The sequence below is a fragment of the Chelonia mydas genome, chromosome 1, assembly GCF_015237465.2.
Source record: "Chelonia mydas isolate rCheMyd1 chromosome 1, rCheMyd1.pri.v2, whole genome shotgun sequence".
Lineage (NCBI taxonomy): Eukaryota > Metazoa > Chordata > Testudines > Cheloniidae > Chelonia > Chelonia mydas.
The window spans coordinates 254,999,841-255,060,788 of record NC_057849.1 but is presented as its reverse complement, the minus strand read 5'-3'; the positions used below and the strand labels follow the sequence as shown (position 1 = coordinate 255,060,788).

The window sequence follows — 60,948 nt, the reverse complement described above, 5'->3', positions numbered from 1 at the left end:
CCATTTCCCCTCACTGGACTGGGGAAAGAGTGCTTCTCTACAGCTGGCCCACTTCCCAGCATGCCCCCATGTCCCTCTGGCCTACCAGGGAGTTAGCCCCAGTGTTCTCTAGCCTAATTTCAATTCTGCTCATTACATTCTGTCCATAACGTTTCATTTTCAATTGAGTATGGGATTCCCCTCTTCCTGCTCCGTTGTGTAATGTTCCTGTATACTCTGGAACAGCCTTCATCCCAGAAATGGCTGCATTTCTGAGTTATAAAGCATTCGCTACAGATCAGTACTCTGTAAAGTCAGCAGGGTGCTTTGGGAGCCTCAGAGAGCAGGCACTGTAGAAATCACTCAGTATTGTGGAGTGAGTATTGTGTGTAACCTCTGTTAGAATTCCTTCGCTGTGCCCTCCTGCTGTGCCCCAGGGACAGGTGCTCTCTGCGGGAAAAGACCCCTGCTGTTAGCTGAGAGTGTTCACTGATCTCACTCGCAGGCCTTTGATCAAAGGCTCTCTCACTCTGGGAAATTTTCTGGCCTCAGCGTTCTCTGCTGTGCTGATCAAAAATGCCACTTCTGCTGATCTGGGGCCTGAAACATCACAGAAAGCTGGCTTAGGGCAGGGTGCTCCTGGGGCCTTAGCCATTCGAAAGGCCTTTGCAAGAGCATGACCCCATGTGAAGGGGTGCTGGTGGGACTAAGACTCCTGTCAGAATGTACAGCTTTCTGTGTGCAGGGTTTCTCCTAACTCTGATTTTCTCCTCCACTCCCTAGCCGGCTCTGCTTCCTCTCTCAGTGCATCTCGTCACTTGTCAGTGTGAATTAAAGCAAAATCCCCCATCTTCTAGTCTCTTTGTTGCTTTGCCTAGGAACTGCATCAAATGATTTATTTCACCTTCCCTCACCCCTCGCCTCTCCTTTTCTCCTCTTGCATCTGGGCACAAGCAAACAAGAAGTATTTTAATACGGCTAAATGTATACAACTAGGAACAAAGAATGCAGGCCACACTTACAGGATGGGGGGCTCTAGCCTGGGAAGAAGTGACTGAAAAAGAGTTGGGGGTTTTGCTGGATAAACAGCTGAACATGAGCTCCCCATGTGATGCTGTGGCCAAGAGGGCTAATGCCCTGGCATAAACAGGGGATTCTTGAGTTAGAGTAGAGAGGTTATTTTACCTCTGTATTTGGCACATATGTGACTGCTGCTGGAATACTGCATCCAATTCTGGTGCCCACAATTCAAGAAGGATGTTGATCATTGGAGGGGTTCAGAAAAGAGCCACAAGAATAATGAAAGGATTAGAAAACATGCCTTATAGTGATAGACTCAATGAGCTCAATCTATTTAGCTTAACAAAGAGAAGGTTAAGGGGTGATTTGATGTCAGTCTCTATATATCTACCTGGGGAATAAATATTTGATAATGGGCTCTTCAGTCAAGCAGAGAAAGGTGTAACATGATCCAATGGCTGGAAGCTGAAGCTAGACAAATTCAGACTGGAAATAAGGTATATTTTTTTAATGGTGAGAGTAATTAATCATTGGCACAATTTACCTCATGGAGGATTCTCCATCAGTGACAATTTTTAAGTGGCTGTTTTTCTAAAAGATCTGCTCTAGAGGAATTATTCTGGGGAAGTTCTGTGGACTGCATGATACAGGAGATCAACTAGATGATTACAATGGTCCCCTCTGGCCTTGGAATCTATGACTCTATCTTTCCCATGACTCTCTATTGAATTCCAATGATGCTTTCAGCTCCTTCCTGAAATTTTCGGACCTGTCCCCTACATATAATTATGCAGTATGTGTTGGGTCAATTTTTTAGTAGTTAGTAATCAAGTCTCATCAGAAAGCAGGTCAGGGAGCTCACATAATCCCTGACTGCTCCTTTCCCCAGTCCCAAATAGGGAAATAATCCCCACTGTGTTAAGTGAGTGTGGCTGGAGCACGGAGAATAAAGAAAAACACAGACTAGGCAAAGAATTTCACCAAGGTTTATTAATCTCACACAGGAGAGAAATCCCAGCAGTTCCTCATAAGCAATAATCCTCTTTGCCCCAAACCCTGCAGGTTACATTCCACCCCACTGTGTTCTCCCCCATTGGGTCAGCACTGGGGGATGTCAGCCACTCTCTTGTCAGGAGCTAGGCGGTGTTGTATAAATCTGAGTGGTCCAGCTGCCTTAACAATGAAACATTCCAGTGGGACTGCAGGGCCAGGTGGGAATGCAGGGGAACAGCTGCAGGAACAAGGGAGGGTTCCAATGTGACTGCACTGAGGCCAGGGGGCTCATGCAAAGGAACAGCTCTTTAACTTTGGGTACAGTGCCAGTGGTTATCAGAGGGGCCCATTTCTTAAGCCAGATCTTCCCCATGATTCCACTCCACTAACCAATCCTGTTCCCATACCTGCCTTGCAGCCATTCGAGATTTCCATGAAGACTGAGCCCTGGTCTACACTAGGAGTTTAGGTCGAATTTAGCAGCGTTAAATCGATGTAAACCTGTACCCCTCCACACGATGAAGCCCTTTTTTTCGACTTAAAGGGCTCTTAAAATCGATTTCCTTACTCCACCCCCGAAGAGGGGATTACCACTTAAATCGGCCTTGCCGGGTCGAATTTGGGGTACTCTGGACGCAATTAGACGGTATTGGCCTCCGGAAGCTATCCCAGAGTGTTCTATTGTGACCGCTCTGGACAGCACTCTCAACTCAGATGCACTGGCCAGGTAGACAGGAAAAGGCCCACAAACTTTTGAATTTCAATTTCCTGTTTGCATGGTCACCTGCAGCTTGCCACACTGGCCAGAGCTCATCAGCAGAGGTGACCATGATGGAGTCCCAGAATTGCAAAAGAGCTCCAGCATGGACCGAATGGGAGGTACGGGATCTGATCGCTGTATGGGGAGAGGAATCCGTGCTATCAGAACTCCGTTCCAGTTTTTGAAATGCCAAAACATTTGTCAAAATCTCCCAGGGCACGAAGGACAGAGGCCATAACAGGGACCCGAAGCAATGCCGTGTGAAACTTAAGGAGCTGAGGCAAGCCTACCAGAAAACCAGAGAGGCAAACGGCCGCTCTGGGTCAGAGCCCCAAACATGCCGCTTCTATGATGAGCTGCATGCCATTTTAGGGGGTTCAGCCACCATTACCCCAGCCGTGTTGTTTGACTCCTTCAATGGAGATGGAGGCAACACAGAAGCAGATTTTGGGGATGAGAAAGATGATGATGATGAAGTTGTAGATAGCTCACAGCAAGCAAGCGGAGAAACCAGTTTTCCCGACAGCCAGGAACTTTCTCTCACCCTGGACCTGGAGGCAGTCCCCCCCGAACCCACCCAAGGCTGCCTCCCGGACCTGCCAGGTGGAGAAGGGACCTCTGGTGAGTGTACCTTTTAAAATACTATACATGGTTTAAAAGCAAGCATGTTTAATGATTAATTTGCCCTGACATTTGCAGCTCTCCTGGATGTACTCCCAAAGCCTTTGCAAAAGGTTTCTAGGGAGGGCAGCCTTATTCCACCCACCATGGTAGGACACTTTACCACACCAGGCCAGTAGCACGTACTCGGGAATCATTGTAGAACAAAACATTGCAGTGTATGTTTGCTGGCATTCAAACAACATCCGTTCTTTATCTCTCTGCGTTATCCTCAGGAGAGTGATATCATTCATGGTCACCTGGTTGAAATAGGGTGCTTTTCTTAAGGGGACATTCAGAGGTGCCCGTTCCTGCTGGGCTGTTTGCCTGTGGCTGAACAGAAATGTTCCCCGCTGTTAGCCATGGGGGGGGGGGTGAGGGGCTAGCCACGTGGTGGGGGGAGGCAAAATGCAACCTTGGAATGAAAGCACATGTGCTGTGTATGTAATGTTAACAGCAAGGTTTAGCGTGAAAGAGTGTAGCCACTGTTCTAGAAAATGTGTCTTTTTAAATACCACTGCCTCTTTTTTTTTTCTCCACCAGCTGCATGTGTTTCAAGGATCACAGGATCTTCTCCTTCCCAGAGGCTAGTGAAGATTAGAAGGCGAAAAAAACGCACTCGTGATGAAATGTTCTCTGAGCTCATGCTGTCCTCCCACACTGACATAGCGCAGACGAATGCGTGGAGACAGACAATGTCAGAGTGCAGGAAAGCACAATATGACCGGGAGGAGAGGTGGTGGGCTGAAGAGAGTAAGTGGCAGGCTGAAGAGAGGGCTGAAGCTGAAAGGTGGCGGCAGCGTGATGAGAGGAGGCAGGATTCAATGCTGAGGCTGCTGGAGGATCAAACCAACATGCTCCAGCGTATGGTTGAACTGCAGGAAAGGCAGCAGGAGCACAGACTGCCGCTACAGCCCCTGTGTAACCAACCACCCTCCTCCCCAAGTTCCATAGCCTCCTCACCCAGACGCCCAAGAATGCGGTGGGGGGGCCTCCGGCCACCAGGCCACTCCACCCCGGAGGATTGCCCAAACAACAGAAAGCTGGCATTCAATAAGTTTTAAAGTTTTAAACGTTTAAAGTGCTGTGTGGCCTTGTCCTTCCCTCCTCCACCACCCCTCCTGGTGCTTCTCTCCTCCACCACCCCTCCTGGGCTACCTTGGTAGTTATCCCCCTATTTGTGTGATGAATTAATAAAGAATGCATGAATGTGAAGCAACAATGACTTTATTGCCTCTGCAAGCGGTGATCGAAGGGAGGAGGAGAGAGGGGTTAGCTTACAGGGAAGTAGAGTGAACCAAGGGGCGGCGGGTTTCATCAAGGAGAAACAAACAGAACTTTCACACCGTAGCCTGTCCAGTCATGAAACCGGTTTTCAAAGCTTCTCTGATGCGCACCGCGCCCTCCTGTGCTCTTCTAACCGCTCTGGTGTCTGGCTGTGCGAAACCAGCAGCCAGGCAATTTTCCTCAACCTCCCACCCTGCCATAAACGTCTCCCCCTTACTCTCAGAGATATTGTGGACCGCACAGCAAGCAGAAATAACAGTGGGAATACTGGTTTTGCTGAGGTCTAACTGAGTCAGTAAACTGCGCCAGCGCGCTTTTAAACGTCCAAATGCACATTCTACCACCATTCTGCACTTGCTCAGCCTGTAGTTGAACAGCTCCTGACTTCTGTCCAGGCTGCCTGTGTATGGCTTCATGAGCTATGGCATTAAGGGGTAGGCTGGGTCCCCAAGGATACATATAGGCATTTCAATGTCCCCAACGGTTATTTTCTGGTCTGGGAATAAAGTCCCTTCTTGCAGCTTTTGAAACAGACCAGAGTTCCTGAAGATGCGAGCGTCATGTACCTTTCCCGGCCATCCCACGTTGATGTTGGTGAAACATCCCTTGTGATCCACCAGTGCTTTCAGCACTATTGAAAAGTACCCCTTGCGGTTTATGTACTTGCCGGCTTGGTGCTCCCGGTGCCAAGACAGGGATATGGGTTCCGTCTATGGCCCCACCACAGTTAGGGAATCCCATTGCAGCAAAGCCAACCACTATGACCTGCACATTTCCCAGGGTCACTACCCTTGATATCAGCAGATCTTTGATTGCATTGGGTACTTGCATCACAGCAGCCCCCACAGTAGATTTGCCCACTCCAAATTGATTCCCAACTGACCGGTAGTTGTCTGGCGTTGCAAGCTTCCACAGGGCTACTGCTACTCGCTTCTCAACTGTGAGGGCTGCTCTCATCTTGGTATTCTTGCGCCTCAGGGCAGGGGAAAGCAAGTCACAAAGTTCCATGAAAGTGTCCTTACGCATGCGAAAGTTTTGCAACCACTGGGAATCGTCCCAGACCTGCAACACTATGCGGTCCCACCAGTCTGTGCTTGTTTCCCGAGCCCAGAATCAGCATTCCACTGCATGAACCTGCCCCATTAGCACCATGATGCCCATATTGCCAGGGCCCCTGCTTTGAGAAAAGTCTGTGTCGATGTCCTCATCACTCACGTCATTGCGCTGACGTCGCCTACTCGCCCGGTATCGCTTTGCCAGGTTCTGGTGCTGCATATACTGCTGGATAATGTGCGTGGTGTTTAATGTGCTCCTAATTGCCAAAGTGATCTGAGCGGGGTCCATGCTTGCTGTGGTATGGCGTCTGCACAGAAAAAAGGCGCGGAACGATTGTCTGCCGTTGCCCTGACGGAGGGAGGGGCGACTGATGACACAGCTTACAGGGTTGACTTACAGGGAATTAAAATCAACAAAGGGGGTGACTTTGCGAGAAACTGAATGGCCCCCTCAAGGACAGAACTCAAAACTGGGTTTAGCAGGCCGTTGATTTCACAGAGGGAGGGAGGAGAAAATGAATACAAAACAAATCTGGTCTATTTCTTGTTTTGAGCCACTTCATCTATCTTTATACATCTTGCTGGCAGCAGACTGTGCAGTACGATCGCTAGCCATCATTATCTCCTGGGTGCTCGGCAGAAGACGGTGCAGTATAACGACTAGCCATCATCTTCTGCTGGCTGGAGGTTAAAAGACAGCACACTGCCGGTAGGACTGAATCGCCACGAGACGAAACAAAGGAAATGACCTGGCTGAGTCACTCCCACGTTTGCCCAGGCGCCCGATTAAAAGAGCACCCAGGACTACGTCGACGACGGCTACCAGTCATACTGCACTGTCTGCTGCCAAAAGGCAATGGGTTGCTGCTGCTGTGTAGCAATGCAGTACCACGTCTGCCAGCACCAGGAGACATACGGTGACGGTTAGCTGAGCGGGCTCCATGCTTGCCGTGGTATGGCGTCTGCACAGGTAACTCAAGAAAAAAGGTGCAAAACGATTGTCTGCCCTTGCTTTCATGGAGGGAGGGAGGGAACGGGGGCCTGACGATATGTACCCAGAACCACCCGCAACAATGTTTTAGCCCCATAAGGCACTGGGATTTCTACCCAGAATTCAAATGGGCGGCAGAGACTGCGGGAACTGTGGGATAGCTACCCACAGTGCAACGCTCCGGAAGTCGACGGTTGCCTCGGTACTGTGGACACACTCCGCCGACTACATGCACTTAGAGCACTTGTGTGGGGACACACACAATCAACTGTATAAAACCGCTTTCTACAAAACCGATTTCTATAAATTCGACCTAATTTTGTAGTGTAGACATACCCAAAGGAGCATTAGGACAGTTGTGAGGCCATGTAAAGCTAGAGTGGACAAAACACTAGGAAGTGTTCTGTAGGGAACCATCCTGCTTTGCCAGGGTGGAGGGAAGAGACCGACTTAATAAACTAACAGAGCTTTTCCATCTCAAGCTTCTATGAGTCTATCAGCATGCATGGGAGGGGACACTGAGATGTAATAATACCAGGTTTTCTATTTTTTACTTGCTATATAATAACTCATTTTAATAACAGTGATGGTGGTAGAATTAGTATAAGAAGATATTGATATGAGCTGCTGACTTCCTTGCAATTGGGGTTTTTGGCTAGGATTGCAAGCAAGGCCCTCTGTGATACAGAGTGGAGTAGCTGGGGGAGGAGGATTCGCATTGGAGAACGGCCTAAACCTGCTGGGAATTACTAGAGAGGAGAAGACACCCAGGCGGGGAACAGAATTCCACTGCTTGGGACGTTAGACACATTGCCCCAGTTTTTCCAGTGATGGAGGTTTTGAACTGCTCCATTCTCACAGATACACACAGAGATCCTATTCCCATCTCTAGCCCAAACAAAATGACTAACTCTCTTCACACATAGCCACACACACATATTCTTCCAACCGCGCCCCCCAGCATTCTGATACCCACACCACAGCATGTGGTTTCAAACAGGGTACGTTAATTTTGCTCGTCTCAATTTTCCAGTACCCAAGATGCAAAATTAGTGGGCACTGTTGAAAACGTAGGCCTAAATGTGTAGGGGGAATACCCCCTGGGTGACTGTGAGCAACAGACACCCACACAGGGCTTATCGAGGGGCTAATTAATCTCAAGAGGGAAGTTCAGATCTTTGAATCCCAATATGTGGGCAGTGCCTTACACTGGATCACACCTTTAATTGCGTGGTGTCATATCGCATATGGTGGTAAAACTCCTTCCCCTTCTCCTCGCCACATATTTTCAATATCATGCCCAGGGCAATGGGAGTCCAGTCCTTTCCCCAGGGATCATGCTGTGTCTAGTTCTCCATGTCTCTTGTTTTTATGTTAGCATGCTCCTACTTTCTGAATTTCCATTGATGGATTCCACTGCTCCCACAAGAATGGTACAGGGAAGTGGATAAGGGTGGAACGATCATAAAAAAGCCACAGCTGACACTGTTAAGATTAGCCATCACTGCAGTGCAATTTCCCAATGGCTACATCCTTCAATCTGCTTGCATACACGGGGTGGAAGGGTGACTCCCCCACTGGATTATGCATTTCTCCTCTTGGTTTATATTATCAGTGGAGGGTCAGCAGGCCCTGAGATCTTCCTGGTGAGGTCACAGCCAGTGGGTTGCCAGTTGTTACAGAACTTTCTTCAGCCAGAAGTCCTCTCTGAGCAGAGACAGTGGTGTCCTGTAGCTGATGAGTCCATGCCTCAGGGAGATGGGTGTCTTCAGCATCTTTCCGCAGCAGGCCCTGGCAGCACCTGGCATTCTCCTCCTGGATCTGGGTGACCTCGGTGTTCCCTCCATACACACCTGCAGCATTGTTGGCCACATTGGTCATGTGGACTTTATTGCCAGCTCTCTTCTTCTTCCTGCTCTTGTTCTGGAAGAGGAGGCAAGTGAAGACCAGCTTGAACTTCTTGCGGAAATGCTTAGAGATGAGGGCATAGACAATGGGGTTGAGGCAGGAGTTGGCATATGACAGGCAGTGGGAGGCCAGGCGGCAGGCATAGGTGACTCGGTTGAAGGGGAAGTAGCCAAACCAAAAGCATAGGATGACCAGGTGGTGGGGCAGCCAGCAGAGGCAGAAGAGTATGGCCACAGCCACGATCATCTTGGTGACCTTGCGCTTGGCCTTACGGGACTCTGAGATTCTCTCGACAGGGTCTACTGAGGTCCACAGGAACTTGATGGTCCTGGCATAAGCCAAGCTCACGACAGCCACGGGCAGGAGGTACCCAAACACAAAGGTGAGGATGTCCAGGATCTTCCGGTGCTGGTCCTCCCAGATGGGGACACAGATGGGCACCCCGTGGTAGTGGACAATCTGGTAGTAGCTGAGGTAGGGCCCTGCGAAGAGCAGTGACAGGGTCCAGATCACTATGATGGCAACCGCTGCATTCCGGGAGGTCCGGAGATCCCGGGATTTCAGCGGGTAGCGAATGGCCAGGTACCTGCAGGGTGGGATGGGGTGAGGTGGGGTTTAAACAGCAAAACAAATGAGTCAGCAAAGGAACTTCACGGTCACTGTCCTGCTGTTCCATGCAGCCCCCTTCCAGGTGCTGTCTCCAGTGGGGCCTCTCATCTTCCCTCCTCCATCCCTTGGAAGGGAGGATTAAGCAGAACCCCCTGGTCAATTTGATCTTTCTTTCTTCCACCACCCAAGCATTCTTCCCCCCAATCCCTCCTCCACTCAATGGACTCTTTGATCCTCCTCAGTCAGCCATGGGAGAGACTCTAGTTTCCGCACTAGCACCCTGCTGCATTGGGCCTGGGGGACTGATGGGTTTGGAGAGCAGAAATCCAGCCTCAATCCACTCCTGTCTGGAAGAACAAACCAACCTCTCCCCAGCAAGGAAGAGAAAGGGCTGGGTAAGCAGACTGTGGGAGAGCTTGTTTTGGGTGCTGAGAGAGAGGAGGAGCAGGAGGTGAGGAGCAACAGAGAAGGGCAGGAGAGAGAGGAAAGGGAAATGGGGGAGAGGGATAACGAGAGAGGTTTATGCGGGGAAGGGAGAATGGAGAGAGCTGGGAGGAGAAATCTGTGGGTTGGCAGAGAAGGGAGACTTGTGGAATGAGTCAAGGGAGGGGATGGAAGTGGAAGGTGAGGGAGCTCTGTGGAATGGGTCAGGGTAGATCTGCTAGGATTGTGGTTGAGGGTAAGAGCACATGCATGGCCCTGTGCAAAGGCCTGCCACTGGGTCAGAAATGGACAGCAGTGACAAGTGGCCACTGGGGATCAAACCCCAGACACAGTGAGTGACCCTGTCCTGGGTGGGTTGTGCCCGCTCCTGACAGACATGGGTGGGGTCTGCTTTTCTCCTACACTTACCTCGCCATGCCAATCCAGTCTCTTGAACTGAAGCAAGAGACCCAAAGTGTGACTGGGGAAGGGTGGAGGAGGCTCACCTGCACTGTACCCTCTAAGCTGTGCGGGCGCACACAGATCGTAAACCCCGCGCACACGGCAAAACACCGCACGCACAAAAATTTGCACAGAAGCACAACAATTTGCACAGAAGAAATTTTTTGCGCACACGGCCTGTCAGAAATTAGAGGGAACATTGCTCACCTGTCGACAGAGACGGCTGCCAGGGTGAAGCTGCTGGCATACATGGTGAGGTAGATGAGGAAGTGCACAGCCTTGCAGGCGAAGGGGCCGAAGAGCCACCCGTCCAGTGTGTAGATGGTGGCTTGGAAGGGGACGCAGCAGATGATGAAGCAGAGGTCCGCCATGGCCAGGTTGAGGATGAACAGGTTGGTGGTGTTGTACTTCACCTGGCCATTACGCAGCAGCACAGCCAGCACCAGCCCATTCCCCACTGTGCCCAGGAGGAAGATGAGGGAGAAGGCCACCGGCACAATGATGCCTGCAGCTCGCACCTCCAGGCTGTTGGAGGAGGCATTCCAGCTCTCTGGCATCTCCCCATCAGACAGTGGGCCTGGCAAGGGAGGGAAGAGAGAAAAACAGCAGGTCCACTGTGTCCACTGTGCATCTCCAGCGTCCGCTGGGTGCCAGCAACACAAGAACACCTCTCAGTGGAGAACACAGCAGCTACTGTCAGCCCTGCTCCTATTGACTCCACCTAGCTGGAGCGAACACCCCTCTGTGGTGTCTCAGCAAGGCAAACCCATGAGCCTCCCAGTGAGAGGCCCTAGTGTGCATTTTGGCTATGCTACTGTAAAGGAGCGGTGGTGGCTTTAGGCCCATGCAGCTGCATAGATCCCTGCCCTTCCAGGGTCTCACTTCACACGCCCACCGACCCATCATACTGGGCCCCATCCCTGGGCCCCTGTCCGTGGTCCCGTTTGAGTCTGGGGCCCAAGGGCAGTGGCAGGGGGTGAATTTCATAACAGCTCTTCCTACCCCCGCTTAGAAAACTGCACTTTGGCTCCATCTCCTGGCCCGTATGAGGAAGGGTCCCCAGGAGCCACAGAGCCTCACTCAGAGCTGAGAGGGATTTGCTACAGCCTGAGGGGGTGACAGGCAGGGAGGAGGAGACTGGCAGAGTTGCGGATACAGGGAGGTGAGGCTTGAACCTGAGTGGGGCAGGAGTTGTCACTTCACATAGAGCTCCACAAAACCAAGGGCCAGTTCTGGCCAGAGCAAACACATGCACAGGGACACCCCAGTGAGGTGACTGAGGTGCAGTGGCATTTGGGGTGAGACTGCAGTATGTTTGCTGGTCACTAGGAGTCGAACCCTGGCCTGCTGTCACATCAGAGCACAGCGGAGGGTCATAGCCTTTGACCACCTGCTAAACTAAGAACAAGGCCTTTCGCTCCCTCGTGGCCCCTGAGGTCGCATCTCCCATTAGACGTCAGCATCCAATAAGCTGATTTAATGATGACATCAAGAGATGCCAAGTCCCTTCACCCACTGTGACGTAATTGGCTGGACTTCTACTGGGATCAGCCAGTCAGGATTTGCTTGGCTTTCGGTCACCATACGGACCCTAGCTGTGCTGAATCCAAGACCTCCTCCTGCACCAGCCAACACTGCAAGGGTGCAAGTACCAACGGTGACACCGGCCGCTGGTGGGGGGAGCCTCTGCCAGGCACCACTTGACCCCCTTTACTCCATTACATTCCCAAAGCTGTTAAACCTCTTGGGATTTCTTGTTTTAGTGATTTTTAATCTCAGCTTTCCTTTGACGGGGCTCAGCAGAGGCCCCCAGGGAAGGAGGAGGCAGCCCTTGGGGGCGGGGAAAGGGACGCTGCACCTTCTATCCCCACAGCATCACCTAACCAGCTCTGATAGCAGGGAGGTCTCCTAGGCTGAGGGGTTCTACCATCTAAGTTAGGAGGGACACAATCAGCCCTACCTTACAAGAGCAAACCACCATGCATGGCCCCAGCACCCTCCAGCCCGGCTCCCTCTGCTCTGTCCCACACCAAAGAGGGGTTAGCGCTCTCTCTTTCAACCCAGCGTCCCCACTGTTCTATACAGGGGAGGGGCCAGCATCTAGAGATCACTCGGTGTCCCACACCAGGGGATGGCTGCCTCTTGCCATGTTTGAAGTAATCAGAGATCCAGGGATGAATTAGAAAAATGACCAGTTTTGTATGAGCAGAGGCAGTTTTGTTCAGTGGACACAGCCCAGGCCTGGGCATCAGGAGACCTGGGTTCTACTCCTGTCTCTGTGACCTCGAGCAAGTCACTGTCCCACTTTGCACCCATTTCCCTTCCTCCCACCCTTCGTCTGGCCTGTCAATTTAGATTGTGAGCTCTCTGAGGCAGGGACTGTCTCTCTCTACGTGTTTATATAGCACCTAGCAGAATGGTCTTGGCTGGCTCCTCTAGGCACTACCGTAAGACAAAGTAATAATCATTAAGAAGCTAAGTTCAATTACATGAGCAGGAAACTGGAGTAGTCTGGTTAATTCCAGGACTTCGCGCACACAATGGCCTCAAGCAGAGCATTGCGTGACAGTGCACGTCACCAATGAGGCACAAGCATCGTACCCTATATCAGATGATCTTCTTCTTCTTCTTATTATTATTATTACAGCAGCAGAATAAATTGTCATTGGTTGATCAGTAATTATGAGGGAAGGACACTGTTACCAAGCAACATCTGATCAACTTTTTATGGGTGCCACGAGCCCCCAGAGTTTCTTCTGTGTTACTCCAGCCAGGACCAGGGCTTTCCCTCTCATTCGTAAAACCCTCTCTATCACTCCAGTAGGTTGTCTCTGCACTCCTGGCTCTCGAGGGGCTGACTCTGTACCTCTGGCCCACACTAGGGGAGGCCTGTTCCCACAGCTCTCCCGCCCAGCGTCCTCTCTTCCCCCCACACCTCTCACCCCCCAGAATCCCCTCTGCTCCACACAGGGGGGAGGCCTGTCCCCAGAGCTCTCATCCCTGAGTAAACTTTGCACCACATGGAGAGACTTGTCCCCATACATCTCCCCCACCCCAGCATCTTCTCTCCCCCGCACAGAGAGATCTGTCCCCATAGCTTTTCAGAATCCCCTATGCCCATAGATCCCTGCCCCTGACCCCAGTGTCCCCTCTGCCCCACATGGAGTGAGCATCTCCCCAGAGGTCTTCCTCCCCAGAATCCCCTCTGCCCCAAACAGAGAGACCACAGCTCTCCCCACAGCTCTCAGAATCCCCTCTGCCCCACATGCAAAAACCTGTCTCCACAGCTTTCCCTCCCAGAATCCCCTCTGCCCCACACAGAGAGACCTGTCCCTGTAGATCTTCCCCCAGCATCCTCTCTGCCCCATAAGGAGAGACCGGTCCTCACAGATTCCCTGCCCACCCCGAGTCCCCTGTGCTCAACATAGAGAGACCCGTCCCCATAGCTCTCACTCCAGAGCCTGCTCTGCCTCACACAGCCATAGGTGCTGGAACTATGGGGGCTGCCGCACCCCTGCCGTAAAGTGGTTTCCATCCTATCCAGGGTTTACAGTTTGGTTCAATGGCTCTCAGCACCCCCCCCCCCCTACAAATTGTTCCAGCGCCCCTGCTCACAGAGAGACCTGTCTCCATAGCTCCCCCACAGCATCCCCTCTACCCCACACGGACACCTGTCCCCGCAGCTCTCCCCCTCCCCCAGCATCCCCTCTGCCCCACACGGACACCTGTCCCCCCAGCTCTCCCCCTCCCCCAGCATCTCCTCTGCCCCACACGGACCTCTGTCCCCCCAGCTCTCCCCCTCCCCCAGCATCTCCTCTGCCCCACACGGACCTCTGTCCCCCCAGCTCTCCCCCTCCCCCAGCATCTCCTCTGCCCCACACGGACCTCTGTCCCCCCAGCTCTCCCCCTCCCCCAGCATCCCCTCTGCCCCACACAGACCCCTGTCCCCCCAGCTCTCCCCCTCCCTCAACATCCCCTCTGCCCCACACAGACCCCTGTCCCCCCAGCTCTCCCCCTCCCTCAACATCCCCTCTGCCCCACACAGACACCTGTCACCCAGCTCTCCCCCTCCCCCAGCATCCCCTCTGCCCCACACGGACCCCTGTCCCCCCAGCTCTCCCCCTCCCCCAGCATCCCCTCTACCCCACACGGACACCTGTCCCCCCAGCTCTCCCCCTCCCCCAGCATCCCCTCTGCCCCACACGGACACCTGTCCCCCCAGCTCTCCCCCAGCATCTCCTCTGCCCCACACGGACCTCTGTCCCCCCAGCTCTCCCCCTCCCCCAGCATCTCCTCTGCCCCACACGGACCTCTGTCCCCCCAGCTCTCCCCCTCCCCCAGCATCCCCTCTGCCCCACACAGACCCCTGTCCCCCCAGCTCTCCCCCTCCCTCAACATCCCCTCTGCCCCACACAGACCCCTGTCCCCCCAGCTCTCCCCCTCCCTCAACATCCCCTCTGCCCCACACAGACACCTGTCACCCAGCTCTCCCCCTCCCCCAGCATCCCCTCTGCCCCACACGGACCCCTGTCCCCCCAGCTCTCCCCCTCCCCCAGCATCCCCTCTACCCCACACGGACCCCTGTCCCCCCAGCTCTCCCCCTCCCCCAGCATCCCCTCTACCCCACACGGACCCCTGTCCCCCCAGCTCTCCCCCTCCCCCAGCATCCCCTCTACCCCACACGGACACCTGTCACCCAGCTCTCCCCCTCCCCCAGCATCCCCTCTGCCCCACACGGACCCCTGTCCCCCCAGCTCTCCCCCTCCCCCAGCATCCCCTCTGCCCCACACAGACCCCTGTCCCCCCAGCTCTCCCCCTCCCCCAGCATCCCCTCTGCCCCACACAGACCCCTGTCCCACCAGCTCTCCCCCTCCCCCAGCATCCCCTCTGCCCCACACAGACCCCTGTCCCACCAGCTCTCCCCCTCCCCCAGCATCCCCTCTGCCCCACACGGACCCCTGTCCCCCCAGCTCTCCCCCAGCATCCCCTCTGCCCCACACGGCCCCCAGCCCGGAGCCGCACGGCAGCAGCGGGCGGGCTCTGTCGCTCTCCCCGTCGAGTCGCGGGCGCTGGCAGCGGGGCGCTCGCTCCCCCCGGGCCCCGCGGGCGGGGCAGGACTCGGAGCAAGGGAAGAGCGAGCGCGCTGCCTCCGCCAGCCCGGCCCGGCCCGGCCCGGCCCCGCCCACTCACCTGCGCCTCGCGCCGGGGCAGCCCCGCGGGGCCGGGGCGCTGCGATCCCGCTCCCTCCGCACGGGCCAGCGGGGATCCGGAGTTTGCCTGAGCTGCGCCTCCCGCACGTGGCGCGGGCCCCCCCCCCCGGCTCCCTCCTTCCCGGCGCCGCCCGCCGGCCGCGCTGCTCCCCGCTCCGGGAGGCCGGCGCCGGCGTTCACGCCCCCGCGCCCGGCCCCGCCCGGGGTCCAGCGCCCCCTCCCCCCGCAACACAGCAGGCTGGCGGCTCACACGGGCAGAAACTCCCCCAGAGCCCGCAGCTCCGCGGAGACCCGCTGGCCTGGCCCGGCCCAGCCCCCATGGGAAGTAAAGGGTGGCCCGGCCCAGCCGATCTGCCGCCCGGCCCTGCCCCCCGCCCGCTGGGGTACAGAGCCTCAGCGCCCCCAGGCTCGTCATGAGCCAGGCCGGCACCCAGGGGAGGACAGAGCTGCCGCACGTGTCCCCCCAGCGGCTCAGCTTCCCCAGCAGAGGGTGCCGGGGGTCCCCTGTGGGCATGGGGCAATGGGGCGGGCAGCCAGACACACAGGGGCTAGAGTGGCTTGTTGGAGGAGGGGTGGCACCTTCGCCGGCAGGAGTTGCTGGGACGCCTGGGGAGGGGAGGTGTGTGGGGTGGGACTCGAGGGGTCGCAGGCAGAGCCGCTTGTGGGCCCTGCGGTGACACTAACACACAGGCCAGAGCGCCAAGGGCATCATAGAATCATAGAAGGTTAGGGTTGGAAGGGACCTCAGGAGGTCATCTAGTCCAACCCCCTGCTCAAAGCAGGACCAATCCCCAATTTCATGAGCCCAGCTCAGCCATGGCAGTAACCCCTCAGAGAGCATGGGGTGTGCAAGGACTCCAGCCCCCCCGGGGCCCGTGGCTGGGTAGGCTAGTTAAACACACAGGGTTAAACTCTGAAGCAGCCAGGGAGGGCGATGAAGGGCCTCAGAGGCTGTGTGTCTGCCTGACCCCAGGACTCTTGTGGCTATGAGAACAGGCGGCTTGGAGGCATGTGGCCTTGTCAAGGCGCAGGTCAAGAAGGGAGTTCCTGTCTCCTCTCATTCCCCTGCTCCCCAAGGGATTTTAGATGAGACGGCTCCCAAGTCTCTCAATCACGGCTTCTCCCCATCCCTCTGGGGAACACACAATCGCTGCTGGGAGAGGCACGCGCTGGGGAGGGTGAGCAACTAACCCTTCCGCCCCTGCCATCCACTTCTCTCCCTTCTCCAAGGGCCCAGTCCCATGTTGGGCTAATGGATGCAGCATCGCTTCATACAGGAGGGAGCTTTCCCAGGTGGCCGGGATGCAGTGCTTTATTTGGGCTTACCGCGTCACTTATTAAAATTTAAAAAGTGCTTGATCCCCAGCACCTAATTGCTTAAGCCCCGGCACCTCTTTCATTACAAATTAAGCGCTGCTGGGATGCACCGAGGCAAGCAGCCATTCAAATTCACTCTGCATGGCGAGTGGTCTCACACTCCCACTCCCCTTGGTGCTGCCTGCTCTGGCAACTCTGCTCAACAGGGCTTAGCCGTGAGATTTCCCCCGACACCCAGCAACGGATGGTGCTTCCAGCAGCACCTCCAGCATCAACTGCTGGACCTACAGCCTCAGCAGCACCCATCGCACCTCGACAACCAGCAGCACATCTTCAGCCTCAGCCATACGCTGCCATAGCCCCACTTCCCCAGCAACACCCACCGTCCCTCCTTGCCAAGCAGGACCTGTTGCACCCCAACACGCAGGAACATCTTTACATCCCCACTTACCCCCCCTCCACCAAGCAGCTTCCCGACACCGCCAGCAGCACCTGTGGGACCCAGCAGCACCCACAATACCCCAGCAGCGCTTACTGTAGCTCTACAGTCAGCAAAACTCACTCTAATCCTACCACTCGGCACCACCCATACTCCTGTAGCTGCACCTGCTGCACTTGGCATCACCCACTGCCTCTACACCCAGCCAGCCGGGGGGTGGGGGGAAGTGTCCCTGTGATTCGCTGGTTGTGTCTCTGTGAGCTGCAGCAGTGTCTGGTATCAGACTCTGTAATGAGGGGAAAGGGGACGGATTTCTCTTAGCCAAAGGGATCCACTGATAACCAGAGAGGTAGAGGGAGGGAACTCGGAGTGCCAGCCTGCAGCAAGACACACGCAAGGGGAGCCCCGAAGGAGCTGCACCCATCATGGAGGTGGCCAGAGCAGGTCTCATTTGCCTGCTGCTGCTGGGGAGCTGGGGTCAGGGGCCTCTTCCCTCTGGAGCCTCTCTCCTCTCCCAGGAGGGAGACCTTCCCCTAAGTGAGGACCTTCTGCAGCCTGAGAAGATCAGTGAGACCACCCCACCCAATCCTGATGTCCACCTCATCCGGAGCAAGCCATCTGCCCACGTGAGGCCGTATAGCCTGTCCCGCTCTGCCAATGACTACCACTACGCCCCCAAGCCCAAGCATCTCAGGGCCCCTCGGTTGTTGAAGCTGTTGGGCCCCTCATACGACCCCTTCTGGATGTCCTCGCAGGATCCACGAAGCCGCAACACCAGCCTGGAGCAGCTGGGCACCCTGAGCCAGGACCTGGCCGATGGCACCAGCCGTTACCGGAAGAAGCTGCTGCAAGAGGCTGAAAACGTGGAGCTCCCTGTCCTGCTGCCCCCGGAGGAGAGGACGGCCAGCAACCTAAGCCAAGCTGTTGCCCACCGCCTCCGTCAGTGGCTGGTGGACAGCGCCACCTGCCACCTGACCTCATCCTGGGTGGATCTGGGGCCTGTCTTCTGGCCACGTTGGGTCCGCCACACAGAGTGTGACACCTCCCACACTGGCTGCTCCTGGCCTCCTGGCATGACCTGCCGTCCTGCCCAGTTCACCCACATCAAGCTCCTGGTCTGGCACTGCTGGATGAGCAAGGACCCAGCCATAGACACGGGCAGGACTCTCCAGCAATGCACCTGGAGGCAGATTCCCTACCCAGTAGTGTCTGCTTGCAAGTGCTCCTGTCGGTAATAGGACAGTGAGGGGCAGGGGGCTCTTCCCCCACTGGAGGGGTGAGGTCATGGGTGCATTGCCACCTCGGTGCTCCTTCAGGGGTTTGCTATCATGTTGCAGCAGTTTGAAATTGCCTGCGCAGCCAGGGCGTGAGAGGCTGAGCGAAGGATGGCCTTAACCCCACCCACGTTCCTTATTGCAGATAGAGCTGGGAGTCCTCTCCAGATGTTCTCATCTCCACCTGGACCAGCAAGAAATCACGGAGAGATACTCCTCTAACCTCTCCATCCACTACAGCCGGGATCCAGCATCCTCCTGGAGGAAATTCTGAGGCTGTGGAAAGCTGGGGATCCCTAGAAATTTACAGAAGAGGGGGAAGCCAGAACTTGGGCTCCCCTCCCATATCCAAGGGAATGAAGCCAGGAACAGAATGCCATGGGAACTGGAGGCACCAATAGTCATCTCAGGTTTAGATTCATAATACTAAGCCTTTGGGATCCATGGGGGTAAGGTGCTACAGAAATGCTGGCTACGATTACTACCAAAAGGAAGCCCTGCTGTGTGTGTGGAGCAATAAAGATACAGAATAAGAACTTGTAGGAGTCTGTGGCATTTAATACATAACTGGAGCCAAACTGATCCCTTTGCTATCCACAGCTGCTTGGCTAAGTGGCACAGCCTGCTAGGCCTTTGCTTATGGGTCATAGGTTCGAATCCCCACTTCAGGACATCGGCTTGTCCCCGGTGCTACCACAGCAAGGCTAATCCCAAAGGGAAGTGGGTGCCGTGCTGCTCGGTTAAACTGGAGGGTTCCCTGTGGTGGCAGAGCAGGGCAGTGCTGCATTGGGAGGAGGTGGGTTCTGTACTATGGGCCTGAACCAGAGCCCACTGCACTCATGGGAACCAATCATGGGAGCCTTCCCATGAAGGTTACCGGGCACTGGCGTGGACTCTCGGAAGTGGGGTCACTTCTGCTCCCTCTGTCCCCTATTCCTTACCTGGGAGCGAGAAGAGAGACAGCCAGAAGCAGGAAGGGCAGTGGTTAGCTGTTTACACAGGGAGTCCTTGTGCTTGCCTGTTGTTTGAGCGATTTATCTGCTGTGAAGGACTTGGGACAGGGTCGGCTCCGTTTCCCGCCACAGCCCAAACAAATGAACCCAAAGCAGCCCTGTGCCTCTCATCTCTGGGCCCGCAGCAGCCTCCGTGGCTACCTTGATTCAAGCCCTGCTCTCCCCTAGGGCTTGGTCTGTGTCTCTGTCCTGACCTATACCAATTACAGTGAAATACTTGCCCGCAGCTGAGGACTTCTCTGCGTAGAGCAGAGTTAACGGGGCTCTGGAGGACTGGGTTCAACTGCTGCCTTGGCATCAGTAATGAAATCAGCTCGGTGGATCTCAGCCCAGTGCAGAGCACCAACGCACTGCTAACAGACGTCTTTTCCTCTGCGCAGAATTGGATGAGGGGGAGCTGTAGATTCGGCTTGAGATAGGGCTGTGCGCATTGCAACCAGTGGCAGGTCAGGCATACAGTCGCTGCAGGTCAGGCTCAAGAGGTACCGATGTCGCTGCGTGGGTTGCGAGGGGCTGGACTGCATAGGAGGGAGGGAGCAGCAGATCAGGACTGAGGTGCATCAGCAGAGCTGGGGAGAGCCCTAGACTAGAATAGCAGGGGATGCATGGCCTTGGCCTTGTGTAGTCTGCCGAGCAGCAAGCACCCTCTGATTTCCGTGGGGCACACTGAGAAGCTGCGTCATTAGCAGCACTGTGACATACACCAGGAAATGGTGAGAACCAGAGAGCTTTGGAGTGAATTAAATGTTAACACAAATCCCACAATTGACAGGGCATTATTTGTTTGCAATACTTCATTTCTCCAAACCCTTGCTTGCTCAAGATCTCCCCATTTTGCTCACGCTGCTGCAGAAACTGCACAGCTGGGTCTTGAACCAGAGCCGCTGTTGGGGAAGACCTGGATGGAGACAAAGGGTTTGGCAGCTAAAGGGGAGCAGGAGGATGGAGGGGACAGAGGAGGCAGCTGTGGCAGAGGGAGTGGGGAGGTTTGGGCAGGTCTGGCAGCTGGGTGGTGTGGGGCTGGGGGAGCTGGCCCCTTGGGGAGGGATTTGGCAGTTGAGGGGGAAGAGGCTAAACTGGGGCACTTGAGGAAGGAGGCACAGGGATCTTGTTACTAGGGGAGAGTTTGGCAGCAGCAAAAGGGACACTGCCTCTCTCCTCTCCCGTCTGCTTCCTCTTTCTACCATCAACTTGTGTGCACTGGCACAGCAATACTCCGGGCTGACATGGGTGCTGGATTAGGATAGCAGGGACAGCTGCAGACCAGGACTCAGGGGCACTGGGAGAGCAGGTCTGCAGTAGCAGGGGGCTGCAGACCAAGAATGGGGCACATTAGTATTTGGTAGAGCTGTGTGGGAACCCAGGACTGGAACAGAAGAGTTGCTGCAGGTTTGCTACAGTGCGCCAGATGCAGGGGCAAGGCCAGGGCTAGGTGTATTACACCTACTGGGGAGAAAAGGGCACAAGGAAATACAGGCAGCGAGAAGATAAAAGTGGTTTAGATAACTAAAACGGTGGAAGCTTTGCTCGGGGGCTTAAAGCACCTCCCCCACCCCGAGGCTTAGCCCCTCCCTGCTGGTTTCATGGTACAATGGGCCCCTGAGTGGCAGGCAGCTTCCCATAATTTTCTGTGGCCATGAGACAGAGCTGACTTGTTCTGCGTATGCTGGCGCTGACACGGCTATCCCCCTCTCAGCTAGGGGTGCCCCTGGGCAGGGGTTTTGCTCTGAGTCGGCTAGCACCGGTGCCAGCAGGCTCTGATGACTGGAGAGTTTTCACAAGGCTGGAGCTTACCAGATGGGAAGCACACACACAGGAGCCCTTTGGGAACCGGAGTAAACGTTCTCCTGATCCTTTAGCTCTCTGTCATTTTAAAACAGGGCAACTCCCATTTGTTTTCGTGGTGGAGACCAAGTCTGAACAGAGATTGCCTCCTGGATAGCTCCCTTCCCAGGCCCCCAACCACCTCTCATCCCACCCCCGAGTGCCCAGTGGCCATGTGGCAACTGCGGTGATTGCTTATGTGGAAAAGTAACTGGAAAGAAATGACTACCTGGCCCTGCGGTGGCTCTGCTGCCCAGGTGCTTTCTCCTGGTGCCTCTTGTGGGCCAGCAGCTACCAGGGGAGACCAACCAGGCTAGTTCTGCCTCCCTGTTCCAGCGGCTTTTTACAGGTGTCTTGGTGGCAGTTCGACAAGCAGAGCCAACTCATTTTCAAGCCGCATCACTGGCTAAAGAACTACCAAGAGAGATGCCTGAGCTCTCACTTGTAAAAAAAGACCATCTAGAAGCTTCACAGGGGACAAAATACAGCTGCTCATCTCCTAAGCGAGGTGGGCTGCCTTGAGCGTGCACCATCTGGCCTCAGATATCTCCCTGTTTGCTACTGGATACAGTTCAAGGGGCTGGGGCAAATCTTACAGGCCTTGTGTAGGCCAGCACCTCCTTAACTTGGGGGCTCTCTAGAGGGGCAGTAACACTTCCCACCACTGCTCCCAGGGACGCAGGGAGGATTAGCTACCAGCTAATGTAAGCGCTGCCTTGCCCTGCAGAGCGGTGCCAACACAGGGCGCCCACATGCATGCACACAAGCGGGAGGTTTCTGATTTAGAGCAAAGACGATGCCAAAAATTCCCCTGCATGGTGTCTCGGGTTCACTTCTGGCTCCTGCAAAGTGAATTGCTCACAAAGAGCTTGAACGAACAAGTCCCAGCGCCCGGCCTCGCTCCATGTTTTCTGGCATGTTATAATTGCAACAAATGGATCCAAATTATAGGTTACTGTCATCAAATGCGATCATCTCCTCAACCCCTGGAGACAACACAGCCTCTGTGAACTCCACTCCCTCCCTCCCCAGCCTTCTTCTATGAAGAGACGCTGGGCAGCAGCGCCCTCTACTGGATGGTGATTGTTGTTTGTAGACTTCGTAAGAACGGTACCAAGAACCAACCCAGCCCATTTTACTGGTGGCCTAGTCCTGATGAGACCCCAGAAGGCCACAGGGTACAATGCTGCTGGTCTACCTATTGAGCTGCATTTCCTCTGCCTCCTACAGGCGAGCAGGCGAGACAGACACAGGAGGTGAAGTGTTCTGAGACCAGGACAGCAACTTAAGCATAAGGGCTTGAAATGGCCAATGCAGCATGGAAACTATTACCAGAGAGGGGAGAGTGACCCCAAGCCCCTAGCTACGGTGGCACCAACATCCCAGTCAGGGCTAATGGGCCCTTTACAGCAGTTAGAGTGAGGTGATGTGCCAACGGGCATGGCATAGAGCTGTTATGCCAGCTCCCCTCTGCACTGGGGGAATTCCCCGGGGGCCAGATCTGCCGGCTTTCCAGCCCCTTTATGCCACTGGAGCTGTTTAGAGGGGCTAAGATGAACCATGCCCTTTAAGTGTACAATGATTCCTAACAGCAGGCTCTAACCCCGCACAACTGTCCTCAGGGGACAACACCATTTCCCCCCCTCCAAGCTCCCCACCATGGCCCGCAGCAGCCGGAAGGAGGGGAAGAACAGACTGCAGGCCTGGGATGGGAGAATCACACCAAGATGCTTGATTGTGCGGATTTTATGTCTTGGTTGAATCTTTAATGTGTGTTGTAACATGAAGAGCCACCCCCAAACCATCGCCCCCCCACCACTGTGAACGCTACGGTAGCTAATGCCTCCTAGAGGCCAGGATCCATTTATCTTCAACATCCTACTATCTTCTGGGCATCACTCTGGTTATGGTTCTTCCCCAGGTTAGGCACAGTCTTGCTTGTGGAAAGGCTGGAAAAGGCCCCATCACATCCCCTGTGCCTGCTGGCTATTCAGGGCAATGCTCCATGTTTACGCCCCACCTCTGTGAAAGCCTCCACGCAGCGGTCGATGTCGTCCTCGCTGTGGACGGCTGAGATCTGCACCCGGATCCGTGCCTTCCCCTTGGGGACCACAGGGTAGCTGAAGCCGATGACATAAATGCCTGGTGATGAGAGTCATGTGCAAGGGGGAGGCAAACATTAATACTGGGGCTCCTTTACTGGTGGGAGGGGGTCTTCAGGGGTTTTAGCTCCTTTTCTCTCTCCCCCCCATCCCCCCGTAAGCAGGGATCAGACACTGCAGCACACAACTCCATGCTGGTACTGGAGAGGCACCCCCTACAGAGTTGCAAGGGAAGCAATGGGAAGGGCAAATGGTGTATGTGCTGCCAAGCAGAGTGGCAGGGTGGGGAAAATTTCTTCTCCAAAGCCCCATAGCAAAGTAGAGGCAATGTGGCAGGGAATAACTAGAGCGGGGCACTTCCCTATTGCTGGAGGGGCTGAGGAGGTACAGAAAATCCCATACAGCTACCAGACATGGAGTAAGATAGCTACAGGGAAAGAGGATCAGAGGCCATCCCTTCATCTGCACATGACGCCACCACCTGACAGCCCCAGCCCCCTCCAGGTTTACCTCTCTCCAGCATGTCATCAGCCATCACCGATGCTAGCCGGGCCTCGCCCAGCATCACAGGGCAGATGGGGTGATCATTCCCTGAGATGCTAAATCCAGCTGCAGCCATCTTGCTTCGGAACCTGCAGGGGGGGCAGGGGAGGGAAGAAGAGCACATCATCCCTGCTCGGGGAAGCCCTTCCCCTCAGCCATCAGCCCACTGCTCTGGCACCTGTGTGGCTCTGCACCGTCCTGGCTCCTCCATGGCCAGGATCAAACGCCGCACCACCCAACCTGTGTGAGGAAGGGGCCGTTCCTCTGAGATCCCCTCCTATTTTCTGCCCACCTCAAAGGCCCCGTGGCAGGCTCCGCTGTGCCATTCTGGCTATCATGGTGCCTTCTGCATCCAGACAGGTGCCTGGCACGTGGGGTCATGCTGGAGCTCGCACTAGGTAATCCCACGGCTGTGATATCACAGCCATCTCCATGGAAACCACGGGTGGTGCTATCAGCGGAGGACGGATAAAGAACCAGAGACAACTCACTCCTGAGCAGAAAGGAGTCTACTGGCCAAGGGGGTGAGATGGGCAGGGAAGTGACTGCATGGAGAAGGGGCTTGTTGGGGTTCTCCCCCTGAGACAGGATCCCAGGTCCTCAGCCCTCACCGCCTGGTCTTGGCCACCATGGACTGCGCAATAGCATTGCTCTCCATGAGCAGGTCCAGGGCCTTGGAGGCGCAGCCCACGACGGCAGGAGGCAGGCTGTTGGAGAAGAGGTATGGGCGGGAGCGCTGGCGCAGCAGGTCGATAAGGGCCTTGGGACCGGTCGTGTAGCCACCTGCAGGGGGAGGAGACAGAAACAGAGCGTCATTAGGGACAGGGGGAGGAAGAGCCAACAACAGGACCCTGGGAAATTCCCCCCCTCCCCGCCCCGGTAACACAGGCAGCAGAGCCTGGGATCCCAGCTGGTTAGTTTCACTAATGGGTTCCCTCTTGGGTGCCCAGGTGTGACGTCTCCAAAGGAAGGTCAGAAGAGGGTGCACATGGCAGGGCTTGCTAGGTCCCCTTCACCCTTGCTGTAGTGACCCTCGTTGGGTCCAGGTCCTTCGGCTCCTGTCCACATCTTGGTGCTCTCCATCAGTTTTGTACTGTTAAAGGGAGGGGGGCAGAAGGGTTTCGGGGAGCTCCCGGGTACAGGGCCACGTAGAAAAGCCAACGCCCCAGAAAGGGGAATATCTGAACCTGCTGCTCCTCCAAGTGCCTTCCCCAGCGTTGAGTTGACAATGTCCACTTGGTCCATTACTCCCAGCAGTTCATCAGTACCCCTGCGAGGAGAGAACACGACCCCATCAGCCCTGGCTGCTCCGACCCGGGGGACTGGGCCGTGGCGGCTGTGGCCTGGCACCAGTTCATTGCCACTTTCTCTCCAGCGTGGCTCTGGTGTTTCCTAGTCCTGATGGAGTAGCCACGCCATCAGTGGCAGGTTAACCCAATGGGCATCGCTACCCATTTGCATCCCCACTGCCAGCTTCGTGCTAAAACGAAGGATACGCAGAACCAGGACGGTAGCTATGGGTGCAGGCTGTGAAATCCCAATGTGCTGTGCTGTGGGAGGGGAAGGCCTTGTCCATCCAGCAGTAGCATAAAGCAGCAGGGCGCAGGCCAGGGAAGCATGCTGAGCCAGCCTGGCTGGCCTCCTCAGGGGAGTTCTCTCTCCAGATGGGGTGAGGTCACCTCCTGCAGGAGGGAGCCGGCCCTGTTAGCAAAGGCAGCACTGGGGGCTTGGAGGGTAGGATCCTCATCTCTCCGGAGGGCAGGCTGCTCTTACTTCCTGCACACGGCAAACCAGGGGTTTCATAAGTCAGAGCAGTGATGCGGCCCCTGAGTACGCTCCAAACAAACCCTGCCCACCTACACCCCAAGACTGAGAACGCTACCCCCAAAATCGGAGCCCACCCCAGTTATGCCACTCCCTGACACAAAGACAGGTGGAGAAAGGAAGGTGCTACCATCTCGTAAGGCGGGGGAGGTTCAGTGGCCAGGTGGGGATCCCTTCAAGGACTAGTGGCTCTAAGAATCCACAGCCCCACAAGGAAGAAACCCCATATTCACACCAGTGGCTGGTCTAGCCCCTGAGAGTAAGACATGGGACTAGCAGGAAGGCCTGGTCTCGTACCGCCCATTGGGCCCAAGGAAGCCAGTGGCATGGCATTCATCGATGAAGACGAGGGCCTGGTATTTCTGGGCCAGGCTGCAGATCTCCTTCAATGGAGCGATGTCACCATCCATGGAAAAGGCACCATCGGTAGCCACCAGCCTCAGGCGGTGTTTCTGTGGAAGAGTGTGTGGCAGGTTGCAAGGGATTGTGGGTAAAGACAACTGCTTGAGCAAATCTCTTTGGGAAGTAGGAGGAAATGGAGACTGGGGTCTAGTACTCCCGGTACATGAATATATGGCCCCATCCACCATCTCCCCTCCATCCATTCTTGAGCTCACATTGTGGCAGGCTTCCTCCCACCAACGAGCAAAGGATTGGATTCTTGCTAGAGTCTAGCAAGGCTGCTTCGAGTGCTGGCCAAAGGGGGTTACTTCTCTAGAAGATGCAAGGTTATTCTCTGGGGGATGGACACCTTGCTCCTAGACTGGAAGTGGGTCACAGACTGACTGTACTCCCAGGGCAGAGCACGTCTTTGTACCTGTGCGTCCTGCAGCTTGGCCTCTAGGTCCTGCATGTCCATGTGCTTGTAGCGGTATTTATTGGCCTTGCACAGGCGGATCCCGTCGATTATGGAGGCGTGATTCAGCTCATCCGATAGCACCGCGTCTTCGGGGGTCAGCAGTGCCTGCGGACAGCAAAACAATGGGCTGCGGTGGGTTACGGGGGGAGCGTCCTTGCTGGATACATGGGCAAAATTCTGTGTCATCACAGAACTCCTGGCTTGGCAGCATCACTAGCCGACCACCAGAATCCTCTGCATCCCATTGGTGGTCAGGCCACTCATGGGGTAGTGCCAGGGCACCATGTCTCTCCTCATGTCATGCGATACACCACTAAGACTTCTATCTCTCAGCTCCTTTTCCCCGCCATGGGGTTCCTCTCCCTTTGCATTCTTTGTGTGGTTTGTTCCATAAGCCACATCTCCACCAACCCTGTAGGATGTGCTGACTTCCTCTTCCAGGGCTGGGCCTAAGTTGGGGACAGTTGCCCCTTGCCCCACACTTTTGGGATCCTCGCCATCACCATATGCCCACAAGGGGCTACCCATCCTCCCCTGCAGGCCTCACCCACCCTTGCCAGTATGCATGAACCGCTTCCCCTACTTTTTAGGTGGAGTGGCTGCATCCGTTTTGAATTCTCATATGAGCGGGTGCAGAGAGCTCAGGTTGGGGATGTTGGGGGCTTGCAGAAGGTGGCCAACAGTGATGGGTCCCTCCGAGGAGGCAGCTGGATGGGTTCCACTGCAGAGGCCTACCCAAAACCTAGGATTCGTTGTGATAGTCACCCCTACTAGGAAGGAGGAGATGAAGGCTGACTAGAAAGCTCCATGGCACCTCCATCCCACCCCTTCCCTGTCTGAGAGCACTACCTCCATGATGCACTCAGCTCCCCGCCCCAGCAGCACACAGAGCCATTAGGCCTCCTCTCTGTCCCTATCTCATCTCTCTTAACTTCAGCCTGCAACCCGCTGAGGGAAATTAGATCATCAGCAGAAGCAACCGCTTTGGGAGCTTGACTTGTTGCCTATGTGGTCCTTGCCCTTGCTGCCCCCTAAACAAAGCACAACACATGCACTATGAACCTCAAAGATACCAGCATTGGCATCAAAGCAACTGGCATAGAGGATGGCGTCTTCTCTCTGGTGGAAACGAGAGATCTTCTCCTCCAGGTTCTTGTGTATATTCTAGAGAGAGCCAAGACACAGAGTGAGGGGTTTCAATTAACATGACCATTGGTCCAGCTAGAGTTCCCTGCTTGCCAGGGAGTTCCCTGCTTGTCTGGGGTGCCTATTTTTCCCCAGATGAGTTTTCTCACCAAGGAACCTACATTGTGGTTATAATTTTTGGTCCCCCAAACCAATCACTGCAACCACAAGACTCCAAACCAACACGGACAGGTGACATGCGCTGAGGCACTTCCCCATTTTTAACTGGGGCGTTGCCCCAAGATGTTTAAGTGCCACACAAAGGGCCCAGATCCTCAGCGGATGTAAACTGGGGTCGCTTCACTGATGCCATGGAAGCTACCTCAAGTTATGGTAGCTGCAGGTCTGGCCCTGGGAAATTTGGGGTGTTTATTTTAAAACTAAAGATCCTCAGGGTTTGTTTTTTTTTTTTTTAAACATAACCTTGGGGGTTTTTATTGGTTTAACGCAAAAGCCTACTCTATACCCTTACACTGAGTGCATGTAGGGGCGTGTCTGTGTGAGCATGTGTATGGATAAGCATGCAGAGCTGTGTCTGTGTGGACATGCACGTGCCGATAAGTGTTGAGAGAAAGGGAAGCACCTGAGCACCTGCCTGCACTGTTGTTATAGGTAACTATGGAGGCAAAGCTAAAGGCTTCTTTCCTCAGTGGTGGATATAGGATTGGTTTGGGGGAAAATCAAGATCCTGGGAAGAGATCGTGGAGAATGGCAGCTAATTAATATGCAAGGGAGAGTGGGAGTGAGGGCTTTGCCTTCTCCCAGGAGCTCATGTGGAGACCTGGTTATTTGTGGAAGGGTCAGGCTCACACAGACAGAGGCAGGGTGGGAGGGGCAGAGTGAGGAATAAAGGGAAGGGGGGGGGGGACAGTACATTCATGGGGAGCAGGACAGGAGGAGAGAGAGATCAGATGGAGGAGGAAAGGAGAAACAAGTAGGGAAGAAGGGAAGGAAGAGGAGAGAAAGAGGGGCTAGAACAGAGAAGGATGGCCGGCCGGCCAGCCAGCCAGGAGAGGCCAGCCCACACGACAGACCTAAAGCACCCTACTTGGTTCCACCTGGGAGCAGAGCGGCTTGGTGGCAGGCAGCACAACAGATGTTTGGGTTTTAGCCCAAGGAAAAGGTGACTACTCCACTCCCGATCACGGCCCCACCCATACCTGCGTCCCACAGATGAAACGGACAGAGCTGAGGCCAGCTCCAAACTTCTCCAGGGCCTCTAGTCCAGAGCGGATCACCTCAGGGTGGCTGGAGAGCCCTAGGTAGTTATTGGCACAGAAATTCAGGATCCCTGCAAAGAGGAGGAGGGCAGGAAGGAGTGAGCAATTCCTACCCACCCCCTGATGCAGCAAGACAATAGGTTTCAGAGTAGCAGCCATGTTAGTCTGTATCCGCAAAAAGAACAGGAGGACTTGTGGCACCTTAGAGACTAACAAATTTATTTGAGCATGAGCTTTCGTGAGCTACAGCTCACTTCATTGGATGCATGCAGTGGACTGAATAGACAACAGAGAAAACCTCAGCCAATAGCAGGAGTGAAGCGAACACACCAAAAGCAGCCAGGTATGTGCCTGGAGCCATGGAAACATTCCTGTGTCACACACTCCCAGCCTGCCCCCCTAGGCTGATTAGTGGGCAAAAGTAGATAAGTCCAATTGCTTCACAATGACCCATCACTAAGACAGCTTAATCGGTTTCCTCTCTCTCCCTCCTCACATAAGCACAGGCATGGCAACCAGGATCCTTCTATCTGGGATCTCCACCCAGTGGGAGACAGGCTGCCTGTTGCTTCAGAAGATGTTCAGGTAATAGGCAGGCCAAGTTTCCGGTTGTTAAATTCAGGTTCCCAAAAAGGGTGATTCAAGGACAGTGCTAAAATCCTGGCTTTTTCTGGTCACTTTGTTTTTTGAATATAGGATGAAAATCTGAAAATGCAGATAAAAGTAAGCAAACCAATTCTCAGATGGCAACGCGAGCAAGTATCACCTCTTCCAGGCCCTAAATAGAAAACCAATGTCACAACCGAGTCCTGCTCTCTGAACAGACTCCAGTCAGTTGTGACTGGCTCCAACCACAAATCCCATGTGCTGCTAAGCTCCCTGGCCCTGGGGAGCGACCGGTCACTCACTATTCCTACCACTAGGTCTTTAAGGCATACTCCCGGGTGCAGGCCCTACATGTGACACCCTTTGTGGGCACGGAGATTCCACAGTCCAGCCGCCTCAGAGCCGGGAACCAGTGCCCCAGCCCAGAGCCCCCAGTAGCTTAGACACAGTCCCCAGAGTCCATCTGGCTGTGGGATCGCTGGTTTTTTCTAGTTAACCCCTCCCGGGACAAGAGGGCAGCAAAGCAAGGACACACAGGCTTAGCAAAGGAATTTCTCACACACACTTTATTCTTAAAAAGCTCAATAGCGTTACAAATCTATGGAAAACAACAAACTTCGGACACAGCCTCCTCAGCGTCCTCTCCCCCTGGTGAGTCCTGGGTTTGATTCAAGTCCTTTAGGGGAAGCCAAGCTCCTCCTGTCTCCACTCCTTCCCGCTGTTCCTGGCAATGACTCAGGCGGCATGTCTTAAGACAGCCTCTGACACCTTTTCTGTGCCTGCTCTTCCTCTGGGGACTTGTCCAACACCCACCACCAGCTTTCAGGCAGGGAGTCAGTCAACAGTATTGGACCTGCCAGTAGAACCCCTGTTGCGCCAGGAGTGCATTGCTGTGCTCTGTCCCAGCTTTTCAGACAGTTTCTGGACATGGGGTCGAGTTCCTGCTAGAGGCTGACTGCTCCAAGCCATACTGAAGATTACATTTGAAATGAAGGTTGAAATACAACAGGTGTTCACAAAACCAAAATGGGATTCTGAAACTGACACTGACAACCCCCCTTCAACCGTCACCATCAGGGAGCTCCCAGCCACAAAGGACCGGGAACTGATAAGGACCAATGCTTATTATTTCTGTTTAACATTTATACCATGGTAGAAGACAAGGGCCTCAGTCAGTATCAGAATCCTATCGTGCTGGGTAGGTGCTGTATACGCACGCACACCAGGAAACAGTCCTGGCCCAAAGAGCTTTCCATCCAAATAAACCATAATTATGGCCAGTCAATGCAGACGGGCTCAAACCATCTTTAAAAAACAAAAACAAAAAACACCTTTCATGTTCATTAAATTACAAAAAAGGGTGTTTGTTTGAAATCTGTAGAAATCTAGCAAAATTAGGCCCTGACCACACTGGCTTGCCAAACCATGACCCCATATCCTGCAAATACTTATGCACATGCTTATCCTTACTCACATGAGTAATTCCATTGAACCCAATGAGATCACTCGCATGCTTAAATTAAAGCATCTGCATATGTTTGCAGGATCAGGGTCATCCTAGGCCCTTAAAAAACAGGTTAGTAACAAGCATGTTTAAACACAGTTTCTTAATTCTGTTTGAAGAACAGAGTCACAGCCTAAGGGCCTAAAATACACTACAAGCTCCTCAGTGTCAGAGGACTGAGCTGCAATATGCTATCTCAAGACACAGTAAAAAGTTGGTTCTCTCTTGTAGACAGGTCCTTACCTATGTATTAACCATATCGGGGGCATCAGGAAGTCAGCTTCCCCAGTTCTGTTTGTTTGGTTTTTCTGTTGTGATTTAGTATAAATGGGCCGAAATACTGCCAGAGATCGGTACTTGTCTAGACAGGGATATGCAGTCACAGACACAAATCATCAACAGCCAGGTGTGGGTTAAGCTTTTTATAGAATAGGAATATTACATTTCTAGAATATATCCCAGAATGATACAACCAAACAGCTCATGGAAGGTGGTGGTTGGCCATGTGAGTGGCTTAGGTTTTTTAAGTGGGTTTTGAAATTTATATACGGTGGGGTAGAAATTCTGTGTTTTCTCCATGGGTTTTGTCAAAAAACTAAAGCTCTTACTCTCAATGTACCAGGCCAATTTTTATTATTTGTATTACAATAGTGACCCAACTGTGACTGGGGCTCCATTGGGCTGGGCATCATAACAAAACATAGCAAGAGACAGAGAAAGCATGGGAGAAAGGTAACATTATTCCCATTTGACAGATGGGGAAACTGAGGTAGAAATTCACAATGCTGAGGCCAGAAGGGACAACTGTGATCATCTATCTGACCTCCTGCATAACACAGGACTTCCCTAAATTAATTCCGATTTAGATTAGAGCATGTTTTATAGAAAAAAAAAATCAAATCTTGATTTTAAAATTTCCAGTGATGGAGAATCCACCATTACCTTTGGTAATTTGTTCCCATTATTAATTACTCCCACTGTTAAAAAGGTGCACCACACACTGGAAGGAAAAAACAAACACACAGAAAGTTACTTGGAAATGATGCAAGAAATCCAAAACAACTATCAAAAAAAACCTGAGGACAGCCACCCAACACAAAAACAAAAAGTGGAACCAACTACAACTACCCCACAACCCACAGAATAACAGTGACCCAGAACACCTCCGGGAGAAACCATGGCACCAGTACCTACCACGTGGACATTACACGACACCCAAATGTCATCAATTTATCAAGACTACTCCTCACTGGAGATGAATTATCTGTACTCTCCAAGGAGCTAAGCTTCTGTCCCACCACAGAACCTGATGCCGTACTAACATGTGGAACACTAGAACAATTCTTCCACTGTCTCCGCCCCAAAGAATTATTTCACAATAATGACACCACTCACAATTACCACGTCCCCGCCAGCAATCATAAGAAAAAAGAATCCTCAGATTGGATACCACAGAGTGGATGAAACCACACCCATGATTACATTGATTGCTTCAGGGGAAAACATTGACTGAGAAATCCTTAACAAACATCACATCCACCATAATCTATCCACCACCGAGAGGACAGCCATACAGTCCTGAAATCTAACCACCAGATAGTGGCGCTCCCTTTGACTTTGGTTTGATCACTGTAGTCCTCAACTATGATGACTATGTTAATGAGGCCAACTGACAACTCTCTGACACCACCTACTATAAAGAACTCAAAAAAGACCCCACACCACAATTTACCCAGGAATTTAAGAATATCATCAAATCCTTCTCCAAACAACTCCAAGAGAAACTCTATAAACTCATCCCCCATGAACCCATGCCAGGCACCTTCTACATGCTTCCCAAGCTACACAAACAAAGGAACCCAGGTCAACCCATCATATCTGACCACAGCACTCTTACTGAACGAATATTGGGACTCACAGAAACCATCGTCAAACCACTCACTGCACAAAGGCCCAATTTCCTCCAGGACAAAACCTACTTCCTCCACAAGCTCTGTAACATTAACAACCTCCCTTGGAACACCATCCTCACCACCATGCATGTCACTTCCCCATACAACAATATCCCTAACAATGACGACATGGCTGCCTGCCTCAAATATTTACAAGACAACGGACAAACCTCAGATATCCACCCCAAACGCTCTCCCAACTCATCCATTACATCCTCACCCAAAACAATTTTACATTCAACAACAAACTTTGTCTAAACCATGGGAACAGCCCTGGTTACTAGGATGGCTCCCCAATATGCCAACCTCTTTGTGGGCTACCTTGAAGAATTTCTGGACAAGCGCACCACAAAACCAATTATATATCTGAGATACATTGATATTTTCATCTTCTGGACAGAAGGCTTCACAGATTTCCACCACAACTTCAAAAACTACTATCTGTCCATTAAACTCTCTCTGGAACACTCCCACAGTAGCATCAACTTCCTGGACACCCAATCAGCTTCAGCAATGGAACCCTACAGACAACCATATACAAGAAACCGACGGATCGCCACACCTACCTTCACAGATCCAATAACCACCCCTAACACACCAAGAAATCTGTTATCTATAGGCAGGCACTCAGGTACCACAGAATATGCTCTGCGGAGAAAATCTGAGATATACACATTAACACACTCAACTTCACCAAACAAGGACACTCCAGAGAAGTAGATCGCTTCATGGAACAGGCCACCAAAATACCCCAAGAGAACCTGCTTTGATACAGAAATAAATCCCCTTCACCCCACGCTGGAACCCACATGGGGTTTCATCAAACAACTACAATCCATACGGAGTGGAGACCTCATCCTGAAAAAAAAAAAAAAAATCTTTCCTGATCCCTCACTTCTGGCCTTCAAACAGCCTCCCCAAGCTCATCATCAGAAGCAAGCTTCCCACAAATCAAAACACACCAACTCAAAGCAGCACTGGACCCTGCCAGAACAACAAATGCAAACCTGCAGACATATCTCCACTGCTATAATGATCAACATCCCCTACAACACACCTTTCGAAAACCATACATCCTACACATGCCTATCACATATGGCGTACCTCACACAGTGAACTAAATTCCCCAGTAACAATGATGTGTGTGAAACCAGACAATCGTTACGGTTTCAAATGAACTCACACAGGAAAATGATAAAAGACAAAAATAGCCTATCGCCTGTGGGTGAACACTTTTCACTCTCTCCCAGTGCCGCGCCACAACCACACAAGCGCTGCGTTGCCAGTGTAGACTAGCCCTTAGAGCGTCTTCACCCTACAGCAGTGCAGCTGCTTCAGTGCAGGTGTAGACCTGCCCTTAGCTGTGATGCTCAGAGCACCTTTCCCAGCCCTGAAGAGCTCTGTGGGACTTGAAAGCTCGTCTCTCTCCCTAACCAAAGTTGGTCCAATAAAAGCTATGACCTCGCCCACCTGGTCTCCACCTTATTTCAAGTCTGAAGAGACAGAGAGTCAGGCTATGTCTACACTAGTACTTTTGTTGGAAAAACTTTTGTCTGTCAGGGGTGTGAAAAAAAAACCCCAACATCTCTGAGTGAGATAAGTTACACTGACAGAAGCGCGAGTGTAGACAGTCCTATGTCAGCAGAAGACATAGCTACTGCCACTCGCGGGGGGTGGTTTAATTATACTGACGGGAGAGCTGTGCCGTTGTAAGGTCTCTAGTGTAGACACAGCCTTAGGCTTTTAACGACACGGCTTTTAACAACATGGCTGTGTCGCTACAGCCGAGCCACTAAAAGTCGGAGCGTAGCCGCTGTTTGTCGTCTCTCCTGCCAATAAAAAAACTTCCACCCCCAATGAGCGGCATTTGCGTTGTCGGCAGGAGCGCGCTGTTCACACTGGCGCTTGTTGTTGGCAAAACTTTTGTCTTTTGGGGGGGATTGAGGGGGTGTGGTAACACCTCTGAAAGACAAAAGTTTTGTCATTCAATTGCCAGTGTAGACATAGCACAAGTGACTTGCCTGAGGTCATGCAAGAAATCTGCTGAAAAGTGAAGAACTCATCTTCCAAGTCCCAGTCCAGTGCTCATAAATACTACTGCCTTGCATTTGTCATCCAAAAAACCTTAAAAAGAAGGAACAAATTCATTCCTAAGCGCTGCAGTGATCACTCTGCTTCTTGAAGTGAGTTTTGATTGCCTTATTTTAGCTGGCATAAACACAAACATTATTATTGGTCATAAAATCATCCAGCTCTTTTTTAAATACTCCAGTTGCAGTATTTGACTCCGTGACCTCCTGCAGCAAGGATTCCACAGGCTGGATTACACACAGCAAGAAGTAGTATTTCCTTTGACTGGCTTTAAATTTACTTGCCATTAACTTAATCAAGTGATCCCTTGTTCTCATATTATGGGACTGCATAAGAGGGAAGGATCTGACCATCTTTCACTATAGTCCTCATAATAATAAATCTGTCAGTTATAGGCACAGAGGCAGGTCAAATTAGGCCCAAAATGTATTTGTTTACAAACAAACAAAAATAAAATGATGTTTTCGAAAAACGGACGCCCACAGAATTGGGTTTTGTTTTTTAATTCAAAGAGAAAGTTTTCAAATAAAAACACAAAAACAAATGAAAAGCCCCATACTATCTTCACAAACTGCCTTGCCACATTGTGCTTGTGCAGAACCCAAGAGATATATTGACTAGAAACAAAACTGAAATTGGCTAATATAACATCATTGTCCAAGGTGAGAGAAATGCAAAAAATAAACAGTGTATAAACAATGTCCATTAAATTGGATGTTCAATAGTCTTTGTTTTACATTTTAAAAAAAATATTATTTTAGCCTGACAATGCTTATATCTTCTCGAACACTTCTCCCACCTAAATTAAACAATCCTTCGTTCTGTAATCTTTTGGCGTATGTAATTTCTACCCAGGACCTATCGATCTTCATTGCCCTTGATTCAATAATCTCAGCTACCCCTTTTGTAATCTGAAAACACACTGCTCCAAAGCGGGGGTTTCCTGAAATAATACTGCATTTTCCATGTCTTTTATAAAGCACAGTAATAATTTTCATGTTTTTACTGCATGTGCGTACAGGGTTCTCTCTCCAGTTCTCTCCTCCCTCCCCGATCATTAGCACATGGGTGAGTCAGGCTGTTTTGGTTTATATTCATTATCTGATGAATATCAAAGCTGAATTTCATCGGCCACAGTGCTGCACTCTCCCCTATATAGTCTTAAATTCGTCTGGAGTTTCTTATAATCCTCTGCCCTGTGGGTCTCCCCTCTCCCACTGCCTAGCCAGCACCGGAGACGCGTTACATTTCGTTCATGCAATACCTACCTCCTCTGCTGCCTTCTACGTGGATATGTGGCCCTTGTTTTGATGTTATAACCCTCTCACTCTTCCAGGTACCAGCGCCTCGGATGCTCTCCAGCTCAGCCTCCAGGACGTGGCTGAGTTGGGCCAGGGCAGCCCTCGCCCTGTAGGCCCTGCACTGCCCCGGGGAGAGGGGGGAGCTCAGGAGACGGCGGCCCCACATTCCCCCAGCTCCGCGACACCGAGACAAGGCAAGCTGCAAAAAGCCTGGGAGGGAAACATGCGGCGGAGGCGGAACCCGAACCAGCCAATCAGAAGGCGCACCAGCCAGGGACAGAGTTTATTTAAGGGGCCAGGGCTCACAGCCTAGACTAGGGGTGTGGGGGAAGCTGGAGCCTGAGCACAGCGACCCCAGCCCTAGGGTTGAGGGGCACTGACCCAGCGCTGCCTGGGTCTCATAACTGTAAGAACAAGTGGGTACTACAGGGGAGGATTGAGGTACATGGGGGACCCCAGGACTGGAACAGGGCAGTTGGGACCACAGGCCAAGAGCAGTACGTAGGGACAGAGGGATGGGGCTGTCCAAGGGGAATGGGAAAGCCGGGGCTGCTGCAGGTCATGACTGAAGTCCAGGCAGGGGCAGGTTTAAGGGTCAGAGTTTGGTCAGCAAACCTGCTGCCTGGGGTTCAATGGTCACGTCGCCTTAGGCTTATTTAAACATGAAGAGTACAAAAACAAAACACACACAAACACCCCAATCAAAAATCACAGGCCTAAACAAAAGTGGACTCTAACTGTGTTGGCTTGCGTTTCCATGTATTGGAACCTCCCACCAAAGCAACGTTTCCCTGGCAAAGTGCTCTATGATTCTGTCCAGCTCCAACCTTGTGATCTCATCTTTCTCTGTTTTAAGGAAAGCAAGGTCACGCCGCCGTGTCTGTAATAGTGTTGAACACATACAGTTTTTGACACATCCTAATGTGCTTTTTGCACATTCATCACCAGCCACTTGGTAGGGTGAGAAAGATTCAACACATTTCCATTTCTGGTAAGGTAAAACATCATCAAGAGAACTTGACACTATGAAATTCAAGTAGCTCTGGACTCCAACTGACAAATTGAACACCTCTGTGTCTTTTGTAAAATAATACCTCTTGAAAGACATAATCTTGTGAACCAAGTTTAAAGAAAAATATGGGTATTTTCCCCTGAGTTTAAGAACCTCCTCCTTTGACTTTTCTAAAGTTATTCTGAAGTTGTCTGGGATGGAGGAAACCAGATAGAATAACGACCACTTCATATCTCTCACACTGAGATTTTAGTTCCCCGATCATATTGTCTAAGACGTCAAATATTTCCTTTGATAGTTATCTTTTGCTTCTAACACAGAATCATGTGCAAATTCATCATCCCGGCGGTGTACATGTCTCTTCCTGTGACTTGAATAGTTTGCACTTTCAAAACCTATTGCTTCTTACCTGTTGTGAGATTCTTTTATAATTTCCTCATACTTTTCTTCAGATCTGAATTTGCATAGCTCATTCACTGTGCTCTCAAATATCCAGAGCACTTGAAACAGATCAATTTTCTTTGACCAAAGGACTCCAGAGACTGCAGCCACCGTGAGTAAGATCCTAGGCCACTATAACAGATTGAGGTAGAACATCCAACCCATTAAAGACAGGTTGCTTTTTGCTCAACATATGTCTCACAACTCTTGCATTCAATAACAATTCCATCTTCTAGGCATTCAATTATACTCTGAAAATTTACTGTCATTGCCTCAGTGGCTTTCATTCACACTGCCCATCTAGTCTTGCAGAGTACCTTTAAATTTAAAGGGCTCCTTTGTTCTTCAGAAGCCTGTCCAATTTCACCTGTTGCATCAATCCTTCCAACTTCTTCAGTGCACCATCAAATTCCTCTTCTCTTTGCAAAACTGTACTCTCTCAAGCAAGAGTTTGAAGATACAGATTATTTTTAGACTTAATCTTTAGTTTTTCCAATCAATGATTAGAGTTCACAAAACATTTATATATTTCCTGCAAAGTTGTGAAAACCTTCAGGGCCAGACTGGCCTTAACTTCAGCAGCATGCACCAAAACTAGGTTAATTTGATGTGCTGGACAATGGATGTATGGTGCATACACGTTGTCTCCCTTTCCTGAAAACTATTCTCTCATTTTTGCTTGCAATCCTCCATGATCCCCAGCCATAACATTGGTCCCATCATATCACTGTCCAGACATATATTTGGGTTGTAATCCATAACTGCAGAATAAAACATTAGTTAACTGGTCACACAAGGATGCAGCATCTGTCTCATTGCCACAAAACTAACAAAGTGATATTTTATAGCTACTTTTCCTTTGGTATGCTCAATACCAACACAACGAAGCAAAATGGCTATTTGATCAAAATGGCTAATATCCGTGGTTGCATCTGCAGTGACAGTAACAAAAACTTAGCTTATTTGTAGCTATTAAACATGCACCTCCTGGTTTCTGATGCCAAAAGACTCATAAGTTCATCAGTAATTGTCTTGCTCAAGTACTGTATTTGGTTCTCTTGGTGTCATTGATATGTTGGGCAAAAGCTGTATTATGTCTGGCAAGTAGCTTAATTATGCTCAAGTACATATCACAACTGTTGCTCTCCAACACTTCACAGTGACTGTGGAAGGAGAGATGTAAACTAGCTAAAATTTTGACCGTGTCAAGCAATATTTTTAGTATTTCTTGCCATTTCCTAATATTTTCAGCTGCTTGTTTATGAAAACAAGCATTGATACGGTGACCCTTTGTGAACTGTAGAGCTGCTATATGACTGCTTATGTTGTTTGCTCCTCCCATTAAGAGACGTTGATGTTAACATATTCTTCCCATCATTGAAAATCCATTACCCACATTGATTTGTGAGTGTCTGTATCCCTGGACAACCAACAAATGTGACAGTATGCATAATTGGAAAGATATGGGTATGTTAGGCAGTTGGCATGCAAATCTACATGCCGTGCATTTTTCATTCTGTAAAATGAAAAGGAACAATGGTAGTTTGTCGGGAAAAATGGAAACTGTCCAGTTGGTATATCGCTTTCAGTGGACTGGCAAGAATCAATACATAAAGCATACACAATAGGGCAGGTGATAATACTGAATCTGGAAAGTGACCTTTATCGGATGGGAACTTCAAACCTATTTCAGCAGGAAGACAGCTTTGACCTGCTTCATTGCTGACATGCTCATCTACATGATCCTTGTTTTGGTTTTTTTGTTTTAAGATAATCTGTGGTATCTTTGGCTTTATTGGTTTGTAGCTCATCTTACAGGATCTTCAGTTGCGCTGGTTCCAAGCAGAGTGTCTCTGGAAATATCATCAGCTGCTTACTCCTACAGGTGCAACTTCAGTGGTACCGCACTACTCGTTTTCCTGACTTAAACCTTGCCACAATGACAGATTCATACTTGCTGAACTGATATGCAGTTCTTGACTTTCTACTTCAGACTGCGGGGGTTGATCAGGAAGCGTATAAAAAAACAGTTACCTACCTTTCATATCTGTTGTTCTTCTAGATGTGCTGCTCATGTCAATGCCATGTTAGGTGTGTGTGTGCCACAGGCATCGCTGCCGGAGATTTTTCCCCTAGTGGTGTTCGTAGGGCTGGCTCTAATGTTCCCTAAAGCCCTGCGCTCATGCGCCAGTATAAGGGGCGCCGCTGGCCCCGCACCATAGGTGCCGACTCCGTGGGTGCTTCAGGGCTGGGTGCTCTGCACCCACCAGCAGCCAAGTTCCCCTCCCCTCCTCCTCCGCCTCCTCCTCTGAGCACGCCGCGTCCCTGCTCCTCCACCTACCTCCCAGCGCTCGCCACCACCAAACAGCTGTAGCAAGCTCCGGGAGGGAGGGGGGAGGAGCAGGAATGTGGCCCGCTCAAGGGAGGAGGCGGGGAAGAGGTGGGGCCAGGGAGGGAATTTGGGAAAGGAGTCGGAATAGGGGCAGGGAGGGGGCGGAGTTGGGGCGGGGACTTTGGGAAAGGGGTTGGAATGGGGGCGGGAGGGGGCGGGGCAGGGGTGGAGTCGGGGCGGGGCCGGGCAGAAGGGAGTCGAGCACCCACCGGCGCCAGTAGAAGTCAGCACCTATGCCCCACACCCCTCCAGTTTCTTCTCGCTGTCCACTCAGACAGTGGGGAAGGAGAGTGGGTCATGGAATTGACATGAGCAACACATCTCGAAGAACAGTTATGAAAGATAGGTAGCCATTTTTTCTTCTTCGAGTGCTTGCTCATGTCAATTCCCTGTTAGGTGACTCACCAGCAGCATCTCTGGAGGTGGGCTAGGAGTCCAGGGACACAGCTCTTCTGAAACTGGCATTGTCTCTGGCCTGTTGGGTAGCGGCGTAGTGAGACGCAAACATGTGCATGGATGACCATGTCACGGCCCTGATAATGTCCTGTATTGGTATTTGTAGCAGGAAAGCCGGTGAAGATGCTTGTGCCCTTGTTGAGTGGGCCCTTATGATGGCCGGAGGTGGGGTCCCCACTTGCTCACAGCAGACCCAGGTACAGGCCGTGATCCAGGACAAGTTCCTCTGGGCTGTTACCTGGAATCCTTTCACTCTGTCTGCTACTGCAACAAAAAGCTGCATCGATTTGCGCAAGGGTCTTGTCCTATCAATATAAAAGGCTAAGGCCCTTCTAATGTCCAGAGAATGCAGATGCTGTTCTTCTTCTGTCTTGTGAGGTTTGGGGAAGAAGACCAGCAGAAAGATGTCTTGACTGATGTGAAATTGCAACACTATGTTGGATAGAAAGGCTGGGTGGGGAAGCAGCCATTCCTTATCTTTGAAGAAAACCGTATTTTTGGGTATGTGGCCAGAAGCAAAAAAGGGAAGCAAAAGTGGATGGGAACTTGGGAGGCAGTGACCATGAAATGGTCGAGTTCAGGATCCTGGACACAAGGAAGAAAAGAGAGCAGCAGAATACAGATCCTGGACTTCAGAAAAGCAGACTTTGACTCCCTCAGGGAACTGATGGGCAAGATCCCCTGGGAGAATAACATGAGGGGGAAAGGAGTCCAGAAGAGCTGGCTGTATTTTAAAGAATCCTTATTGAGGTTACAGGGACAAACCATCCAGATGTGTAGAAAGAATAGTAAATATGGCAGGCGACCAGCTTGGCTTAACAGTGAAATCCTTGCTGCTCTTACATACAAAAAAGAAGCTTGCAAGAAGTGGAAGATTGGACAAATGACCAGGGATGAGTATAAAAATATTGCTCGGGCTTACAGGAGTGAAATCAGGAAGGCCAAATCACACCTGGAGTTGCAGCTAGCAAGAGATGTTAAGAGTAACAAGAAGGGTTTCTTCAGGTATTTTAGCAACAAGAAGAAAGTCAAGGAAAGTGTGGGCCCCTTACTGAATGAGGGAGGCAACCTAGTGGCAGAGGATGTGGAAAAAGCTAATGTACTCAATGCTTTTTTTGCCTCTGTCATCATGAACAAGGTCAGCTCCCAGACTACTGTACTGGGCAGCATAGCATGGGGAGAAGGTGACCAGCCCTCTGTGGAGAAAGAAGTGGTTCGGGACTATTTAGAAAAGCTGGACGAGCACAAGTCCATGGGGCTGGATGCGTTGCATCCTAGAGTGCTGAAGGAGTTGGTGGATGTGATTGCAGAGCCATTGGCCATTATCTTTGAAAACTCATGGCGATCGGGGGAGGTCCCGGACGACTGGAAAAAGGCTAATGTAGTGCCCATCTTTAAAAAAGGGAAGAAGGAGGATCCTGGGAACTACAGGCCAGTCAGCCTCTCCTCAGTCCCTGGAAAAATCAAGGAGCAGGTCCTCAAGGAATCAATTCTGAAGCACTTAGATGAGAGGAAAGTGATCAGGAACAGTCAGCATGGATTCACCAAGGGCAAGTCATGCCTGACTAATCTAATTGCCTTCTATGACAAGGTAACTGGTTCTGTGGATGAAGGGAAAGCAGTGGACGTGTTGTTCCTTGACTTTAGCAAAGCTTTTGACACGGTCTCCCACAGTATTCTTGCCAGCAAGTTAAAGAAGTATGGGCTGGATGAATGGACTATAAGGTGGATAGAAAGCTGGCTAGATTGTCGGGCTCAACGGGTACTGATCAATGGCTCCACATCTAGTTGGCAGCCGGTACCAAGTGGAGTGCCCCAGGGGTCGGTCCTGGGGCCGGTTTTGTTCAATATCTTCATAAATGATCTGGAGGATGGTGTGGATTACACCTCAGCAAGTTTGCTGATGACACTAAACTGGGAGGAGTGGTAGATACGCTGGAGGGTAGGGATAGGATACAGAGGGACCTAGACAAATTGGAGGATTGGGCCAAAAGAAAACTGATGAGGTTCAACAAGGACAAGTGCAGAGTCCTGCACTTAGGACGGAAGAATCCAATGCACTGCTACAGACTAGGGACCGAATGGCTCGGCAGCAGTTCTGCAGAAAAGGAGCTAGGAGTTACAGTGGACGAGAAGCTGGATATGAGTCAACAGTGTGCCCTTGTTGCCAAGAAGGCCAATGGCATTTTGGGATGTATAAGTAGGGGCATTGCTAGCAGATCGAGGGACGTGATCGTTCCCCTCTATTCGACATTGGTGAGGCCTCATCTGGAGTACTGTGTCCAGTTTTGGGCCCCACACTACAAGAAGGATGTGGAAAAATTGGAAAGAGTCCAGCGGAGGGCAACAAAAATGATTAGGGGACTGGAACACATGACTTATGCGGAGAGGCTGAGGGAACTGGGGATGTTTAGTCGTCAGAAGAGAAGAATGAGGGGGGATTTGATAGCTGCTTTCAACTACCTGAAAGGGGGTTCCAAAGAGGATGGCTCTAGACTGTTCTCAGTGGTAGCAGATGACAGAACGAGGAGTAATGGTCTCAAGTTGCAGTGGGGGAGATTTAGGTTGGATATTAGGAAAAACTTTTTCACTATGAGGGTGGTGAAACACTGGAATGCATTACCTAGGGAGGTGGTGGAATCTCCTTCCCTAGAAGTTTTTAAGGTCAGGCTTCACAAAGCCCTGGCTGGGATGATTTAGTCGGGGATCGGTCCTGCTTTGAGCAGGGGGTTGGACTAGATACCTCCTGAGGTCCCTTCCAACCCTGATATTCTATGATTCTAAGCCCCTGCAGATCGTGCACTTATCTTGGACTTGAGCCTCCCCCAAGCATTTTTGGCAGCTGGAATGGGGGTTGCTCACCGGCACTGGCATGGGTTTAGCATAGGGTGCACATGGTTTGAAGCCCGAGGATCAGGGCATGCCCCGTCCCTGGAGCAACGTCCCTTAAGGGGACTAGCTAACTAACAAGAACTAGAACTGACAACTACTAATATTTACAAGAAGAGATCTGTAAACCACTAGGGGAGGCTTGCCGAAGCAAGAGAAGAGGACTGTTCCAGCAGCCGTCATGGGCAGTAAGAAGGAACCGGAGGAGTGCGGGGCCGGCAGCACCCCTTATACTGGTGCATGAGTGCAGGCCATCAGGGGATACTAGAGTCAGCCCTATGGATACAACTAGCAGGGAAATCTTTGGCAGGAGGGCACACACACAGCTAACATGGAATCGACATGAGCAAGTACTTGAAGAAGAATGATAGTTTCTGCTGCTTAGGATCTCTGGAGGCAGTTTGTAATAAATGTCTTTTTGCTTTCTAAAACCAGATTGTATGTGTATTTATGGTTTTTCATTTTCAGACATCTTCCAGTGTGAAAATAACTAAGTTGGAAGTCTAGGTCTAAATAGAATGTATTTTTGTGCTTCTTAATTTATCCTTCAGTTGTGAGGGTAGTCCTAAAAAAATGTTGATTTTCTCTGCAGAATTTAGCAGTGACAGGCAGACCAGAGTGGGGAATGGGTGCAGAGAGTGCTGTGGGAGCGGCTGGAACGTTTGGAGTATTCAAGTAGTCAGAATGCAGGGGTGCAGCCTTTAAGCCCGCTCACCCTGGATACGCCGGGCTAACTGGATGTCCTTAAGCATGATGGTGACTCTCTTGCTGTGAATAGCACAAAGGTTGGTGTCCTCAAAGAGCCCCACCAAGTAGGCTTTGCTCGCCTCCTGCAGGGCCACAACAGCTGAGCTCTGAAAGCACAAGTCAGTTTGGAAGTCCTGGGTGATTTCATGCACCAGGCGCTGGAAGGGCAGCTTGCGGATGAGCAAACTCAGTAGATTTCTGTGAGCAACAGATCTCTTGCAGGGCAACAGTGCCGCACACGCCCCTCAGTGTCCCACAGCAAGAGGAGGTTATGGAAACAAACTACAGGTCCCAGGCTACTGCTGAGAAACATAGTTTGTTTCCATAACCTCCTCTTGCTGCATACTCCAGTACTGGAGCATGCCCAGTGGCTGCAACCCCTGCTGGATAGGGTAGGAAATTCCTTCAACTCCCAGCCACTGCTGGGCATGCTCAAATGCTGTGGGAAGTTTGCAAAAGCAGAGCAGAACAGGTCGGTGGGTGGAACCCTGGGGCTGATGGCCAGGCGAGATGTTAGAGTGTAGACACATGCAACCCCTTCAGTTGCCCTGAAGCAGCAAGATGACCCCTGCCCCCTTGCCATGGTGACTGACTCAGTTACTTGTGAGAGTGGGACCCTAGAATCGAGTGGGAGGGGGCAGATGGCAGAGGAACAGGTGATGCAGCTGCTCAGGGGTCCATGTGTAATGACGACAGACCCCGGTCATCAGCGGGCGGGATCAAACCTGGGGCCTCTGGAGCTTAGTGCATGAGCCGCTACTGCATGAGCTAAAAGCCAGCTGGCTCTTAGCTAAAACTGTAGAGCAGACTCATTTTAACTCTGTAAGTGGTCTCGGTGCCCCCAGTTGGGACAGAACACCACACCCAGAAGGTGTACTGTATGGGTTACATATGCACTTGCAGGACCCCTGCAGGCTCAGCGCTGCTCAGCCACACAACATACACCTGGCCCAGGCTGCTGCCATTGTTTGCAGCCTGCTGGAACCTGTAGGAAGAGCAATGCGCTGGTCCCCACTGCTCACTTTTGAGTTTGCCTGGGGAGGGAGGCCTCCAGAATGGTGGCTCTGCCATGAATTCTGATTAGCGGGTACCACCAATGATCGGAGGCCCCTCCTCCCCTCCAGCTGACCAGGCAAATTCAAATGTGGGCAGCAGCAACCAGCAAGGCTGCTCTTCCTTGCGGCTCTGACTCCAATTCTGGTAGCAACAGCGATTCAAGGCTCTGGCTCCTACGACAGCAGTTCTGGCTTTGGTGGGAGCAATGGTCCTCGCCGTAGGAGGCAGCAGCAGCACTGGTACACAGCCCGGGCCAGAGGGAGCAGATGGCAGAGCCTGGAGCTGGGGAGGAGGGGAACGGGGGAGCAGAGGCAGAGATGACTGCAGGGGTGGGGGAAGGGAGTTTATTTTAATGAATGTGGGATATGTGATGGCATGTGGGGTACCACAATCTAAACCTGGACCGCGGGCCATCTTTTTGTTCCTCTGCCACTGGCAGATGGGAGAGGGAGATGGGGGACCCAGACTCGGAGGAGTGGGGAGGCAGTCAGCATTTGCTGACCCTTCCTACTGTTAAATCTGCCACTCTAGCCAGGATTTGGCATAGCAAAGGCTAGCACAGGTCAGGACAGAAAAGCATCGGCAAAATTGTACAAATGGTCCCCAGAAACAGAATGCCTGAGCAGTGGCCTCAGAATCTGCTTTTCCACAGCCAGCTGGGATGCAGTAAAAGATTCTTTCAGTACACTGACAATATTTCAGTGGCAGAGTGCAATTGACAAATCAGAAAAGATGGAAGGTGATTTGGGCACTTTCTGTGCTCAGGGTATTCTGGCTTGGATACCCCAGTCTGTCAACCTAGAAGCCAAGTGGCATTATGCTGGTGAAATGCCCCTTGTCACCACTGCCTTTTATTGGAGGATAATCTCTTTGGATAATCTCCCAATCTCTTTCAGTTGTTCCAACGCTGTGCAATACCCCATGCTCTAGGTCTAGGGTTTATCCATAGTTCAGGAACCAGCAAACTTTCCTTATCCCTTCAGCACCTTCTTACAAACCAGAGAGCTATCAGTGTCTTTTCAAGTTGGAAGAGGAATAACACCTTACCTACCACCCAACCGTGTGTGCATACATGCATAACCCCTTCTCCCCGTGTTCCCTTTCTTCCCATGTCCCCCTCCCCATCTTGTGTATTTTTAAATACTAACGAATACAAAAGACAGTGAATGAGGGAAATTTCAACCTTCCTCTATTTATTTGCTGTTGTTGTTTTAAACTCTAAAATTACAAAGACAGCAAATTATTTCCTGCACAAATTACATTTACAAAATAAAATGAACAAGCGTCAATCCTATGAGATTTTCACTTGGTTTTAAACAGCAAACCCACCAAATATACTTTTTTGTTTTTACTGGAATATTGGAAATATCCCCTCCACACTGCCCTCCCAACCACCCCTCCCCCCACCCCCCAAACCTTAAGCAATAACAGAACACAGCTCCAGTTCCATAAAGCAACTTTTGACAGATTCAGTATTGGTTACATTTCTTTTTTCCCCACTCCCCCCCCCCCATCAAAAAAATCCACGCCTAAAGAAACTGTTGGTCTTGTGCCCTTTCTATTGTAGATGTATGGCTACATACCAAAGCTATGGATCAGGAAGTGGGCGCTGCAGAGTTGGAAAGCACTCAGAGAACCCAGCATAACAGTCAGTGGTGAAGAGATGGTTTTCTTAACCCCTTCTCTTAACCCACAAGATATTACAGACTCTGGAGGGATTAGGATGATGCTTCTCATGCAATTGGAAACAGAACCTATTTTTTCTCTCATTTCTTTTGAGGGGGTGGGGGAATTAGACCTCACCCCCGTTTCCACTTCAATGCCATCAACCATGATTTTCTGCAAATCCAGCCTTTTTAGGAAAAATCCACTTTGCAAATCCCACCAGGAAATCTCCACTGATCCCCGTTTTAAAGCCTCTCGGTTAAAAGGCAACCTCCTCCCACAAGAGCAAAGTAGGTGGACAGATTACCAACTCCAGCCCATTCCTCTCACTGGGGTGGGGAAGACACATCACATGCATCATGAGCTGGTCTCCCTGTCATTAGTGTATATATATATATATATATGGGAAATGCTGAACCATCAGACTGAGGTTAAAGAAAATGTAATTTATGCTACAGCAATTAATCCCATGGGATCAAGATCTTCCAGCACAGTTATTTTTCTCAGACCCCCTTCATTTAGAGGTCTTTGTCCCCACACTCTGGCATGGGCAAGTTCCATGCACAGCCAATTTACCTGTATGATACCCTGGAGCTGGTAGGAGACTGGGGAACTCAATTCCCTTTTATCCAACATGGATTCCCCCCTGCTCCCAAAACACAAATAAGTATTTCATACATTAAAAAAAATAGAGAGCTCTAAGATTACAACAGAAGAAAAAACAAACCAATAACACTTGTAAGACAAGTCTCAGCACTGCGTTGTTGTTTTTTTTAGTAATTGAATTATTTTAACTATTTCAGGGAAATAACAGTCCAGTCTTTTATAAAGTTGCAATAGAAAGAGAGAAGAGAATAAAGAAGAAAACTATTTACAGAAGTAGAGGTGAAGAAGAATGTCCAAGAAAGATCCCAGACTTGCACGTCACTTCTTCTTGGCTGATTTCTTCGCACTGGACTTTGCTTTGGGTTTCGATGGCTTTGCCTTTTTGGGCTTCAGTGCCTTCACTGGCTTGGCCTTGACAGTCTTTGGCTTCTTGGCTTTCTTTGGAGCAGCCGCTGGCTTCTTTTTGGCTTTCTTGGCGGCTGCTTTGGGCTTCTTGGCTGAGGACTTGGTGGCAGCTTTCTTGGATTTAGCTGCTTTCCTGGGCGTCGTGGCCTTCTTGACTTCCTTCTTGGCTTTCTTGGCTGGGGGTGGCTTCTTGGGTTCATCGGCCTTGGCTAGGCGGAAAGAGCCAGACGCGCCGACCCCTTTGGTCTGCTTGAGGACACCAGTGGTGACCAGCCTCCTGATGGCCAACTTGATTTGGAAGTCAGCGTTCTCCCCCACTTTGTAGTGGCTCTTAATGTATTTCTGGATGGACTGGCGAGAGGAGCCGGCCCGGCTCTTTTCAGCCTGGATGGCGGCCACTATCATGTCAGAGTACTTGGGGTGGTCTGTTGACTTCTTGGCCGTCTTGGCCCGTTTGGGCTTGGCCGCAGGAGCCGAGGCAGAATTCTCCGTCATCTTTTGCTTTCCCTCCGTGCCAAGGGAATCGGAAGAGCCCTGTGCACGGGGTCCTCAAGCCGCCTCGCTGCCCGCTGGCTCCCACACACCCTCGCCACGTGCGATGCTTCGTCCCAGCGGCTGCGCGGCAGGCCGGCCTGCGAGACGGGCGCCGGGCTTCTCCTGGCAACGGGCAGACGGGTTGGCCCCCTTGCGACTGGCGTCCCCTCCTGGCGGTGGCAGTTGCCTCTCCGTGGCTCGGTCCCTTGTAGGCCTGGTCTGCGCCTCGGTGTCTGTCAGTCAGGGCCTGGGGTCCCCCTGTCAGGCTGTGAGTGGCCGCCCCTCCCCCCCGTCCGCGGGTCTCGGTCCCCCCCGGCAGGCTCGGCTCTGCCTCCCTCTCCGCCTCCCGCGCCTTGTCTGGCTCTCCAGGCAGCAGCCGGCGCATCCGGGTATTTAGCGCCGCGGTGCGGACCGCGGTGAGGACAGGGCTGCTGGCTGCCTGCTCAGGGCCCCGAATGGCGCCGCGCCGCCGACATCTGTGTTTCTTCCGCCGCCCCAAGCGGCCCTTTTCCCCCTCCCCGGGCGGCCCCGCGCCCCCCCGCCGCCGCCCCCGGCTGCCCGGGTCCCTGGGCTCCCCGCCGCCGGGCCCCGCTCCCGCCGCCGCCGCCCCCCGCCCGCTCAGGCCGCCCCAAACGGCGCCGGGTGCCGCCGGGGCCCCGCCACATTTCCCCTTTGCGCCCCCCTAGCCGGGCGGCCGGGGGGGGCCCGGCCCGGGCCGAGCCACCGGGGGCAAGGGCCAGGTCTGGGCCGCCGGGGGACCCCGATCCCGGCCCGCTGCGGGCCCCGGGACCCCCTCGGGGGTCCCGGGAACAGACCCCAACTAACACAGGGAGCCCCGAGCCGGGCGAGGCGCAGCCCGACCTGGCTGAGGAGGGGGGGAGGGGTGGCTCCCCCAAGCCTGGGGAGGGTCCCCAGGGGGGAACCTCCCGCCCCCAGCCCCGGGACCCCCACTCCTGCCCGCTCCCCAAACTCCTGCTCTGCAAAACTTTCTTTGGTATTAGATGGGAAGTTTGCAGCATCCCCCTCCCCCAGAGTCCCCCTGGCTGCCCCCTGCCCGGGGCTGGGGGCACACGGGCAGGGGGCACGGCCCAGCCCTGCCTAAGCTGTAGGAGGGGCACCGGGGGCAGGGAGGGGGGTTCCCTCCATCACCCCTCTTCCCAAAAAACTACCGCACTGGGCTGAGAGATTCCTAAACAATAACAAGCTCAACTGCCATGGAGAAGAAATTGGGGGACACAGACACCCCACCCGCCTCATACCTTATCCCAGCCCTCCGCACACACCCAGCCAGGTACCCCCGGGGCTGCACCTGCCCCCTCCCCATCCCGTTTGCCCCCCACAAACTGCTTTGGGGACTTGCACAAGGGCAATCCTGAGCTGTTTTATTTCCTCCTGCATTTTTTAGTGAGGAATCGATTTTAGCGTTTCAAAACGGATTTCCACCCTCTTTGGGGGGACCAGAGGAGGGGGAGCCTGGGACTGGGAGAGGGGCAGATTATCACTAGTGTAACCGTAATTTACATACATATCCCGGGAAAGTGTTTAATTGCTATTAGGAGATTAAATGTACGTGCCATCGCCATTTTGCTGGAAGGATAGGTTGTTTTTCTTCCCCCTTTTCCATTTATTTTTTATAACAAATATGAATATAACAACATCGGGGATGCAAACATTGAGGTGCGGGGCTGAAATCTGAGACCTTATGGTACAGAGTCACTTCAGGTGCAGAAAGTTAAAATGCCTCTGAAACACTTTTTAATAGCCATAAAATAACCTGGAATCCTAACAACACGAAAACCACCACCAAACAAATATATCTACATACATGGAGCCACAGATCGGTACCCACTCACTCTTCCCAGCTCAATTACAGGGTATGACATAGGGAACAAGCATACAAATAGTTTGTCAGTTTATAAACCATGCACGGGCAGAATTATTTTATTTAAATACAGGATTTAAATAATCAACCGTTTGTCCTTGAAATTTCCATATCTGTTTCTCTCCAGCCCCCTCTCTGTGTGCTTGTCCACCCCGTCTAATAGCTTTCTCCTTTTTGATTCAGATGGGTGTTTATTTTAACTGCGGGGGAAGGGGAGAAGTGAACACACGATTTAAAAATAAATAAATACACGAAGCAGAGAAAGAGACAATCTAATAGGTGCAGCTCGATAGCTTAAGGGGGGGGGGGGGAGTTATTCAGTGAGCTCTAGGCAAAAGTGAGATTATTAGGTGAGGAGGGGGTAGGATCTGACCTCCTAACATATTTTGATCCAAATTGTGGATCAATTTCTTTACCAATAGGCACGCAGGGATTAGACGCAGCACGCTGTTGCTTCATTCAGCAGCTACATTTGCATCGAGTGCCTCGTGTACTTTAGCAGCAGTTTAAAGTGTATGTGACAGCTTATTAAACACGAGGGGATTTTTTTTAAAGACGTGGATGCATAACGAAACCAGCAGATTTAAAAAAAATTAATACAAACAACAAAAAACCCCAGCATTCATCTTGGAGTGGCTCATGCAAATGAGTCTATTAACATGCTTTGTTAGAACGAAAATTTAGATAGAACCGCAGCAGCAAACAGCAAAGTAGTACGGGGTGAAAAAGTAATGCATTAAATTATTTGCAAAGTCCTGAAGCGCAACAGGGAAATAAACGGTGGAGAGGGATGGAAAAATCCCATTTTTATGCAAGAGCCATGCAAAAAGATATATCAAGTGCATTGCAAAACAACAACAACAACAAAAAGGGCATTTGCTAAACATTGCGGTGGGCAAACTTCTGGGAGGGGAGATCAATTTATACAGTATTTTCCCCATATTTATTTATGTATTTAGTCGTGTTGGCTGTGGATACAACAGGAATGATTTCAGTGGGGGGGGGGATTTTAAATAGATTTTCAAGGCTTAAATAAAAAACTAAACTTAAATATACTTTGATATCGTTCTGTGTTATGCACTCGGGGAACAATACATTGCTCTCTCTAATCTTTTAAATTTAAAATCACCGACGCTAACCCATTAACAATCCTGGTGGAAGGTAGCCATAGCTGCTTTGAAGTATTTCAGTCAGCTGATTAACATTTAAAGAGGCGGATAGATAAAGGATTTCAGCGTCTAACTACAGGCCACCGTAGGATGCCCAAGCAATGCACTATGGGAAACGTAGTATCCTCCTCAACGTGTTCTCTTGCTAAGCAACCAATCCTGTGGCTATGCTGCTGCTTAGGGTGACCTTTCAAGGCTGTTGAAGGCTACTGTATGAAAAATAGAAGCTAAGCGTTATTTCTGATTAATACCACGCCACAGTATCATGTTTAGGATACAGAGATATATATCTGTATAAAGCAGTCAGAGAACACTTCAATCTCTCTGGTCACTCGATTACAGACCTAAAAGTGGCAATTCTTCCACAAAAAAACTTCAAAACCAGACTCCAAGGAGAGGCTGCTGAATTGGAATTAATTTGCAAACTGGATACAATTAATTTAGGCTTGAATAGAGACTGGGAGTGGATGGGTCATTACACAAAGTAAAACTATTTCCCCTGGTTTATTCCTACCCCCCACTGTTTCTCAGACATTCTTGTCAACTGCTGGAAATGGCCCACTTTGATTATCACTGCAAAAGGTCTCCCCCCCCACCCTCCGCTCTCCTGCTGGTAGTAGCTCACCTTACCTGATCACTCTCCTGACAGTGTGTGTGGTAACACCCATTGTTTCATGTTCTCTATGTATATAAATCTCCCCACTGTATTTTACACCGAATGCATCTGATGAAGTGAGCTGTAGCTCACGAAAGCTTATGCTCAAATAAATTTGTTAGTCTCTAAGGTGCCACAAGTCCTCCTTTTCTTTTTGTATATACACACACAGTACCTACCGTCCTTGTGTGGTTTCAGGCAATACTTTTGTGATCAAAAGCATGGCCATTTGTTGTAGCTTATGGAACAGAGTTATAGTACATAAGGCACCTGTGATGCAAAGCTGGCATGCCCATTATTTATGAAAAATGCAAGAACGCAATAAGTAATCCTACCTCCCTTTGACTGAGACTATGCCCCCATCACATTACCTGTGTTTGCAAAGCGGGGGTTGTATTGGATCCCAAGCTGTTGTCTTGTTGGATGATCACATAGCAGTAGATCTAGCTGGAAATTTAAGATGGTACAGAAATTAAGCAGCAGCCATCTATAAAAGCGGGGCTTCCTGTTGGCAGCATGTGTCACTGGTGATTTATGATCAGCATTGCTAGCTGTTGTTTTTTAGACTGAATTTAAACTGCAGGTTTTGATCTATAAAGCCCTAAATGGGCTGGGATATTGCTGCTAGAGAGACTCTCTCTCTCTGTGCCACACTGCCACAATTGCAATCAGTGAAGGCATTTGTGTGGGATCCTCCTTGATTTAAAAGAGCAGTGGCTGGTGGTGGTGGTTTCTGTGAGCAGCCTCTGTGCTGACACAGGCTTCCTCTCCCATCTAAAATAGCCCAGAATTATTGAACTTCTGAATATACTGCAAGACATGACTATTTGTGTGAGCTGCTATGGAGGTGGGCCTTTGAGATTCATCAGATGGGTGGGAGAGAGAAGAGTTGGGTGTTTTATACACAATCTAATTTTGTTTATGTAGTTCATGGCAGGGACAACACCTAGCATCTTGAATAGGATCCCCCCCCCCTTCTTTTTAAATAAATCTAATACTACTACTTCTCCCTTCCTACTATTGCACCCTCAGTTGTACTGAACTCTCTGTTCAAATCTTCTTTGCCTTAGAATCATGAATATTTCATTCAAGACAAAATTAACAATAGCAGGGAGTTCTCTACCCTACTGGAAGGGACAGTAGTAGGTGGTGCTCTTACAGATTTCTATTTTCTGTTTGAATGCATAGTCTTTTGATCTTGGAGGAATGCTTATTTTCAAGCCTTGGCTAAGTGCAGAGCCTCCTTCATGTATTAACAGTCCACGTGACATATTCAGATGATGTACAATCTGAGTTTTTCTACGTTTCTAGCTCTCAGGGTTGCAAAGAAAACATTTAAAAATGGGAGCCGAGTGTAACTTACTTGCTTTCCTCAGTCTGCAGGCAGCCTGAAATAACAGCCCAGCCCCTTACTAATCTCCATGGACAGTCAATGCCAAAGGCTAATGAAAACACTTAATGTTGACATTACCTATGCCAATATTGATCACTATAATGGATGGAACGTTGGCGGGGGTGGTACAGGGAAGCACCTGGGAGCTGCACAAACAGTCAGGGAGAGCCACAAAGACAAAAGGGCTTAAAACAGCAGTGCTCTTCAAAATGCCACTACTTTCCCACTGAGTGATGCTGAATGACAAGGCGGCATCAAATAAATAACGTTTAGATACTAGCTAACAGCCATATCTAACCGTTGGTCTTTGTGTAAACCTCCCGTTGCCAGCAGGGGGAGTTGTGGTACAGCTGGTGAACAGTGTGCAGTCTGAAATTCAGACCCCAGACCATAGTTAACAATGGAACTTTGCCATCTCCACTGAACGAGTTGAGAGCATAGGGCTTGGCAGAACCTTACTGCAGGTCAAGTGCACCTAGCTGTGGCTTGCGGAGAGCAGCATCCATCAGGGCTAGCAAGCACTCAGCCCCTGTATCTCCATGCGCTCAACAACAGGCTGTATAAAGCCAGCAGGAAGGAGCAAGCAGCAGCTGAGAGGCATCAGGTGCTCCCTCCTCAGCCCCTTTCGGGATATTCAACATAAATAAGAAAAAATGCGGATACTAAAGTTTTAGGATAATCAGCATTAGGAATCTGCCATGGAGATTTGGCCCCATGGAGTACTTCTGCCCTCCCTCTCAACCCCTCCTACTGTGTTGAGCATCTTCTGCATCATGGTGTGTCTTTTGACCCATGACGAAGACCAGATCTACTAGCTCCCAACAGTGGCCTCAGAAGAGAAGCAAGGTGACCAGATGTCCCTATTTTATAGGGACAGTCCGATTTTTGTGTCTTTTTCTTAGATAGGCTCCTATTACCCCCTATCCCCGTCCCGATTTTTCACACTTGCTATCTGGTCACCCTAGGTCTGTAATAGATGAGCATGTTCATTAGGGGAACATTCCCAACTAGCCTTTCATCAATTGCCTACATAAAGGCAGTTCTATTGCCCCTTATTGGAGATATCGTGAGGGTACTGCCCCCAGTACTGACCATCCAGAGGAACCAGCCTTCCATTCTAACAAGTCAGGCATCAGCAGCCAGGTGGGCTGCATGTCCAGCAGAAGGCCCATGCCTGAGAACTTTATCTCATCATCCCATACGGTAGGCTTAGACACAGGGTCAAACTCAGCCAGCCCAAAGGAACTCTTTGACTTCTCAGCTGCAATCTCTACCATGCAGCAGTATGTAATTACAGGGATCAGCTCAGTTGGTGGGATTGTGCTCATTCCTTGGAGCACAAGGAGGAGGAAGAGAGGGAGTTATGTGTCTCATGCCACCTCTCGACACTGATGGATCTGGTGCTTCAGTAATTCAATACCTGATGGCAAGAGCCTGGACATATCAGGTGTTTTAGCATCAAGGAAATTTGCATCTACTGTTTCTGTGTGGGCTGCATTGGACTTTGGTCTCTTGGTGTCAGTGAACTGTCAGATCATGGTAGCACAGGACCTAGGTGTGCAATGCCATCATCTCGGAGATGAGGAAGAATTATGTGATCTAAATGTGCATCCCCACATGTGAGGATTTCAAGTGTTAGTGGTGCTAATCAGCAGTGGTTGAGAAGTCAGACATTCTTCAGCCAAAACCCTCTGGTAGACAGCTCTCTAATTAATCCAAGTGACATGAGTTACATTCCTCTCCTTCCCCACACCCATTTTGACTATACTGCCTCAGATTAAGTACTTCAGGTAAGGGACTTTGCATTCTTAAATAACTGCATACTAATCGTGCTACAAGAAAGCTGCAGAAGATGCAGCAGCTAGTAGCTGATGCCTTTTGAGATAAAGAAATTCAAAAGGTCACTTGTTAGTGTCTGTGAGTGGATTAAGGGCAGGCTCATTATTAACGTCCATTTCTTTGAGGGATGGGCTTTTTTCTTTTGCTAGGATTCTAACTCATTGAAGGAATTATTTCCCCAGAAGTAGTGAGTACGCATTTTGTGTGTGTGTGTGTCCATGTGTGTGTGTCCTAAGTGCTTTTTTCTACATTGTTTTACTTAAAAATTGAGTTTGGACAATGCCAACCAGGCCTTTTCAATGGAAGAATGCAACTGACCAATGACATTTGGGATCATGCAGCCAATTTGGCATAACTGTATAGTTGGTTACTGCTGTGTTAATTTTGATGGAATAAGTGGACCTAGAGCAGTGGTTTTCAACCAGGGGTCTGTTTACCTCTGGGGATGCACAGAGGTCTTCCAGGGGGTACATCAACTCATCTAGATAGGTGCCTAGCTTTACAACAGGCTACATAACAAGCACTAGCGCCATCAGTACAAACTAAAATTTCATACGGACAATGACCTGTTTATACTGCTCTATCTACTATATACTGAAATGTAAGTACAATATTCATATTCCAATTGATTTTATAATTATATGGTAAAAATGAGAACATAAGCAATTTGTCTGTAACAGTGGTTGTGACGCTTTTGTATTTTTATGTCTGATTTTGCAAGCAAGTAGTTTTTAAGTGAGGTGAAACCTGTGGGTACGCAAGACAAATCAGACTCCTGAAAGGGGCACAGTCGTCTGGAAAGGCTGAGAGCTGGTGGCCTAGCGAATCAATTACGTTAACATGATCTGTCAATGACCCACCCTAAACAGTTCAATGTGGTTCAGGGTTTTGAGTACAGAGAGCTCAGGTTGTTTAGGCCCATGCCACCCACACTTGTCCCTTAATATAAAAAAAAAACAAAACAGTTCCTAAATAGGGAACAAGAGCTGCACCTTTAATAGTGGGTAGTGGTGGGATAGAGCAATTAGGACACGTCATTTTTAGGACTTTTTTTTTTTCTTTTTTGGGAAGAGGTGCATGATTCCTTAAATCAGTCTGAATTTTAACTTTTACAAGAACACCTTACTAAGAGATCTGGTGGATTCTTCCTCAGCTTGGTTCCCAGGGGTGATGCGTTTCTAGAAGATATCATGGAGTTCCATCACAAGTTATCGGGCTCACAGCAGGAACTGGGTAGTTCTAAGGCCTGTGACAGACTAGATGATCAGAATGGTCTCCTCAAGGCTGAATCTATTGGACTCTGAGAAAACTCTCTGCTATCCCAACCACTCCAGGCCTCCCAGAGTTTCTCTGAACACAGCAGATAGCAGCAGAGAACATCATCAGTTACATTAAAAACCCACTTAGGATCTCCTTATTTAACATGCCAACATTCTTCAGGAATGACCACAGTCCCGCTTAGGATGTCAGTGCATGGCCTTGGGCCGATATGGTGTTTTGTTTGTTGACTTTGCTGTGGGAGCTCTAAGAGGGGGGAAGAGGAGTTGAGAGTCCCAACAGGATGGACCTTGGATCAGCCAGCTGTTTGTTTTTACTGCACTTAATAGGGCCAGCCCCCTCCAGCCAGGAAGATAAGGCACAAGCTCAAGGTACAAAAGTTCCCTGGCATCCGCTAGACCTAGCTCTGTCTGAAACAGATCTCCCCTGCTCTGTCCCACTCCTGCTATATAAAACCTAGTGGCAGGAAAAGAGAGCTGGGTGGGGGCAGTGGAAGGAGCTGGAGGGTTGGCTGCAGCTGGAGCGAGATGAGCCAAGCGTGATTTTGGACACTGCTTCTGTGACTAAAGAGCTTTCATTCCTCTCGAGGAGCCTGCAGCGAGCGCTGGCCAAAAACAGAGGGCTGCTGCTGTTAGAGAAGAAGGAGTCAGCCACAGGAGGCCAAGCTAAAACAGGAGAGGAACTTCAGATGGCTGCTCCGAAGACCAGAGGCTGGTTTATGAGAGCAGTGCAGGGCTAATATATCAACAAGATCTAGTCCCTTATGCAAAGGTGTGAGAACAGGCAGAATCCAGACCTACCTTTAAGCCTCTCAAATGAGGAAGAGGATGCAGCTCAGCAGCCTTCCTCTTGCATCACTGGTTTCTATTGCATGGATGTCTTTACAGGCAAAAAAGGAAGTCTTTAGCTAACCCTGTTGTATTTGAGCTGGGGCCCACAAAAAGCTTATCACAATCTTTAGACACCGGTCAGTTTCCATAGTCCAAGAATCAATTAAGGTGCCACAGACTTTGACCAATTCAAGTAAACATGTGCATAACTTTCCCTTGCTGCTCCCTGCACACCTACCTGACACCCTTAGGGTGAATTCACCTATAATTAAATTAGCAGATGACACTAACATTAGTGGGATAAACACACAGACAACCAAGCTGCAAAAGGTATCTGGATTAGGGCAGCCCTGCACCCAGCGGGGGGAGGAAGCCTCACACAGATACACCCCTACTCATTCTATAACGAAGCAACACATCCACCGAGTGAGAGCACTAGATTTTCATCTCATCCAGTCCATGCTACTCCACCCTAACCTTTTAGCAAGCCGAGCACTAGAGTCGGTTAAGGGGAATTGTGGCATCAGGTTTGTGCCCTGCTCCACCATATTTGAGCCCCACTGATTTCAATGGATGTCAGGAACCGAGATATCTGGGCCTGGATACCTATGTAGCTGGTTAGTGCCTCAACTCTTCCAGCATGGACTGATGTCCCCTCTACCTCCAATTGTTAATGCCTTATGTTCCATTCCGAAGCACAGTTCCAGCATGTGGCACCCCTCCCCTGCAATTGATATATGGAATCTTACATGGGGTCCAAGCAGAGGTGAGCTGGAGCCGGTTTGCACCGGTTCGCTGGAATTGGTTGTTAAATTTAGAAGCCCTTTTAGAACCGGTTCTCCCTCACAGGACAACCGGTTCGAAAAGGGCTTCTAAATTTAACAACTGGCAAGTAGCGCCTTAAGTGCTGACTCTGTGGGTGCTCTGCACCCACCAAATTTTCCCTGTGGGTGCTCCAGCTCCGGAGCACTCATGGAGTCGGTGCCTAAGGTGCCACTTTTGATGTGATCAGTGGGGGGAGTGGCCACTCCCCCTGCTTCCCTCCTAGCTACTCTACCCCGCCCCTAGGAGCCAGAGGGACCTGCTGGATGCTTCCTGGGAGCTGCCCCAGATAAGCACCATCAGGACTCCCCACCTCACCCCCCCCAGCAGGTCCCTCTGGCTTAGGGGTGGGGTAGGCACCCACTACGGTGGCCCATGAGACCCTCCTGCCCAGTGCTGGGGGCAGTCAGGGGACGGGGAGGGGGTGGATGGGGCAGGGGTCCCGGGGGGGAGGGGAGAGTCAAGGAACGCGGCGGGTTGGATGGGGCAAGAGTCCCGGGGGCGGGGGTGGGCCACGACCCCCTCGTGGGGTGAGGAGCGAACTGGTTGTTAAGATTTTGGCAGCTCATCACTGGGTCCAAGTGCCAGGGCAGGTCTGGACACTGAGGTGCTGCTTTTCCACAGCTCCAGAGACTGTTTTCTGAACAAAAGCTCAAGTGGTCACCTGCTAGTCAACAGGGGAGTGGGCTGAAAGCGTGAGGAGCAGTTACCGGTAGGTTTCACCCATCTCCTTATCAGATCTACCCACGAGCTTTTCACACCAATAAGTGATCTGTAGCATCCAAAGTGGTATGGGATGGGGAGAGGAGAGAGGAATTACATATTTCTGGTTTGCATCCTTCACTCCTCTACCCCTTCCCCATCACCAGTCCTTTGAACTGCCCATTCCCCGCTTTTTGTTATTGTGCCAATTGATTGTGACCAAAAATAAAAAAAATAAATCCAGCATCAGTTTAACTAAACAGGCAAAGTTTGGAGACACTTAATCTAGCCAAAATACTCTTACCTGTATGGGGAGGAGGGAGAAAGTGGGCATGGGGTTTTCTGTTTGTAAGGAATCAGTGAGGTAGATCTTCTCCTTGCCACACTTGTGTGGGGAAAGATATCTATCGTCTTCTCAGGCTGGACAGAGGGGGATCCTCACCTCCTTGGACAACCAGACTGGGGATTTTTCTGGGGCAGGGGTATGAAATGATCTCCTTCACTCCATCCACAAGCTCAAGGCTAGTGGAGCAGAGCTGCTGTTCAGCATTCCCGCTCTGCAGCCAAGTGTAGGAAAGCCCCGAGCAAGCAGAACCTCCTACTCACACCAGCAGGGCTCAAGGCTCCCAGGCCAGCCGTAAAATATCCTCCCCTCCTCCCGGAGACAAATGTAGGTTCAAAGGCAGATCTGACTGAACGAGAACTGTAAGGGCATGTTGGAGGTGACCGCCACTGAATGATGGAGAGTTGACAGTGCTGATTTTACTACACAGATGCCTGTCAGAGCGTCTCATGGGGCATGGGACAATGGCATTTCAGACAACTCAGGAAAGGGAGGGAGAACTGCACATTCTGGAACATGAGACCATTTCCACGCCTCTCTGTATTCAGGGCCCCCACAGCAGATCTCCAAGTTCAATTCTTACCTGGTTTTGTTCTTGCAGCCAGCCCTGGGGCTGTCATAGCAGGACTCAGGAGAAATGTCTGCAAGAAAGTGAAAACTGGTTCTTCCACCAGCTGGTCCTAGGGAGTCCAAATCCACCTGCCCTCCATCGCCTTCTGGCTGCAGCGTTTAACAAGGCAGGAAGGTAGAGCTGAATGGGTTAAACAGCAAGAAGCAGAGCAATAACTCGCACTCACAAAGGGCTTCCTCCATTGAGGCATGGCTGCCCCAGGGGCCAACGGTGATGCCTGTTCCTTAGCTGTGCTAAGACTTGGGACGCATGTAGGCATCTGTACAGCACGTTATAGCTTTGAAGAGGCTTTAGATGATATTAAGTAGGTGAGGGGGCCAGCAGCAGAGGAGCAGAGTTGGGCAAGGAGTCAAGCCAACAAACACGCGCACCCCCCTCCCCCCAGCAGCTGGCTCACAATCTAGTCACCACCTGCCAGACCTAGGTATGCTAGAAGAGAGTCCCACTTGTCAGGCACGATCTGCAACCCAGCCTCCCACTTCACCTGGTAAGGATGGAGGCCCCCCGCGAAGGTTAAAGGGTGCTGGGAGAGGGATAGTCCTGCTCCATGAAGACAACCTCCAATCCAATAATTATAATAGATTCCCCTCTGATAGCTGAAGATTTTATTAAGTTAAACTATTAACGGTGCGGAAGGGCAGTTGCCGCCTTCATTGTTTGGCTCCGGCGAATGCAGCGGTCGTGCGTGTGGAGTCCCCCTGCTTCTCCTCAGGAGTGTGTTAGCAGGAGGCAGGCTCTTCCAAAACCTCCAGGGGACTGGCCTTGCCCTGGGACAGACACATGGCCCATG

General features: G+C 51.1%; 5 protein-coding genes across 8 annotated transcripts in view; 1 reads left to right on the top strand and 4 right to left on the bottom strand.

Annotated features, from left to right (window-relative positions):
• Positions 1 to 7,775: 7,775 nt before the first annotated feature.
• Positions 7,776 to 21,623, bottom strand: GALR3 (galanin receptor 3). Of its 2 annotated transcripts, none has more exons than XM_043543112.1 (3): positions 21,454 to 21,623; positions 10,355 to 10,724; positions 7,776 to 9,239 (listed from the first exon to the last, which is right to left on the bottom strand). In XM_043543112.1, the coding sequence occupies exons 2-3, from the start codon at positions 10,702 to 10,704 to the stop codon at positions 8,357 to 8,359; spliced, it is 1,233 nt and encodes a 410-aa protein (XP_043399047.1). In that variant the 5' UTR covers positions 10,705 to 10,724; positions 21,454 to 21,623; the 3' UTR covers positions 7,776 to 8,356. The 2 variants fall into 2 exon arrangements, with proteins under 2 accessions (XP_043399047.1, XP_037737182.1); XM_037881254.2 differs by lacking the exon at positions 21,454 to 21,623 and adding an exon at positions 15,338 to 15,455.
• On the top strand, positions 17,539 to 18,348 carry LOC102934510 (noggin). The gene has a single exon (XM_007069106.2). It carries the CDS (start codon positions 17,539 to 17,541, stop codon positions 18,346 to 18,348), a length of 810 nt encoding a protein of 269 aa, XP_007069168.2.
• A 1,591-nt stretch (positions 21,624 to 23,214) lies between the features above and the next one.
• GCAT (glycine C-acetyltransferase) lies at positions 23,215 to 36,640 on the bottom strand. The gene is made up of 9 exons (XM_007069107.4): positions 36,379 to 36,640; positions 28,898 to 29,028; positions 27,615 to 27,716; positions 26,511 to 26,657; positions 25,991 to 26,145; positions 25,057 to 25,139; positions 24,481 to 24,652; positions 23,837 to 23,958; positions 23,215 to 23,366 (listed from the first exon to the last, which is right to left on the bottom strand). Exons 1-9 carry the CDS (start codon positions 36,575 to 36,577, stop codon positions 23,215 to 23,217), a joined length of 1,263 nt encoding a protein of 420 aa, XP_007069169.1. The 5' UTR covers positions 36,578 to 36,640.
• Positions 36,641 to 46,571: 9,931 nt separating this feature from the next.
• LOC102934956 (histone H1.0) lies at positions 46,572 to 49,024 on the bottom strand. The gene has a single exon (XM_007069108.4). The coding sequence runs from the start codon at positions 48,573 to 48,575 to the stop codon at positions 47,994 to 47,996; it is 582 nt and encodes a 193-aa protein (XP_007069170.2). The 5' UTR covers positions 48,576 to 49,024; the 3' UTR covers positions 46,572 to 47,993.
• Positions 49,025 to 60,748: 11,724 nt separating this feature from the next.
• The window catches only part of LOC102942398 (TRIO and F-actin binding protein), a 24,152-nt gene continuing 23,952 nt past the window's right edge, over positions 60,749 to 60,948 (bottom strand). For all 3 annotated transcript variants that reach the window (XM_037881211.2, XM_037881206.2, XM_043543084.1), the window contains one exon: positions 60,749 to 60,948. This exon is cut by the window's right edge and continues 548 nt beyond it. The gene's annotated coding sequence lies outside the window, so the exon portion shown is untranslated.

Excerpts from the sequence above, each read along its gene's own strand:
- GALR3 (XM_043543112.1), bottom strand. The coding sequence starts at position 10,704 with ATGCCAGAGAGCTGGAATGCCTCCTCCAACAGCCTGGAGGTGCGAGCT. Across the intron at positions 9,240-10,354 it reads GCAGCCGTCTCTGTCGACAG|GTACCTGGCCATTCGCTACC; the intron begins GTGAGCAATGTT and ends CCCACCCTGCAG.
- LOC102934510 (XM_007069106.2), top strand. The coding sequence starts at position 17,539 with ATGGAGGTGGCCAGAGCAGGTCTCATTTGCCTGCTGCTGCTGGGGAGC.
- GCAT (XM_007069107.4), bottom strand. The coding sequence starts at position 36,577 with ATGTGGGGCCGCCGTCTCCTGAGCTCCCCCCTCTCCCCGGGGCAGTGC. Across the intron at positions 29,029-36,378 it reads CGTAGAAGGCAGCAGAGGAG|GGATCCTGAATTTCTGTGCC; the intron begins GTAGGTATTGCA and ends TCCTCTTTGCAG. Across the intron at positions 25,140-25,990 it reads TTCCTTGGGCCCAATGGGCG|GGGTACTGATGAACTGCTGG; the intron begins GTACGAGACCAG and ends CTCTCCTCGCAG.
- LOC102934956 (XM_007069108.4), bottom strand. The coding sequence starts at position 48,575 with ATGACGGAGAATTCTGCCTCGGCTCCTGCGGCCAAGCCCAAACGGGCC.